At 39.3% G+C, this 69,523-nt stretch overlaps 1 protein-coding gene across 15 annotated transcripts; it reads left to right on the top strand.

The window, feature by feature from the left end:
• Positions 1 to 44,894: 44,894 nt before the first annotated feature.
• On the top strand, positions 44,895 to 68,445 carry DDR1 (discoidin domain receptor tyrosine kinase 1). Of its 15 annotated transcripts, none has more exons than XM_031965203.1 (19): positions 44,895 to 45,070; positions 48,297 to 48,520; positions 52,770 to 52,896; positions 52,996 to 53,098; positions 53,366 to 53,594; positions 54,340 to 54,487; positions 55,210 to 55,309; positions 55,871 to 56,057; positions 56,218 to 56,464; positions 56,891 to 56,986; positions 57,190 to 57,341; positions 58,912 to 59,077; positions 60,174 to 60,284; positions 61,440 to 61,684; positions 64,024 to 64,151; positions 64,911 to 65,129; positions 65,946 to 66,180; positions 66,968 to 67,117; positions 67,308 to 67,672. In XM_031965203.1, exons 3-19 carry the CDS (start codon positions 52,815 to 52,817, stop codon positions 67,446 to 67,448), a joined length of 2,739 nt encoding a protein of 912 aa, XP_031821063.1. In that variant the 5' UTR covers positions 44,895 to 45,070; positions 48,297 to 48,520; positions 52,770 to 52,814; the 3' UTR covers positions 67,449 to 67,672. The 15 variants fall into 15 exon arrangements, with proteins under 15 accessions (XP_031821063.1, XP_031821065.1, XP_031821067.1 ...); XM_031965202.1 differs by lacking the exon at positions 44,895 to 45,070 and adding an exon at positions 45,078 to 45,231; XM_031965204.1 differs by lacking the exon at positions 44,895 to 45,070 and adding an exon at positions 47,645 to 47,856 and having other exon boundaries at positions 48,207 to 48,520; positions 52,773 to 52,896.
• Positions 68,446 to 69,523: the final 1,078 nt, after the last annotated feature.

Genomic DNA, 69,523 nt, shown 5'->3' with positions numbered 1-69,523 from the left:
TTTGATGACTGACAATTTTGAGGGAATTCATTCCCCCTAGATTGGAGTATATATTTTATTCTCCTATTATTCTTATGATCCTTGTATTTTGCTACTTCTATAAAATACCTTTCACTTAATTTCCATGTCTTTTTATCCATCATCCTGAACTTCTCTACTTTCTTATCCTTATTAATTTCTATATTTATCCCCATTCAATATCTGCATCTTCTGTAATTTTATCCTGCTCTTGTCTTCTATTTTCTCTGTTCCACTTCTCCCTTTCTTTCTACTTTCTCCTTCTTCAAATCACCATTCCACTGGTTTAAGATTTATTCATTCCTTTAACTTCCTCTCTCTCTCTGTCCTTTTGTTCTTTAAACTCTTCCCTTGATCCTTTATTATTTAGCTCCATAGGTCTTAGCAGGCTGGTCCTATCTAAGAAAAATGTTACAGATAGCATGTATTTAGGATATTTCATATTTCTTATGAAACCTTCTTAGCTCCTGAGGGGAAGATAGAATAAAGACTAGAATTGTAAAAAAATATCGAAGAGGCAGTAGGGAAATCTAAGAATTTAGTGTGAGGAGAGTACGAATTTAGTAAAAAGGTGGAGAATGTCAAATAATGTTTGGATGAGGGAATGGAAGAAAACAAAAACAAGTCACTGCCTGACTCTTTGTTTAATTACTAAATTATCAATGAATTAGCAATTAATTTTCCAATGTCCTTTTTTTATCCCATTAGTTTCCTTCCCTTTTCCTTCAGTGTGTGATGCCTTAGCACTAGGTTTTATACCCACCCCACTCCTTAGAAATATCTCTCCAGACTTCTGCTCTATTGCCCACAATCCTATATCCCTATCTTTTCTCTTTTTTGTCATCACAATACCACTCCTGTCTCCTCTATTCTTCAGGGTATTCTAGTCTCCACTCACCTCCCAATATCTCAAACTACTTATGTTTTTCCCTTCCTTAGTACCCATTAGTTTCTTCCTAACTTTTCCCTTCCTCCTTCCCAAAATCTGTACTCATTTCTCTATAACATTGACTCACTGATGTGGTTTGCACACCAAAATGATATGGGTGATGTAGACACCAAATGATGACAGGCACCAAAAGTTGGGATTCAGTCATGTGAAGAATTCACAATGGCCATTCTCTTTGGCATTTCTTTAATGAAGAGGTTATAGACAAAATGAAGGGATACAACAGACACAGGAATGATAAATATGAAACAGAATGGGAGAGCATATGAAAAACAAGTTCCTAGGTGGAAGTCACAATTACCCAGGAGAAAGGAAACACCCCATGAAGTTGGGGCATGCCCTTAGCTGGCAGGCTAAATCTGAAAGGGACTTACCATTCTAAAAGAGTTAGCTGTAAAGAGGAGAAGTGGAAGCATTAGTGGAGTTAGGAGAGATACACATGGCATGTGGGAAAGAAAAGGGGAAAGACACCAGGAGGTAGAATGTCCTGGCAGACTGACCCAAAGGAAGGCAGCAGCCGTGGGATGGCCCATAAGTAGATTTTATAGGGGAAATTTAACTTTAGGGACACGACTGGGATTTCTGACAGGACATGGCAAGGTGAAACTTCTGAAGACCTCTACAGAGGGTGGGTCTCACAGGGGGTTGACATAACTTGGATTTCAAATTATACAACCTCCCCAGAGAGTGGGACCAGGGAGCTGAATAGATCTCTAGCAATGATCTCTGCCTGCCTCAGGGATTAATTTTTATCAATTCCTCTACTAACCACACCTAACATTGGAGACTTCATCACTACTATGCTGAGACCCATTCCTGGCTTTGTTTTTTGTAGTACTCCATTCCATGCTTTGGCTTAACTTCCCTTATTTTTCCATCCCTGTTTAACTGCCAACTCTATAATATCTGAAAGGTGTGGGGGTAGAGGTGACCAGAACCTAGCTCCTTTGAAGCATAAGGAGCTGCTTTATTCTAGTGAATAATTGTCCTAGGTCACAGACTAGGCAGTAATCCTCAGCAACACTAACTCATACTAGCTCAGAGTGGAAGGGACCTGAATTTATGAACATCTATTTTCACATGTAAACTGCTCTAATTATTAGGGACTTGGTTCTTTTTTTTATCACATTTTGAAAGCTATTATTACTAATTTATTATTATTACTATTATAACTAACTAGTTCTTTAGTGGAAGTTCTTAATAATTGTTAATGCAAGGGGTCTCAAAACAAGAATTTGAGGCCCACTGTTCTGTATTGTGCCAAAAATTGAATGACTAGTGTTCAATTTAGTAAAACAAACTGTTGACTAAATTGTTACCTAAACTCTGAATCCTTTTTTTTTTTTTTTTTTGGAATTTTGCATATTTTTTGAAAATATCATAAAATAATTAAAATGGCCTATATTAGATTTTCAAAGCCTAGGGAATTTTTATTTTTAGGGAATGCTGCTCATTTTTTGAATCTCCCTCTGCCTAAGCAGGAAATCTTTAGAAATAGTTTAAATGAGTAAAGATTGTTATTATCTGGCTTGTGCCTAAAATGCAAAATACTCCAGTGCTAAAAAATGCTGTCAGTTGAGGATTCTGACTGGATGCTGAAAAGCTTCTCACACCCTCAAACAAATAGGAAAAGGGCTTTGACATATTATGTTTGAAAAAGTTGCTTTAGGCAACAATAATTAAACAACTGGTACTTGTAATGCATATGGATTCTGTGAGGCTGACTTGGAAGCACTATCCCATATACTAGTTATAGTTATTCAGAAAAAGTAAGGTGAAATGCTAAGCTATAGGACTCTACGGAGAGGAAAACCAAGGCCACCTCAACCTTTGGTGCCCAATAAGTTTTCTGCCACATTGCAGAAACGCCCTTGTTGAGCAAGGAGCAATGATTTGTGATCATGGGGAAAGGGTGTGAGACTGAGGGTCACAGCCAATGGCTCATGAGCAGGGATGCCTTAAGAGGGCCTCTCATCTGTGAGCAAGCTGCTGAATTGCTGGATTGGCTCTCCTCCCATTGGCAGATACCATGCATATGCAAAGACCATGAGCTGTTTCTCTGAATGGTGATTGGAGATTGCCTACTGTTCACACACTTATCACCCTTGCAAAAATGTATATCAAAAAGGCTGTATGGCATAATAAACTGGAGCACTTTTCACACTCTATGAGTCTCCTGCCTCATTCATCTGGCCTCTGGGATCAAAGGGCTCATATGCTTTCAGCTCTTAAGATGGCTACAACATTCAACCAGTATTTACTTTTTTAAATATTTTCAAAAATTAAAAAAAATTAATTTTAATTTTTATTAACATTATATTTGTAATGTTGGAATGGAAAATTATATTTGTAATTAAATTATGTAAATTATATTATGTAAATAAATTATTATTAATTTTTACAAAACATATGCATGGGTAATATTTCAACACTGACCCTTGCAAAGCCTTCTGTTCCAAATTTTTCCCTCTTCCCCCCAACCCCTCCCCTAGATGGCATAGTCCAATACATATTAAATATTAAAATATATGTTAAATTCATTATATGTATACATATTTATACAGTTATCTTTCTGCACAAGAAAAATTGGATCTAGAAAGAAAAAAAAACCTGAGAAAGAAAACAAAATGCAAATAAACATCAACAGAAAGGATAAAAATGCTGTTGTCATCCACACTCAGTTTCCACAGGCTTCTCTCTGAGTGTATATGGTTTTTTTCATCAATGAACAATTGGAACTACTTTGAATCATCTTATTGTTGAAGATAGACACTTCCATCAGAATTGATCATCATATCTTATTGTTGCTGTGTATAATGAACTCCTGGTTCTTCCCTTTTCACTTAGTATCAGTTCATATAAGTTTCTCCAGGCCTCTCTGAAATCATCCTGCTAATTGTTTCTTACAGAACAATAATATTCCTTAATATTCATATACCATAATTCATTCAGCTATTCTCCAATTGATGGGCATCCATTCAGTTTCCAGTTTCTTGCCACTACAAAAAGGGCTGTTACAAACTGTTTGCACATGTGGATCCCTTTCTCTCTTTTAAGATATCTGTGGGATACAAGTTCAGTAGAAACACTGCTGGGTCAAAGGGTATACACAGTTTGATAACTTTTTGATATAGTTCCAAATTGCTCTCCAGAATGATTGAATCCGTTCACAGTTCCACCAACAATGTATCAGTGTCCCAGTTTTCCCACATCCCCTCCAACATTTGTCATTATCTTTTCCTGTCATTTTAGCCCATCTGATAGGTGTGTCAGAGTTGTCTTACTTTGCATTTCTCTGATCAGTAATGATTTGGAGCACCTTTTCATATGAGTAGGAAGAGTTTCAATTTCTTCATCTGAAAATTGTCTGTTCATATCCTTTGACCATTTATCAACTGGAGAATGGTTTGAATTCTTAAAAATTTGAGTTAATTATATATTTTAGAAATTAGGCCTTTATCAGAACCTTTGAATGTAAAAATGTTTCCCCTGTTTATGGCTTCCCTTCTAATCTTGTCTGCATTAGTTTTGTTTGTACAAAAGCTTTTTAACTTAATATAATCAAAATTATCTATTTTGTGATCAATAATGATCTCTAGTTCTTTGGTTACAAAATCCTTCCTCCTCCACAGGTCTGAGAGGTAAACTATTCTATGTTCTTCTAATTTGTTTATAATATCATTCTTTATGTCCAGATCATGAACCCATTTTGACTTTATCTTGGTATACAGTGTTAGGTATGGGTCAATGCCTAATTTCTGCCATACTAGTTTCCAATTTTCCCAGCAGTTTTTGTCAGATAGTGAATTCTTATCCCCAAAGCTGGAGTCTTTGGGTTTGTCAAACACTAGATTACTATAGTCATTGACTATTTTGTCCTGTGAACCTAACCTATTGCACTGATCAACTACTCTGTTTTTTAGCCAGTACCAAATGGTTTTGATGACTTTTGCTTTATAATATAGTTTTACAACTGGTACAGCTAGGCCATCTTTATTTGCTTTTTCCCCCATTAATTCCCTTGAAATTCTTAACCTTTTGTACTTCCAGATGAATTTTGTTGTTATTTTTTCTAGGTCAGTAAAATAGTTTCTTGGGAGTTTGACTGATAAAGCACTAAATAAATAGATTAGTTTGGGTAGTATTGTCATCATTATTATATTAGCTCGACCTATCCAAGAACACTTGATATTTTTCCAATTGTTTAGATGTGACTTTATTTGTGGGGAAAGTGTTTTATAGTTTTGCTTATATGGTTCCTGACTTTCCCTTGGCAGATAGATTCCCAAATATTTTATACTATTGACAGTTATTTTAAATGGAATTTCTGTTTGTATCTCTTGCTGTTGGATTTTGTTAGGGATATATAAAAATGCTGATGATTTATGTGGATTTATTTTGTATCTTGCAACTTTTCTAAAATTGTGGATTATTTCTAATAATTTTTTAGTTGATTCTCTAGGGTTCTCTAAGTATACCATCATATCATCTGCAAAGAGTGAAAATCTGGTTTCCTCATTACCTACTCTCATTCCTTTAATCTCTTTTTCTTCTCTTATCGCCAAAGCTAGCATTTCTAATACAATATTGAATAGTAATGGTGATAGTGGGCAATCTTGTTTTCCTCCTACTTCCCCCCCCCCATCTTATTGGAGATGTCAATTAGTATTTATTAAGAGTGTAGTAGGTACTAAACACTGTGTGAGTAAGTGCTTTAAAATATTATTTCATTAGACTCTATAACCCTTGGAGATAAATTAAATTATTATGTATTATATTAAATTATTATATAGTTTTATATAGTTTTAGATCTGGTACAGTTAAGTCACCTTCATTTAAATTTTTTTTCCCATAAGTTCCCTTGAAATTGTTGACCTTTTGTTCTTCCAGCTAAATTTTATTTTTATTTTTTCTAGGTCAGTAAAGCTGTATGTCTTTAGAAGGAGAATGCAAACTAGTTTATCAGAAGCTAAAGCTTATCAGACTAACCTTGGAAAGCAGAAAGGGGACCAGGGAAGGAGATACTCTAACCCCTGAAGACTCTCATCCTGGATTCAACAGACTTTTCACTTGGATTCATAAGTCCCTATGTAGTATTCATGGTAGGGATTGAAGACAGAGAGTGTTCTTCTATGTTAGTGAGTAGAACTCTAGCTATCAAATTATTTTTAGGGAAAGACTTTTACATCATCAATTTTTAAAATCCAAGCAATGGATAAAATAACAGGGACTATATTTAGGTTATGTCAAAAAAAAAAAAGTCTATATATAGTCTCTAGTGGCAGTAAATGGTGTAAGTGGCAGTAAGAATGAATAAATGTTTGGAATGTATATGGTGCTATGTGCTATGTGTTTTGTTGACTTGGGTTATATGTGTGTTTCCAAATGGGTCTATCTATATCTAGATGTAGAGACTCAGAGGGAAGCAAGATTATATATCTTTAAAGTCTTCTCTCTTCAGCTTTTCTCAAAAGAGACTTGTATTCTTATCATGAGAAGCAGAAGGTTCAAATTAAACTTTTTAAAATTATTATTATAGCTTTTTATTTACAAGATATATGCATAGGTAATTTTTTAGTATTGACAATTGCAAATCCTCTTGTTCCAACTTTTTCCCTCCTTCCCCCCATTCCTTTCTCCAGATGGCAGGTTGACCAATACATGTTAAATATGTTAAAGTATAAGTTAAGTACAATATATGTATACATGTCCAAACAGTTATTTTGCTGTACAAAAAGAATCGGACTCTGAAATAGTGTACAATTAGCCTGTGAAGGAAATAAAAAAATGCAGGTGGACAAAAATAGAGGGATTGGGAATTCTATGTAGTGGTTCATAGTCATCTCCCAGAGTTCTTTCCCTGGGTGTAGCTGGTTCAGTTCATTACTGCTCTGTTGGAACTGATTTGGTTCATCTCATTGTTGAAGAGGACCAGGTCTGTCAGAATTGATCATCATATAGTATTGTTGCTGAAGTATATAATGATCTCCTGGTCTTGCTCATTTCACTCAGCATCAGTTCATGTAAGTCTCCCCAGGCCTTTCTGAAATCATCCTGGTGGTCGTCTCTTACTGAATAATATTCCATAATATTCATATACCACACAAATTAAACTTCTGATCACTATCCTTTTATGTGGAAGGAGTACCCCCAAAGAAATACACACACCCCTTTATATATACATATATAATGATACACACATGTGTATATGTGTGTGTGTATATGTATGTATATCCAAGGCTTCCCTCCCCACCAATGCCAATATCACAATAAACACACAGTGAATAGAAAATAAACCTATTTATCCAAATTGTTAGTGAACCGAAATCAGAGGCAATATGAACATGAGAATAAATACCAGGCTATGTACAGGGTAAAAGAATTCTCCCATTGAGAGCAAAATTATTTCGCTCAGCCAAGAAAATAAGTCTTAGATCTTACCCAAGAAGAAATTTACCAAAGTCTCTAGAGTAATAAACTGGGAATAGGGATGTGATAAAATGCTGATTCTTTTCTGTGTCAGTTTTCCCCAGTGTCTTTCTTTAGGAAAGTTATTGTTATTGCTCAGTTGTGCTTGATTCTTTGAGAACCCATAAACCATACTGTCCATGGAGTTTTCTTGGCAAAGATACTGGAGTGGTTGCCATTTCCTTTTCCAGTAAATTAAGGCAAATTAAATGACCTCCCTAGAGTAATACAGCTAGTGTCTGAGGTCTTCCTGACTCCAGGCCCAGTGTTCTATCCGTTGAGTCATCCATCTAACTGCCTCAGGGACATAAAGAGAGTCTAAAAGAGCTTGTCTTTTCTCTCAAAGGTAGAAGCCAGAAAATGAAGCTCTCGTTTCAAGGACTCTTACCAATTCCATCCCTTGCCCAGATCAATGAATAATCAATATCCACTAATGAGGAGAGTTTCACATAAATGGTCTTTGGAGCCATGGGTTATAAATAAAAAGGAAATAATCAGATATTTAATATGTGCAAAGAAGAAGGGCATTGTAGCTCTGTTATGTCCAATTGCAACAAATATTTGTGAGCTTTCATTATTTGTTTGGGAAAACTTTGGTCTATTCACAATGTACTGATAGAGTACTCCTGGCAGGGAGAGGGGATCAAATACCCAAACACCCTGACAATCTTATCATATGGGATCTTTTAGGAAGAAGAAGAAGAACTGGAAAAGAACTCAAGGAGTCATTGACATCCCCCTCTGAACACACACACACACCCACACACACACACACACACACACACACACACACACCTCCTTTCCACCAGTTCAAATTTATTCAGAGATGTTTGACTTTGGAGACTTTCCATTATCTGGGGAAGAAATTCATTATAGGAATTAATGTGTTCTCCTTGAATGATAGTGTGAGGAATGCCAAAGGAGCAATGTGCACAATTCATTTCAACAATAATAGCAGCTGATATTTCTATAGCTTTATGATTTAGAAAACTCTTTACACATTATTTGATTCTCTTAACAACCCTGGGAGGTAGGTGATACTTATTTTAGCTGTGGTAACTGAGACTAGTTGGGGCAGCTAGTTGGTACAATGGATAGAGCATTGGGTCTGGTGTCAGGAAGACCTGAGTTCAAATCCAGTCTCAGATACATACTACCTATATGACCCTGGACAAGTCACTTAACCCTATTTACCTTAGTTTTCTCATCTGTTAAATTATCTGGAGAAGAAAATGGCAAACCATTCCAGTATCTTTGTCAAGAAAACTCAAGACTGAAATTACAGCAACAACAATAAACAGGCTAAGAGTTTAAGTAACTTCCTCACAAAGTCACAAAGTTGATAAGTGTCTGATACAGGATTTAAATTCAGGGTTTCCAAGGTGTTTTAAGAGTAAGAAGAGAGGTCCAGAAAGTTAAGAAGGGGTGATCCAAGAGAAGACAGTACCAAGAAGGAAAGGTGGTCAACCAAGTCTAATGTCATAGCAAGAACAAGGAGACAGAGGATTGAAAGGCCATTTGATCTGACAAATACTTCACACTGGTAAACTTGGAAGAATAAATTTCAAAAGAGTAGGAAGTCTAGAAGTTAAGGTTTCAGTGTGGTGAAGAACAACTATAGAAAACTTTTTCTAGAAGTTTGAAAGTAAAAGGGAAGCAAGAAGTAGGATGATTGAAAGGCTAGAAGGTTGGGAACAGATAACTTTTTACTGTAATTTATGTAATTAGAATAATTTATATAATTAAGAACAGATGAACCAAGTTAAATCTTGGAAATTTATCAATAATAGTATAGTCTCACCCATGTCCATTTGGGAAAAGATCTAAGGACTGAGGGTTTTTTTTTTCCCAGTTACCCAAGATTTTTCCTGAGAATATTAGATTAAGTTTGTGTCAGGTTTTCATCTAAATGTTTTTAGTCTCTTTTCAAGGCATAGAATAATACTGTATTCAGACAGGTCTCAGTGTGCCTAATGAGTGGACTGAAGTCACTGAAAGGAATGGAGATTTGTCTAGGCTGGGAGACAGAGTTCTGGTGGCCTTTGAAGTTCTGAACTACTCTTCAAAAATGTGGAGCCTGAGTAGGGAGCTGAACTGCCATAGTGAGAAAAACAATGGTGTTGCTATGGCAACTGGGACTGTGGACTAAGCATAGAAATTGATTTCAGCAGTTCAGCTTCTACTTTATATGGAATAAAGAATTTAAGCTATAAATGCTGGGGAAAATTGAACCTTTAAGACTTGTAGAAAAATTTATCATCCCCAACCTTTCTTTTTCTTCCCTTTCTATCTCAATGAATTGTGAAATGGGATAGAGTGAAGACCTTTCATAAGAATGTATCCTTGATCTATGTCCTAATTATGACTTGAGATTTTGCAATAACAAGTTGAGCTATAGCTAAAAGCTGCAGGTGTTTGATTATCTTAAGTAAACATTTCCCTACTGTCTCTCTCTCTCTTTTCATTAGCATTTAAGTACATAGTTATTAAGGGCAATGAGGCATTGCTCTCTCTGAAAGCCTGCAGGATCACACCTAAGTATGAAGGAACAGGATGATTCTCCAAAAGCCCCTCAGCTGTGAATCATAACACACTTGCAGGAGTTGCAAACCAGCTTTTACCAGTTGCTTGTGAATTGGGAATGAAATAAATTGCAGGCAAGAGGGAAGAGGAGAGAGGTCAGAGAATCTAACAGCTTCTCAGTCTCCTTGTATTGTTATCATCCTCTCACATGAAGGGATCTTTTCTACTGGTCAGAATTAGAACCCCAGCAGTCACTAGCAGATTGCTCCCATAACAAATGGCATCTGTACAGGGACACAAAAAGCACAAGAAACAAAGAAACAGCAGTACCCAAGAGCTGTTCATGAGTAGGATCCTTTCAGGAGAATTCCTTCAGTAACCCTCAGGGAAAGAAAGGGAGAAGAGACCCAGTAAGACTTTTTCAGTCAGGGTAATTAAATGGGCCAACACATCAAAGGGCTGAGCCAGGAGACTGATGAAAGACTCATGAAAAATGTCTGTTCTGACTACAATCCTCTTCTCCATTTGTCAGAAAGTTTGTCTCCATGACATCTCACAAGATTCAACATCTGCATGTCATGTCACCTGGTAGGGTGGACCCAGGAGGTAAAAAGGGGCTTGCTTGGTCTCTGAGGCAGGAGGTTGTGTCTTGCAGGAGTTAAAGGAACTGCTAATAGGTTCCTTGAGGTGGCGATGGATGTGTCCTCTTGCTAGATCTCCTCTAAGTGCTAACTCCAGAAGTCTCCCTTCTGTGGCTCCACCTACACAGTACTGAGTGGGCTGGGCACGGGCAGTCCCAGAAGAGAGGTAGCATAAATAGACAGCTTTGAGCAGAACTCACTTGCTTCCTGCTACCCCCACTGAGAGAATGACTGAATAAAGACAGACTATTTGCACCTCCCAATTGTTTATCTTCAAGTGTTTATCTGGGAATATCCTGAAGACTGGTATGTAAGACCCAGGTAGCCTAGAATAGTGTGCTTGGACAGTCTGATGCAAGTGGCAGTCCAGCTGTGAGACTGAGGATAGAGGCCAGGGATCTCATGGACAGACCCTGGGAAGGGAGACAAGATCTTGAGACTCATAGTCAGTCTGGGAAGGAAGATGAGACAGGTTTTTGTAAGGGTCCTGGATCAGGAGGTGCTGGGGAAAGAGGAGAAAAGTGTCTCTGTTGTTCCCTCTGCACCTCCTTATGGAGGCTTTGGAGATTCCCAGATACTTAAGGAAGAGCTTCTCATTCGTCAACATGAGAACAGTCAATATTATTAATAAACAAGGGGGTATTGTTAGGGGGAATGAGGCATTGCTCTCTCTGAGATATGCCATGTAGCCTGAATGTTAAGGACCAGCCTAAATGTGAAGGAGCAGGATGATTCTCCAAAAGCCCCCACAGCTGTGAATCATAGCATAATTGAAGGAGTTGCAAATTAGCCTTTACTGACACAGATGTTGCTTGTGAACTGGGAATAAAATAAATTGGAGGCAAGAGAGAAGAGGAGAGAGGTCAGAGAATTCAATTATCTCTCAGTCTCCTTGTATTATCATCCTCTCACATGAAGGGATCTATTCTGCTGGTCTGAATTAGATCCCCAGCAGGCACTAGCAGGTGGCTCCCATAATACCTAACAGGTAAAATGTGTTCTGAGGTAAATATTTAGTTTCTGGGTAAATTAGAACTTGCTGGGATGGGGGGGGGGGGAGGTCAGGAGGAGGAGTGGGGGCTCCTGGTTAGAGTTTATATAATCTTGTGTTTTGCAGTTTGCACTCCTCTACCCTACTGACACCTTGTCTGTTGGGAGTTGTCCTTCCTCGTGAGATTGTAAAAAATCCCTTTTTGCTTTTTACCTTGAGAGTCTCTGATTTTAATTTGAGTAAAGGTGCCTGTCCTACATAGTTTTGGGGGTTGTTTCGGGATATTTGCTGTTTGTGAGGGGTCTCTCCATACAGAATCTTTGGACAGGTGCCTTCAGAAGAGTTTTCTAGTGGTTCTTGAACTTGGCAGGGGAACTCCCACTCTGATTGTATAAATTTCTGAAGAGAGACAGTTGGAGAAAACAAAAATGGAAGTGGTCTAGCAAAGATAGAGGATTAATTTGGTTCAGGAGATAAGCTAACTGAGAAAAGTTTGAAATCAGGTAAGTTGTACACAACCCAGATAGGTCAATAAACTAGTGACAGGGAAAACGACTCTTAAGTGGTTAAGAGGACTTTCCCTTTGCCAAGAACTGGTGAGCTACCTGGGTGATTAGGATTGGGATTGGGAGAATTTAAACAGTTAAACAGCCTTTTATAGAAAAGGCTCCTATTTCCTTTTGCTATTGGGGAAACTCTAAGCTGTTAGAATCTATAAGAATCTATATTTTCTTTTGATAAGATGGGGTGAGTCCTCCATCAAAGGGGACAAGATACTGTGAATCTTGGGAAAGGAACAATCTAAGTTAGTTGATTCTAAAAATCTATTTAGTGTCCTAGGAAGATAGCCTTTAGGAAGAACTGGGATAAAGTAGCAAAATGTATAGGGATTAAATACTGTGGTTTTGTAGGACAGGTGCCCCACTAGGAGGATATGTCGATTCCCCCAAGAACTGTTCAATACCCAACTGCTTGGCTCCTAAGGCTTTGGCTCCAGAACTCCTCTTCCCGTTTCCACTTCAAGGCCAAGAAGGGGAACTTGATTGATTTAGAAAAGCTGTGTGTGTGTGTGCCCGCGCACTCGCGCACGCACCCCATGTATGTGTATTTCTCAAGTCAACTCAATTACAAGTCAACTGAAACGATCTGACTATTTGGGATTTTTAAATACTTGTTTTGTACATAAATGGACTTATGCAAATAACTTTTAGCTAGATAGAAGGACTAGTTTTGAGATAGGGAAAGTTTTTAACTGCTACATCAAAAAAGAAAAAAAACCCTGTGGGCCTAGAACTGACCAATTTGGGTCTGCAGAAATAGTTAAAGTTATAGGACTGCTAAAGCAACTTTTTGCTAGCTCTTCCTTGACTCCTATCTTGTTTGGAGTCCCCTTCTCCATTGGGAAAAAAAAAATGGTTCACTTTACTTAAAGTAGTTTACTTAAAGCCACTAGTTAGAGGCTGAAAGGGGAAAGAAAACACTCCAGAAGGTATTAAAGGACCTTCTTAACTATCCTGATCACTCAGCATGCTCTAATCCCTGGAGTCCTAAGTGTATCTCAGTTGTGGGGGTTGCCAACAAGATCAATATAGCCCATGTCCTTTTCTTAATCCCTCTCATCTCGAAATCAAATTAGTAAAAGAGAATGCTGAAAAACTTTAGGGAAACTCACATTCTGCTCCATCTGTAGAAATGAAGGAAGCAGCAACAATAGTGGGGACCCCACACATCTTGTCCAAACACCTCTCTAACCCAGCTTGGGGTGGGGGTCGAATGTGGGGGGGTCAGGTTTCATGGTCAGCATTCCTTGAACTCTGGCACCCCACCATCAAAGGGAATTCCTGACACCAGCCACTTCAGCCTTCAGCAGATTCTGCTTAGCAACTGTCTCAGAAGAAACCCATTCTGTTTCAGTTGCAGATATGTATTATCTATGTAATTTATGGCAAATTATTTTATCTCTTCCCAGTTTTTTGATTTGTAAAGAGAAATATTAAGGTTCTTGTGATGAAGATCACATGATTGCAAAAGTGCTTAGCATAAAGCAAATGCTATATGAACGTAAACTGTTTTATTTGGATATAATTGCTTTATATTTGATAACTTTATATGGGTTTTTAGATGTTACCAACATAAAATCTCAATGTTGAGATAAATGATTTGTGTGTGTGTAAAATAAGTTGGAAGCAAATTCAACTAAATTAATATAACCATGTCTGGACCCCTAGGACTAGAAGGATAGTGTATAATAGAAAGAGAATCTCTGCTTCTTTCTTCCCTCTTCCCTCCTTCCTTGATTGCAGCAGGGATATATGAAAAGAGTGGTAAGAGAGAGAAAAAGAAAATATAGTCAGTTCAGTGAAATTTGTTATTTGAGATATGAGAGTAAAAACTGTTTTAAAGAAGCTCTATTAAAGCCCACTAAAAGGATATGTAAATTGTAATCTATTTTCATTGACAATGTTAACAGAAGATTTAAGAATTTGAGAACTTTAGGAAAACAGAAAAGCAGTGCAATACTACTTTTAAAAACTCTGGCAGCAAATAGCCTCTTTTGCGTTATCTGGAGCCAGACTTCTGGGGACCCTGTCAATAAAAACTGGCACTTAGGCCTTTCCTAGCTCACAAAAGAGAAGGTGGTTTGTGTGAATTGGAAATGAATGGGATAAATTAAGTAAAGACCTCTCATAAGAATGTAGCTTCATTTTCACTCTTTTTGTTGCTTGCTTCTATTTTATTTTGCTTCTTTTTTTCTCTGGTTTGATTTGATTTTCTTATGCAGCAAGATAATTATATAAATATGTGTGCAAATATTGGATTTAACATATATTTCTACCATTTTTAACATATATTAGACTACTTGCCATATAGGGGAGGGCATGGGGGAAGGAGGGGAAAATTGGAACACAAGATTTTGCAAGGGCTAAATTGTCCATGCCTATGTTTTGAAAAATAAAAAAAGCTTTAATAAAGAAAAAAAAAGAATGTGGCTTCAATCTGTACTCTAATTATAATTTGAAGCTTTATGACAAGTTGTGCTTTAGTTGTTTGAGTCTGTAAGAATGGTATCCCTTTGACAAGAACTGGTGAGCAGCCTGGATGACTGGAGTTGAGGTTAAAAGACTTTAAGAGTGCTCCTACTTCCCTTTGGTTAGGGGACTCTAAGTGGTGAAAATGCCTCCATTTCCCTTTGGCAAGATCAGGTGAGTGTTCCTAAAAGGCAACAAAATACTGTGAACCATAGGAAAGGAAAAATCTAAGATAGCTGGCTCTAAAACTTTATCTAGTGTACCGGAAGATAGCTCTTTAGGAAAGAGGCGAAAGGATTTTTCTTGTGCAACAAGAGAACTGTACAGATGTGTACACATATATTGTATTTAAGATATACTTTAACATGTTTAACATGTATGAGACTGCCTGCCATCTAGGGGAGGGGGTGGAGGGAGGGAAGGGGAAAGTTGGAACAAAAGTGATTTCAAGGGACAATGTTGAAAAATTACCCATGCGTATGTTTTGTCAATAAAAAGCTATAATTAAAAAAAAAAAAAAAAATAGGCTTAAGAATTGCGATAAAGTACCAAAATATAAAGCAAAGAAAATTGGGAGGATGCTTCCAGGACTAATTAGGTATGGCAGACTTAAATCTGTATGTAAAAGCTGGAAAAGAAGATTTCTGGGTGTGAATGTTGCTTTGCACTCTGTGTTCTATGTTAAAAGTTAGCAAGCTTTGAACTTGTGAGAGATTGAGCCTCCCTGTTGCTGAGTTGGAGAAATGTCAGGCTGAATTTCTAGAATTCATTCAGAGTAGTAATTCTTTCAGAATAACTCAAGAATGAGATCTTTAGAGGTTTCAAACCATCCTGTTGCTTCAATATCAGGGCTCCCACTGTTTGACTTAGGGTCCTAAATTCCTCCGCATCAGACTTGATGTATGCAGAAGAAAGTGTCTTTCTTAGTTCCCTTTAAATAGAAGTCTGCTCTAGGTTTGGGAAATTTAGGATATCAAGGGAATGTAGGGGAATGGATTAGAATATCAGATAACTTTGGGGACAGGAGCCTGCATTTTTGGAAATAAGAATTAGCAGGTCTGGTATCTCTCTTCTTTCATGGAAGGACAGGGTGGGTATCCCATTGAGACAACGTTGAAGTCATGATTCATTTGAAAATGAAAATCTGACTGCAGAATTTATGAAACTGAAATCATTTCAGGTGGGTGAGTGTATTGGTCTTTGATCATGGCAAGATAATTTGGAAGTTAATTATGGGCTTCTTAAGTGCAAGGAAAGAGAATCTTAATCTTTTTTCTATGGCTGCCTCTAGCTGACTGCAGCAAAGGGGAAGAGAAGGGAAAATATATTCAATACAGTGAAGATTGTAAAAGCAAGTAGAGAGAGTAGGAGAAACATCAGATCAGAGTGAGAAAGAAATAAGATATGTACTTTTATATATAAATAGAAGGGTAAGTAAGAAAGTTTAAGCATGTAAGAATGAGAAGAGCATAGACTAAGAAAGATGAGAATTTGGGAACTTTTTTGAAAATGGAAAAGCAGTGTGCTATCACTTTAATGACTTCTGCAAGTCAGAGAGGCCTGGAGAGACTTATCAAGAGGGTCCTGAAGAGACTTAAGTGAACGGAGCAGAACCAGGAGATGATTGTGTATGGCAACAACAAGATTATACAATGATCAATTCTGATGGATGTAGCGCTTTTTAATATTGAGATGATTCAGAGCAGTTCTAATGATCTTGTGATGGAGAGAGATATCTACACCCAAAAAGAGGACTCTGGGAACTGAGTGTGGATCACAATATAGTATTTTCACTCTTTTTGTTATTGTTTAATTTTCTTTCTAATTTTTTTTCCTTTTTGATCTGATTTTTCATCTGCAGCAAGATAATTATATAAAATGCACGAATATATTAGATTTAACATATATTTTTACCATTTTTAACCTATATTGGATTACTTGCTACTCTACCATCTAGGTAATGCCCCCATTACTTCCCATCTAGGAGGAAATGGGGGCAAGGAAGGAAAATTGAAACACAAGGTTTTGCAAGGGTCAATGTTGAAAAATTATCCATACATATGTTTTGAAACTAAAAAACTTTTATAAAAAATTATAAAAAATATAAAATATATTATATTTATATACATATAAATATAAAATAAAATATTAAAAATAACTTCTGCAAGCAACTTTGTTATCTAGAACTCAGGCTTGTAGAACAATGCCAAAAAGACTCTTAAAGTAAAAATGCATATGCAGCAAAAATTGATACTTAACTGTTTCCTGGCTTATAAAAGAGAAGAGGTTTGTGTGAATTGGAAAAACAACTAAAAGATAATTTTTCTTGAATGGAATATTTAGGTAAATTTTAGGGAATCTCACAAACTAAAGTAGCAATTAATTTTAAAATAACTTTAAATTGATATGTGTAGTAAAACTGGAAATTTAATTGGTTTTGGTAGATTCTGTTCTACCTGAACTGTTAAGTGTCATATTATTTTTGAGACTGAAGAACTCAGATTTAGTTTCTTACCTAGTACCCTGAATGCTATAAACTGAAAAACTAATAGGAAGTAGAAAATATGTTAAAGAATCTGTGGTAATTATCAGCCTTGCTAACTTAGTAAATATAATTTAAGAGATTGGGTATTTCCACCTTTGCTTGTGAGTTAAGAGGAAATTACACTTAAGACTGTTTGGCTGTTACTTATGAAAATTCCTCAGTGTTCCTTCTCTGGGTGTAGCCGATTCTGTCCATCACTGATCAATTGGAACTGAATTAGATCTTCTCTTTGTCGAAGATATCCAGTTCCATCAGAATACATCCTCATACAGTATCGTTGTTGAAGTGTATAATGATCTCTTGGTTTTGCTCATTTCACTCAGCATCAGTTCATGTAAGTCTCTCCAAGCCTCTCTGTATTCATCCTGCTGGTCATTTCTTACAGAATAATAATATTCCATAATATTCATATACCACAATTTATAAAGGAGATTCTTAATAACTCTTTTATTATAGCCACTAACCTCTAGACCACTAGGAATCTAGACCAGGCAAATAGCATCAATATAACGGCAAACTTAATCCTATGATTATTTTATTCCAATAAGGATTTATTTCCTATTGTAACTTATCTGCTATCAAATCTTATTCATATATTCACTAAATATAGGTAATTTAGGCATAAGGGAATATTTATGCTAGTTTAGCTATTAGAGTTAGGTCTTCATAAGGAAGGGAAAATTAATATTAAAATAAATCAAATTAATTAATGCCAGGTGATTTAAAATCATCCTTTTTCACAAGACATGGAAAACATTTCCACATTAGCCATACTACAAAACGAACAAACAACCCCCCCCCCAAAAAAAAAACCCAATAAAGATAGTTAAAAGAAGTGTGCGTATATCTGCATTCAGAGTTCATTAATTTTCTATCTGATGGTAGATAGCATATTTCATCATGGATGCTTCAGAATTGTCTTATGTTATTGTCTTGAGCAGAGTAGTTAAGTCAAAGTTGATCATCCTTACAATATTGCTGTTAATAGTATAATGGTGTCATATTTTTATTAATTTCCCTTTGCATGAAGTCTTCCCAGGTTTTTTTAAAAAAATCATCTTGCTTGTCATTTATTATAGTATTCCATCAAAATCTTAAGCCAAAATTTGTTTAGCAATACCGTAATTCAAAGCTTCTTAAAATGTGGGTTGCAATACTATATGGGGTCATATAACAATGTGGGAGTCACAAAATTATGATTTATTATCAGTAAATGTTTGATTTGTATATCTATTTTACATACCTATATAACAAAATTTCTCAGGTGAAAAATCACAAGTGGAAAAAAGTTTAAGAAGCCCTCCCCTAATTGATGGGCATCTCCTCAATTTTAAATTATTTGCCACCACCAAAAAAAAATACTATAAATATTTTTGTACATTATTGAGAACATTTTAGGAGGAACCCTATCAAATTCCATTTTTTTGGAGACATCCTAGATGAGCCATATCTAAACTTTAAGAGATTTTTCGCAGTGTTTTACTCAGGGAAGAGTCATAATGATTCACAGAGTTTAAAAAAAAAAAAAAAAAGCCTCATTCCCCTCTCTTTGAAATCAAGCTCTCCCAAGACACAAACCTGATTTAAGTGAAAGCTGAGATCCTTTTGTGAGAATATTTACTTCTGCAAGGCTATGAGGTGAGAACAGTAGTCATTATTTATTGTTAGACCTGTTTAACTTCTTGTTGATGAAAAAATTTTAACTCTGAACCAAGGGCCAGGGAAAGTTTTATAGAAGAAGAGGGTCTTAAGGAACACCTTGAAAAATTGATAGGATTTAGATTTGATTAGGGCAAGAAAAACGATAAGAATAGGATAATAGGATAAGATAAGGATAAGAACAATGATTGGGAAAGATTGGATGCTACAAAACTAACAGGGTAGAAAAAGATAAGCAGAATTGCTCAACTTCTACATTTCTTTTCTCTATCACAAAGGATATTTAGAGTAAAAAGACTTGAACAAGAAAGGTTAAGAAGTGAGTAAAGAGCAAGATAAATGAAGCTATAGTAAGCATTTAGCTGCTCTGAATAGTTCTGATTACCTAGTTGGAGTATATAAATTACATCCCAGGATATAGCAAAAATCTGCAGCTGAGATTGTGAATTTACTATCAATGATCATAGTGAAATCAAGAAGAAAAGAAGGTGTCATAAACTGGGAATGAATGTCCCAAATTTTTTTAAAAGATTAAAGTTGGTTCTGCAAAATGTAAAACAGCAAGTTTGAAGCCTATTCTTGGGTGAAAAAACCAAAGAATCTTTTATGAGTGTTTAACAATGTTTAAACAAAAATCTGTTTAACAATAATGATTGTATGACATTATTTCACATTTTTCTGTCTTAGTCTCTGTTTCTGTCTCTCTGTGTCTTTGTCTCTCTCTGTCTCCCCGTCTCTCTCTGTGTCTCTGTCTATGTCTGTGTCTGTCTGTCTGTCTCTTCCTTCCTTCAGGAGTAACTTTCTAAGGAGTCATTGTCCTCACAGTTTTCATGGGGAGAATACTTTAAATCTGCTTTAGAAAATGGAACAATGACCCATGTGTGCAAAAAATGTTTGTGGCAGCTCTCTTTGTAATGGCAAGAAACTGGAAATGAGTGGATGCCCATCAATTGGAGAATGGCTGAATAAATTATGGTATATGAATGCTATGGAATACTATTGTTCTGTAAGAAACGACCAGCAGGGGCTTATATCCCAAAGAGATCATAAAGAAGGGAAAGGGACCTGTATGTGCACGAATGTTTGTGGCAGCCCTCTTTGTAGTGGCCAGAAACTGGAAACTGAGTGGCTGCCCATCAGTTGGAGAATGGCTGAATAAATTGTGGTATATGAATATTATGGAATATTGTTGTTCTGTAAGAAATGACCAACAGGATGATTTCAGAAAGGCCTGGATAGACTTACATGAACTGATGCTGAGTGAAACAAGCAGGGCCAAGAGATCATTATATACTTCAACAACAATACTATATGATGACCAATTCTGATGGACTTGGCCATCCTCAGCAATGAGATCAACCAAATCATTTCCATTGGAGCAGTAATGAACTGAACCAGCTATGCCCAGTGAAAGAACTCTGGGAGACGACTAAAAACTATTACATTGAATTCCCAATCCCTATATTTTTGCCCACCTGCACTTTTGATTTCCTTCACAGGCTAATTGTACCATATTTCAGAGTCTGATTCTTTTTGTACGGCAAAATAACAGTTTGGTCATGTATACTTATTGTGTATCTAATTTATATTTAAATACATTTAACATCTACTGGTCATCCTGCCTTCTGAGGGAGGAGGTGGGGGGAAAGAGGGGAAAAATTGCAACAAGAGGTTTGGCAATTGTCAATGCTGTAAAGTTACCCATACATATAACCTGTAAATAAAAGGCTATTAAATAAAAAAAAATTTAAAAAAAAAAAGAAAAAAAGAAACAACCAGCAGGGTGATTTCAGAGAGGCTTGGTGAGATCTACAGGAACTGATGTTAAATAAAATGAGCAGAACCAGGAGATCATTATACATGGCAACAAGAAGACTATACTATGATCAATTCTAATGGACATGGCTCTATTCAACAATGAGATGGTTCAAACTAGTTCCACTTGTTCAGTGATGAAGAGAGCCATCTATACCAAGAGAAAGACCATGGGAACAGAATGTGGAACACAACGTAGCATTCTCACTCTCTCTGTTGTTATTTGCTTGCATTTTGTTTTCTTTCTCAGTTTTTTCTTTTTCTTTCTTGATTTGATTTTTCTTGAGCATCAAAACAACTGTATAAATATGTATAAATATATTGGATTTAACATGTATTTTAACATATTTAACATGTATTGGACTACCTGCCAGCTAGGGGAAGGAGGGGAAAATTTGGAATAAAAGGTTTTGCAAGGGTCAGTGTTGGAAAAATTACCCATGCATATGTTTTGTAAATAAAAAAAGAAAGAAAGAAAAAGGAAGGAAGGAAGAAAATGGAATAATGAAAAGAGAAAGTTGCTTGGGTGGATTTCTCTTACTTTTCCTTACTGGGTTTCCTCCTAGAACACTGCTGGCTCATTTGTATTTAAGATGATCATAATTCATTTAATCTTTTTTCCTGTTTTGTAGGCACTTTAATAATATATATGAAAATAGAATCTCTTTAGGTTGTCTTAAATCACTAGTTACTAATTATAGCCATTTAGAAAGACAAACCTTATCTTGGAAGTAGCTGATCATAACTTATCTTTCAGCTGACTTTGGGTAAATCAAATACATAGAGATCAATAATACATTGGGCTAACTGCCTTTCAGTTTTAATCCATACTTTTAGAGACCAGATCGACATAATAGCAATAGTGGTGCTGAGTGCCCACCCATTAAATAGCTTTCCCACCCTCTCTCATGGTTTTAGTGCACTATCATTTGGAGATTGAAGGTATGTCATAATGGAAGCTTTTTGAGTATGGATGCTGGCATTAGCCTCTCTATGACTTTTTCCTTCCCGGATACAAACACTTAAAATTATATTTTCCTTTATAGCCTCTTGTAAGGAGCCTCTTACTCCTCAGTGCACTTAGATTTCTTTTGTCTTCATGAAATTTTGTTCTGCATCCTCCTTCAAGACAAGAAGAGAGGGAGACTGATTTTTTTCTGGAGGTAATAATAGCCCCCAGAGATCCTTGGAGCTGTTCTCTATTCTCTGTTGAAGGCATTCATCTCAGTTAACTCTGATCAAAGGGAGCATATTTGAAATTATGTCATAAGAGCATCAGTCAATGTCACTAGCAATATTTAACTTGGAAAGACTTGGGAAGGGCAGAAATAGAAGCTGTTTTTTTAAAAGGAATATTAATAGTGATGACTCACATTTATATAACAGTTTAAGATTTATAAAATATTATCCACAAATAGGTGGATGGAAGGATGGACTTGAATTCTATAAAACTTGATTCAAATTGGTCTTACACACTTTATGACAGTATGACCGTGGACAGGTCACTTAATATCTCAGTTTCCTCATCTGTAAATTGGGAATAAATAATAACACCTACCTCTCACGATAAAATGAAATATTTATAAAATTCATCACAAACCTCTAAGTGATATATAAATGTTATTATAATAACTTTCTGAAGTAAGCAGTGCCATTATCACTCTCATTTTCCAGAGGAAAAAAATTGAGTTTTAGAGAAGTTAAATGATGTGTCACATAGGTAGGAAATGTGAAACCAGGATTTGAACCTTAGTATTCTGCTCCAAATATTTGAAAGACAAGTCAGGTGGAAAAGTAATTAAATGTTCATTTGAATGCATCCAGAAGGAAGAACTAACTAAGAGCAGTAGATGAAATTTGCAATAATATAGGAAATTAGAGTGAACTAATGAAGGTCTAGTGGAGGAAGGCAAATTTGACCTCATGGGTAGCACTGAGGCTTGGTGAGATGAGATTGGAATTTTATTGGAAAGGCAATTTTTATCAAAAATAAAAATGAGGGAAATAACGATTTAAAGTAACATTGCATTTGCAATAATAATTGCATCTACTGGCTATTAGGGTTCATGACTTATAATGCTAGAAGAAACTACCAATTGATATCCTATAACTTGGATTCTTAACCTGAGAAGTTTAAAATAAAGTTTTGATAACCGTATGTTAATTTAACTGATTGCCTTTACAATCCTTTGTATTTTATTTTATGTATTTTCAAGTGTTACCTTGAGAAAGAGTGCATAGGATTAACCAGGCTGAACAATTACCCTAGAACATGAGGGAGCAACTGTCTCTGGGGACTCATTTTATCCAAAAGGACAGCATTAGAGAGTCTCAGATTTTTTTCATTCTTTTTAAAAAATTATTATAGGTTTTTATTGACAGAACATAAGCATGGGTAATTTTTCAGCATTGACCCTCTCAATCACTTCTGTTCCAACTTTTCCCTTCCTTCCCTCTCTCTACCCCCTCCCCTAGATGGCAGGCTGTCTCATACATGTTAAACATGTTAAAGTCTATCTTAAATACAATATATGTGTACATATTTATATAGTTCTCTTGTTGCACAAGAAAAATCAGATTTAGAAAGGTAAAAATAACCTGGGAAGGAAAACAAAAATGCAAGTAGTCCACACTCATTTCCCAGTGTTCTTTCCCTGAGTGTAACTGGTACTGTTCATCACTGATCAATTGGGAGTCTCAGATTTCTTGATGAAATCATGATACATAGGAAATTTTGGTGGAAAAAGGAAATTAAGTTATTTCAACATGAATTGTTTGAGAGAACCCACATGGAATCCCAGAGCTCACCATTTTCCTTTCTAAGTAATCACAAACTATTTGTTTGAAAATTTAACATTAGGTTTGCTGCTTGGTGAATGGCCAGTAGATCAGTTTAGATAATGTATCTACAAGGTGAAATAGTGGATAAGGAGATCTTTTTTGGAGGACAGAATATGACTTTTAAGTTCTGCTTAAGTCATAAATATTTTGGTAAGAACCTGAGCCAGTCACTTAACTTCTCAATGACCTAGGCTACTCTCTAAGCCTCTAAATTGCATACCAATTGTCTTTTTATATTGGGAGAGGACATTTCTTCATTAGTAGTTCCCAACACCAATTAAATTACTGGTATATTTTTCTAACTAGCTACAATAAGATATATAGATAGATAGATAGATATAGATATATAATCATAGCCACAATTTTATAAAGTGTGTGTGTGTGTGTGTGTTTGTATAGATATCAGTGGATCTGTAACATTGATATGATTGGGCTGGAGAAGACTGGGGAAGGAGACATAATAGCAGCTAGTATTTATACAGCATATACATTACTATAGGCTAGGTACTTTACAAATAATATCTCATTTGGTCCTCACAAAAATCCTGAATGGTGGATGTTATTATTTCTCCATTTTACAAATGAAGAAATTGAGGTCAAATGAGGGTGACTTGATAGTGACATAACTAGTGTCTGAGTCTAGATTTTAACTCCGGTCTTGAAAGCTTGTTTCACTGTTTCACATAACTGATAAATGTCTTCAAATATTTGAATATATGTTATGTGGAAGGATAATACTTTATCTTTTTGTTTTTGTTTTTGTTTTTAACTTTTAATATGCTTTTGTAACATTGTATTGTGTCTGTGTATCTGTTCTTTTTTTTTTTTTTTAATTTAATAGCCTTTTATTTACAGGATATATACATGGGTAACTTTACAGCATTAACAATTGCCAAACCTCTTGTTCCAATTTTTCACCTCTTACCCCCCCCCACCCCTCCCCTAGATGGCAGGATGACCAGTAGATGTTAAATATATTAAAATATAACTTAGATACACAATAAGTATACATGACCAAAACATTATTTTGCTGTACAAAAAGAATCAGGCTCTGAATTATTGTTGTGTATCTGTTCTATAGAAAAGCAGGGATCCTGCCAGTACCTAACACAGTGCTTTGTTCAAAGGCGAGATGCTTAGCTTGACAAACATTTGCTTTTCGCTTTATTGCTAGATGTAGCTACCTAAGTATTATTCGCTTCTCCCTCGTTTCTTTTCTGTTACATTGTTTTGCAAGTGATGAACAAGTTGCTCTGTAACTGTTCTCTGCGTTTTCGTCGCCTGCACCACGCACAAAGCCATCTAAGGGCGATGAGTCAGCTCTTGGAAAACAGAGCTGCCTCCTTTCTTTTGTCTAGTCCCAAACCACGAAGCTCCACGTTCAGGCCGGGGAGGCTGCTCAATATCCGACACGTTTCTCAATATCCGGTCAAAGAAGCCGCGGCTCCTCTCAATGCCCTCCTCGGAACCAATTAATTTAAGCAAGGAGCAGGTTTCTCAGGAAACCTGAGATAAAACGTATCCGAATCTTCCTCTCTCCTTTCCAGACCCGGGCATAAATAGTAACGGTCTATTTCCTTCTTCGCTTTGTGGGTCTCCCCACATTGCCTGGGACTTGCTACGCCATCTTGCGGCCGCATATGAGTTATTGCGTATTGCATATGAGTCAAGAGTTAGGATTCTGAAAATGGCAAATGAAATTGCTCCGCGATCTTTGGCCGCAGTTCCTTGCACTGCAGAACTATTTTGCGGAGTGGGGGAAAAACAAAGGATTGTGAGACGCACATATTCCAGGGAATTAGGTGTGATCTACAGTTCTAATGTCAGTTAAGGAATTTTCTTCTCACTCTGTATTCTTCCCCAATTTTCTTCTTTATGAACTTTTAACACAGTCCATTAGTATTAGAAGGCTGATAAAGAATGCAGAAGAGGGGCAGCTGCATGGTGCAGTGGATAGAGTACCAGCTCTGAAGTCAGGAGGACTTATTTTCAAATCTAGCCTCAAACGCTTAACTCTTTGTAGCTTTGTGACTTTAGGCTAACTCACTTAACTTAATTGCCTCAGGGGGGAAAAAAAGCATGTAGAAGAAAGGGGGCCTTAAAGGAAGCTGTTTGTGTCACAGGATACTCCCATCTTCACTGACTGTCTTCTATGTCTGAAATTCTTCTCTTCACATCTTTGTCTCCTAACTTCTTTCAAACAAACACCTTCTTGCAAGAAATCTTTTACAATCATCCTTAATCTTAGTATTTTTCCTTTGAGATTATCCCCCAATTGAACAAGAGGTTTGGCGATTGTTGATGCTGTAAAGTTACCCATGTATATATCCTGTAAATTAAAGGCTATTAAATAAAAAAAATAAATAAATAAATAAATAAAAAAAAAAAGAGATTATCCCCCAATTGATCTGGTATATATCCTAAACATATTTATTTAAAGATATACATAGATAGATGGATACATGTATATAGATAGATATATCTATCTACACATGTATATTGCAAATACAAGTATTTACATATATAGATATTTGTGTATATCTTATACATTGTTGTTTGCATATTGCCTTCCCAATAGACCTAAACAGCTAAGTAATATATTGTATGCAGCCCAAAGCTCAGAATCAAGAAGACCAGAATTCAAATTAAAGTGAAGTCACTAGTTGTGTGATTTGGGGCAAGTTACTTAACCATTGTTTGCCTGAGTTTTCTCAACTATAGAAATGGGCATCATAATTTAATCTATCTCCAAAGGTTATGAGAGTCAAATGAAATAATATTTTAAAGCACTTACTAGCACAGTGCTTGGTGCCTGCTACACGCTTAATAAATACTGATTGACATTTCCAATAAGATTGGGGGGAAACAAAATTGCCCACTATCACCATTACTATTCAATATTGTATTAGAAATGAGATTTCTAAAAAAAGAGATTAAAGAAATGAGAGTAGGTAATGAGGAAACCAGATTATCACTCTTTGCAGATGATATGATGGTATACTTAGAGAACCCTAGAGAATCAATAGATACCTATATTTTTACCCACCTGCATTTTTTATTTCCTTCACAGGCTAATTGTACAATATTTCAGAGTCTGATTCTTTTTGTATAGCAAAATAATGGTTTGGATATGTATACTTATTTTGTATTTAATTTATACTTTAACATATTTAACATGTATTGGTCATCCTGCCATCTAGGGGAGGGTGTGAAGGGAAGGAGGCGAAAAAGTGGAACAAAAGGTTTGGCAATTGTCAATTCTGTAAAATTACCCATGCATATAACTTGTAAATAAAAAGCTATTTTAAAAATTGTGGATTATTTTCACTCTTTGCAGATGATATGATGGTATACTTAGAGAACCCTAGAGAATCAACTAAAAAATTATTAGAAATAATCCACAATTTTAGAAAAGTTGCAAGATACAAAATAAATCCACATAAATCATCAGCATTTTTATACATCCCTAACAAAATCCAACAGCAAGAGATACAAACAGAAATTCCATTTAAAATAACTGTCAATAGTATAAAATATTTGGGAATCTATCTGCCAAGGAAAAGTCAGGAACCATATAAGCAAAACTATAAAACACTTTCCACACAAATAAAGTCACATCTAAACAATTGGAAAAATATCAAGTGTTCTTGGATAGGTCGAGCTAATATAATAATGATGACAATACTACCCAAACTAATCTATTTATTTAGTGCTTTACCAATCAAACTCCCAAGAAACTATTTTACTGACCTAGAAAAAATAACAACAAAATTCATTTGGAAGGACAAAAGGTTAAGAATTTCAAGGGAATTAATGGGGGAAAAAGCAAATAAAGATGGCCTAGCTGTACCAGATCTAAAACTATATTATAAAGCAGAAGTCATCAAAACCATTTGGTATTCAAAGAAGAACTAGAGATCATTACTGATCACAAAATAGAAAATTTTGATTATGTCAACTTGAAAAGTTTTTGTACAAACAAAACTAATGCAGACAAGATTAGAAGGGAAGCAATAAACTGGGAAAACATTTTTACAGTCAAAGGTTCTGATGAAGGCCTCATTTCCAAAATATAGAGAGGATTGACTCTAATTTATAAGAAATCAAGCCATTTTCCAATTGATAAATGGTCAAAAGATTGAACAGACAATTCTCAGATGAAGAAATTGAAACCATTTCTAGCCATAGGAAAAGATGCTTCAAGTCATTATTAATCAGAGAAATGCAAATTAAGACAACTCTGAGATAACACTACACACCTGTCAGATTGGCTAGAATGACAGGGAAAGATAATGCGGAATGTTGGAGGGGATGTAGGAAAACAGGGACACTAATACATTGTTGGTGGAATTGTGAATACATCCAACCATTCTGGAGAGCAATCTGGAACTATGCTCAAAAAGTTATCAAACTGTGCATACCCTTTGATCCAGCAGGGTTTCTACTGGGCTTATATCCCAAAGAAATCTTAAAGACGGGAAAGGGACCTGTATGTGCACGAATGTTTGTGGCAGCCTTCTTTGTAGTGGCCGGAAACTGGAAACTGAATGGATGCCCATCAATTGGAGAATGGCTGAATAAATTGTGGTATATGAATATTATGGAATATTATTGTTCTGTAAGAAATGACCAGCAGGATGATTTCAGAAAGGCCTGGATAGACTTACATGAACTGATGCTGAGTGAAATGAGCAGGACCAGGAGATTATATACTTCAACAGCAATACCATATGATGATCAATTCTGATGGACCTGGCCATCTTCAGCAGTGAGATGAACCAAATCAGTTCCAATGGAGCAGTAATGAACTGAACCAGCTACATATAGTGAAAGAACTCTGGGAGATGACTATGAACCATTACATAGAATTCCCAATCTCTCTATTTTTGTTCTCCTGCATTTTTGATTTCCTTCACATGCTAATAGTACACTATTTCAAACTCCGATTATTTTTGTAGAGCAAAATAACTGTTAGGACATATATGCTTTAACATACTTAACATGTATTGGTCAACCTGCCATTGGAGGGAGGGGATGGGAGGAAAGAGGGGGAAAATTGGAACAAAAGGTTTGGCAACTGTCAATGCTGTAAAATCACCCATGCATATAATTTGTAAATAAAAAGCTATTAAAAAAAATTGGTACTGGCTAAAAAACAGAGTAGTTGATCAGTGCAATAGGTTAGGTTCACAGGACAAAATAGTCAATGACTATAGTAATCTAGTGTTTGACAAACCCAAAGACTCCAGCTTTGGGGATAAGAATTCACTATTTGACAAAATCTGCTGGGAAAATTGGAAACTAGTATGGCAGAAATTAGTCATTGACCCACACCTAACACTGTATACCAAGATAAGGTCAAAACGGGTTCATGATCTAGACATAAAGAATGATATTATAAACAAATTAGAAGAACATAGAATAGTTTACTTCTCAGACCTGTGGAGGAGGAAGGAATTTGTAATCAAAGAAGAACTAAAGATCATTATTGATCACAAAATAGATAATTTTGATTATATCAAATTGAAAAGCTTTTGTACAAACAAAACTAATGCAGACAAGATTAGAAGGGAAGCAATAAACTGGGGAAACATTTTTACATTCAAAGGTTCTAATAAAGGCCTCATTTCTAAAATATATAATTAATTCAAATTTGTAAGAATTCAAATCATTCTCCAATCGATAAATGGTCAAAGGATATGAACAGACAATTTTCAGATGAAGAAAATGAAACTCTTCCTACTTATATGAAAAAGTGCTCCAAATCACTATTGATCAGAGAAATGCAAATTAAGACAAGTCTGACACACCTGTCAAATTGGTTAAAATGACAAGAAAAGATAATGACAACTGTTGGAGGGGAATGTGGGAAAACTGGGACACTGATACATTGTTAGTGGAACTGTAAACGGATCCAAACCATTGTGGAGAGCAATTTGGAACTATATCAAAAAGTTATCAAACTGTGCATACCCTTTGACCCAGCAGTGTTTCTACTGAGCTTGTATCCCACAAGAGATCTTAAAGGAGAGAAAGGGATCCATATGTGCAAAAATGTTTGTGGCTCCCCTTTTTGTATTGGCAAGAAACTGGAAACTGAGTGGATGCCCATCATTTGGAGAATGGCTGAATAAATTATGGTATATGAATGTTATAGAATATTATTGTTTTGTAAGAAACAATCAGCAAGATGATTTCAGAGAGACCTGCAGAGACTTATATGAACTGATACTAAGTGAAATAAGCAGAACCAGGAGTTCATTATACACAGCAACAACAAGATTATATGATGATCAATTCTGATGGAAGTGTCTATCTTCAACAATGAGATGATTCAAACTAGTTCCAATTGTGCATTGATAAAGAAAGCCATATACACTCAGAGAGAAGCCTGTGGGAACTGAGTATGGATGACAACATTATTTTCATGCTTTCTGTTGATGTTTATTTGTATTTTGTTTTCCTTCTCAGGTTTTTTTTCTTTCTAGATCTAATTTTTCTTGTGCAGAAAGATAACTGTATAAATATGTATACATATAATTGAATTTAACATACATTTTAACATTTAACATGCATTAGACTACTTGCCATCTAGGGGAGGGGATGGGGGGAAGGAGGGAAAAATTTGGAACAGAAGGCTTTGCAAGAGTCAATGTTGAAATATTACTATGCATATGTTTTGTAAAAAAATTAACTTAATTACAAATATAATATTAATTAAAAAATTAAAATCAATTTTTTTAAAAGATAGAAAAAGTAAATACTGGTTGAATGTTGCAGCCATCTTGAGAGCTCAAAGCATATGAGCCCTTTGATCCCAGGGGCCAGATGAATGAGGCAGGAGACTCATAGAGTGTGAAAAGAGCTCCAGTTCATTATGCCATACAGCCTTTTTGATATACATTTTTGCAAAGGTGATAAGTGTGTGAACAGTAGGCAATCCCCAATCACCATTCAAAGAAGCAGCTCAGGTCTTTGCGTATGCATGGTATCTGCCAATGGGAGGAGAGCCAATCCAGCAATTCAGCTGCTAGCTCAAAGATGAGAAGCCCTCTTAAGGCATCCCTGCTCATGAACCATTGGTTGTGACTCTCAGGCTCACACCTGTTCCCATGATCACAAATCATTGCTCCTTACTCAACAAAGGTATTTCTGCAATGTGGCAGAAAACTTATTGTGCACCAAAGGTTGAGGTGGCCTTGGTACTTCCTCTCGGCGGAATCCCATAGCCTAGCAATTTCCCCTTTTTATTTTTTAGATAAAATGTCCTTTCTTGAGCTGCAACATCTGAAAGAATGGTGGAAAAAGATTTATAAAAGCATCCTAATATTACAGGGGAACAACAAAGCAGTAACAACCTAACAACTCACAGGGCAATCCATGCTTCTAATTTTAACCACCATGAAGAGGTATTATCAAACCAATGTATGATTTTTTCAGCAGTTTTATCTGGTTTCAAATCTTCATGAGAAGCTTTTCCTGTGTCAGATGCTAGTTTATATAAACTTTCTATATCACCTTCAGTTGTGCTATTGAGAAATAAACGATTCAGATGCTTCTTGATACTGTCCCAATTATAATCTTGACTTGTAGGATTACACAGCAAAGGGGTTACACAAACTTTTGTGTATCTGTAGTCACATTGTAATTGAGCCTGGAGTTTCAGTAATTCCACTTCTGCTCCTATTTCCAATGATACTTCTCTTAAATCTTTTATCGTCTGATACAATTGTTCATCTGTCTTAGCTTGTTGGGCAAAACCCACTGAGACATTCCTAGCTAGTTCCTCCATATATCTAGCTTGTATTACGCTGTTTTTAGATATGGACATTGCAAGAGAAACTGATGAAACTTAAGTGAAACTAGCATAGTGATACCTAATATGACACAACTGATGCATCTCTTTTTTCTAAGGGGACTGAGGTCTGTTTCCTTCTTTTCTATTATGGTGGTGTACATATGATCAATCAGCACGGTACCACTTCTCACTTTTGACAGGAAGCATTGATACATGAGCTCCAGGGATCACAAATATAATCTGATTTTCAATGTCAGTATCCAAGCAATCACTAACTATACAATTCCAACAAGTAACATTGTAAAAATCTAAGGTTTCTTTGGTAACAGTTACAGAATCGCTCATATAAATGCATATTTCCCTCCCAGACAGGTGTGAAGATCGTGTATTTTTAAATGGACAGGAGTCAGGAATTCAGGTTAGGGGAAAATCGTCAGTCTTTATTCTCAGTGAAAAAGGATCGGAGGTGGAAGAGAATCAGCAATAGCAATGTGTGCAGCTGAGTCAAGAAGCTAGCTCCACCAGCAGCCACACAACCAGCAGCTCGGAGTCTCAAACCCAGGCCCAATCTCTCCCAGCTTCTCTTCCTGTCTCTCTCTCTGCCTCCACCACCAAAATCGTCATTTCCTATACAACACATCAGGACTTGCACGGAGAGTGGGCAGGGACCATTCTTTATCCAATCATATATATTAATAGAGTATAGCCCAATTACTATTTAGCCTCACGTACTTGGGACCTCAGTGCATTAACTCAAACCTCAGCCCATTACATCTCCCGCTTTCTTTTATTTTAGAACACAGGTGGTCATGCCATCCCTGACTCCTCAGGGAGGTCAGAGCCCCCAAGAGGAGGTGATCACAGCCTCCCTAACTTCTCAGAGAAGGAGGTGAAAGCACCGAAAAGGAGGTGATCACAGCCTCCCTGACTTCTCAGGAAAGGCGATGAAAGCACTAAAAAGGAGATGATCACGCCCTACCTGAAATCTCAGGAAGGGAGATGAAAAGCACCAAAGGGAAATGGGGGTTGCTAGCGGGTTTCTGGGCTGAAGGGTCTTATTATGCACAAACCCATCAGCATGGGAGGTATTACACAAGCACATAGCAATAACGCAGAGGCTATTAGGGATGACCTTCCCCTCAGTCAGTGCAGGCTCCATGTGGTGTAACAAACATGAATTGTACACACAAGTAGCGGAATAGCAAACAATATAAATCAACATGGCATTGGAAAAGATCACCAGAAGTCCTAGGAGGAGGGTATGTAAACAAAAGTCACACATACACCTTCTTCAGCAGCCAAGAGATAGTCCAAAACCAACCTATTGTCCATTGCTTCACATGTCAGGGAATCCAGCGATCCCCCTGAGTTTTTGAAGTCCTGCAAAAGTCTTTTTATGTGTTAGGGAATCCAATGATTCCAGCAGATTTTGAAGTGTTGTAACAATCTTATCATTTCTCAGAGAATCCAATGATTCCTGAGAGTTTTCAAGTCCTATGGCTCAGAGAATCCAATGATTCCTGAGGATTTTCAAGTCCTATGTCTCAGAGAATCCAATGATTCCCGAGGGTTTTGAAGTCCAACAATTTTTGATGTCCATGAGTCAAACGCCATAACTGCCACGCTCTTTCAATGGTGAGCACAATCAGCAACAGAACCACCCGATATTTCTTGGGTCTTCTCCTTTGTTTCAAGGGTCTGTTCCGTCTCTCTGCTATGGACAAGGCGAATATGGCTCGTTGGCACCCATCTGATCCCTTCTCCACTTGTAGAGATACAAGCAAACCCTCTCCCCAAAGCAGTTAGCCTATCTGGTCCTTTCCATTCACCACTTTCTGGGTCTCTCCACATCACCTGGCGATTATCTAAAGATAGTGGAGCTGCTTGCACTGGACACTGACCTTCCGGTGGGTTATAAAACCTGTCTGCCGGAGCCAGTGCATCTTTGTCAAAAATCAAGAAGTTAATAGTATAAAGAGCTAGATTTAGAAGTTCTCTAGGGTTACCTGTGGCTCCCCCTTTCTTTTGTTTTTGGAGGAGTGTCTTAATATCTCTGTTTCTCCTCTCCACTATTGCCTGTCCTTGAGGATTAAAAGGTATGCCCGTGGTATGTAAAATCTTATACTGTGCACAAAAGTGTGCAAAATGTTTCGAAGTATAAGCAGGACCATGGTCTGTTTTTATTGCTTGTGGCACACCCATAATGGCAAATGCTTGTATGAGGAATTCAGTGACCACTCGGGCTGTCTCTTTTGCTGCTGGCATTGCAAAAGTGAATCCCGAAAAGGTGTCTACCACAACATGGATGAAAGACAGACAACCAAAAGATTTATAATGGGTCACCTCCATTTGCCAGATTTCATTGGGTCTCAAACCACCAGGGTTCTTCCCTGGAGGCAGTGTAGGAGCGTGGAAAGGAAGGCAAGCCGTACAGGCTTTTACTATGCTCCTAGCTTCCTCTCTTGTTATTCCAAATTGTAAACGTAAAGCTCGAGCAGTCTGATGATATTTAGAATGAGATGCCTGAGCTTCTTGGAACAAAGGGGTATTGACCAACATAGTTAGAAGGCTATCTGCCTTTGAATTGCTATCAAATATGGGACCTGGAAGTCCACTATGAGAATGGACATGTAATATATAGATCTTACCTGGATGCTTTCTCACTTGCTCTTGAAGTTTCTTAAAGAGCTGATATATATTAGAGGCTGCAAATTTTATTTGGGCTGTGGCAATTCTTTGTACCACACCTACTGAATAGGCCGAATCAGATATTATATTTATGTCTCCTGGATAATAAGTAAGAGCTAGAATGATCACGTACAATTCATTCTGCTGAGTGGACTGAAAAGGAGTTCTGACTACTCTCTTTATAGTTAGATCATGAGAGTACACAGCACAAATATTATGTTTGGATGCATCCGTGAAGATTGTTGGTCCTTGAAGAGGAACTTTAGAAACTTTTTCTTCAAGAGTCCATCGCCAATTATGTAATAGTCTAGTTATCTTTAATGGAGACCCATGTAAAAAATTTGGAGCCATGGCTAATAAAATTTGCCACTCTGGGATGGTCTCACAACACACATTAATTTGTGTATTGGTATAAAAGGTGTATATCTTGTCAGGTCTTGTCCCAGATAATTGTACTGCTCGCTTAGTGGCCTTTAATAAAATTCTAGCCACAAGCACTGGGTAGGGTGTAAGGCTTTGTTCTGGTTGTGCCGGGAGGTTCACCCACTCTATCACACTGTCTCCTTGATGAAGGACTGCTGTGGGTGCCTCTTGTGTGGCAAAAACTGATATCTCCAAGGGTTTTTGAGTGACTCTTTCAACCACATTGGATAAAGCCAGTTCAACTTCTCTCAAAGCCTCTTGAGCTTCTTTTGTAAGCTGGCGTGGTGAATTTAAAGCACTGTCTCCCCTTAAAATGTCATATAACGGTTGTAACTGATAGGTAGTCAAACCTAACACTGGTCGCATCCATTGGATATCTCCTATCAATTTCTGAAAATCATTCAATGTGTTTAGCTTTTCTGTTCTTAAGGAGAGTTTTTGAACTGTAAGCACCTTAGGGTATACTTCATATCCTAAATATTGAAAAGGAGCATGTCTTTGAATTTTTTCTGGTGCTATGTATAATTTGTAATTCCTTAGTGTTTCTATGGTCTTTTGTAGACATGCCTCTAACATTTGTTCCTCAGGTGCACATCCCAAAATGTCATCCATGTAATGTAATAGCATAACTTTTGGGAATGCTTTTCTTACTGGAGCAAGAGCAGCAGCAACATACATTTGACACATAGTAGGGCTGTTTTTCATTCCCTGTGGCAAAACTGTCCATTCATATCTTTTATAAGGCTCAGCTAAGTTAACGCTGGGCACTGAAAAGGCAAATCTTTTCATATCCTCCTTATCCAGAGGGATAGAATAGAAACAATCCTTAATATCTATGACCCAAAGAGGCCATTCTCTAGGCAACTGAGTAGGAGATGGAAGTCCAGGCTGAAGAGTTCCCATAGTTTCCATCTGTTCATTCACTTTTCTTAAATCCGTTAACATCCTCCATTTTCCAGATTTCTTTTTCACAACAAACACTGGGGAATTCCAAGGACTTAGAGAAGGTTTTAAGTGTCCTTGGTCAAGCTGTTCCTGTACTATATCTAATAAGGCCTGAATTTTATCTTTACTTAAGGGCCACTGCTCTATCCACACTGGTGTATCAGTTTTCCATTGGATAGGAACAGGTGAAAGTGTTGGCAGGCCTTCAACAGCAGCCCTGCTTAAAAAACCAAAGTACTCATTTTTAACCCTAATTGCTGTAAAACGTCTCTTCCCCACAGATTGATGGGGATTTTTTCAACTATAAAAGGAGTAAAAACTCCTGTTTTGCCTTCAAAAGTCCATCTCATAGGGGCAGCACTAACTTCAGCTGCTATTGATCCTCCTACACCAGACATGTAGGTGTCTGCTTTAATCTTTGGCCAGTGACTGGGCCAGCTGGCACCTCTAATGACTGTCCGATCTGCACCAGTGTCTACCAATCCTTCCAATGGAAGGCCATTTATATAGATTGTGAGCATAGGTCGGTCAGTTGTTACAGCTGCTGTCCAGTAAATTGCTGGATTTTGTGATCTGGAATCAGAATCTGGGTGACTATCACCAGGCTGCTTATTAGGATTCTGTATGAGTAAACCTGATGCTACTATTTCTCCTGGGTGATAAGTCACACATTGTCTGCCTGTATTGGTGACTGGGATATTATCTACACATTCCCCAGTTTCCCACATCAGTATGTGGATGGACACTGTTTTGTACGTACTCTCAGGAGGTAAAATGGTCAAGCCTACTGTGCCTGGAGGCAAGGGATCCATAGGCTGGAGAGGAACAGATTTCACCTCTCCAGGGGGTATCTCAGTTGTCTCAGCTGCATACAACTCTATTCTCCCTAATTGTAATCCCTTTCTCCCATCAGGTTGCTTCCTGGCTGATTGATTGTGTAATCCCTTTCTGCCATCATATGGCTTCCTGGCTGATTCGTCATATTGGGGTATTGGCTATCTAGGCACTCTCTGGGTGCACCATTGGCTGCCATCATGCCCCAAGTGTTTTTTGCCTGGGGCCCTGGGGCTGGGCCCCTCATCCCGTTTCCCTGAACCTGTCTACATTCTGAGGCCCAATGGAAGCCTCTGTTGCATTTTGGACATGGGATACTGGGTCTTGTTCTCCCACCCTGTTTTCTCACTCTGCCTCTATACCAACATTGAGCTTTCAGATGCCCTACTTTACCACACTGAAAGCATTGACGTGTCTCTCTAGAAGTCCCTTGCCAGAAGGGACCCTGTGTACCCATGTTTGGATCTTGGGAAGTCTGCATCATAGTCTGGCTATAAAAGGCATTTGTACCCACTGTGGCACAGCGTCTTATGAACTCCTCTAAAGGAGCATCCTTGGGCAGTCCTAGTATAATCCTTCTGCACACCTCATTAGCATTTTCCTTAGCAAGTTGCCTTATTAAAACATCTGTTGTTGGATTTTCCCCATTAGTTCTTGTGATAGCAGTCTGCAAACGTCCCACAAAGTCAGCAAAGGGCTCATCTGGCCCTTGCATTATTTTTGTGAAGGCCTCACCTTTGTCATTTTTATTGTGAATCAAAGCCCACGCTTTGATAGCATTAGCAGCAATTTGCTCATATGCTGCTACTGAATAATTAACCTGTGCTGTAACGTCTGCATATGAACCTATACCTTGTAGTAGGTCATAGGTGATCACAGCACAAACAGCATTTTGACTATTTTGTTGGGCTTGTATCCTACAGAACTCACTATATTCAGAAAGCCACATGTAATTTTTCCAGGTTCTAGGCATACCCTTGCTATAGATTTCCAGTCATCAGGAGTCAAGATTTCAAAAGCCAAATTCTGTAATACCATCTTAACATAAGCTGATGTAGCCCCATAAAGAGTGCAAGCCTTTTTAAGATCTTTAATGATTTCTATGTTAAAAGGGGCGTATCTTCGACTTTGTTGACCTGAGGCATTAAACTGGGAAATTACAGGAAACATAAGTGGCTGGAGCTCCCGGATGTCCATGCCCTTTTCTTTGGCCTTCATTAAGCCCTCTTGCAGTCTACTCAAAATTGCTGCTGTCACTGCCCTCCCCACTGCCCCTCCTCCCTCCATCCCGGAGGGTGGAGTTGGTGGAGGAGAGTCAATCACTTGCTCTTGAGGTGGGGCTGAAGCTGCCTCCTGAGATGGAAAGTCACCACACCCTTGCTCACTTACGTCTCCATGCCCTGTGGGGATATGGTCCTTAATCTCTTTATTATCTTCCTCCTAAATATCATGGCTTCTCTGAGGAGTAGAAGGAGCCAAGGGTTTTTTCTTTCTTCTAGGGATAGGGTTTCTTAGTGCTAACCCCGGGACCAGTTATCTCGAGAGATCTGCTCCTCCTCTACGAACCAAGGGGAGATGCAGTTTAATCTACCCACAAGTCGCTACCTGTTCCCAAGTTATAAGTAATCCATGTCTTTCTATCAGCTTAAGCATGCTTTCTATAGCACCACTCTTGGGTGGGGTTGGGGGCGGGGATGGAGAGTCTTTAGCTAGCATTTGTCCCATTTTAGCCAAAAAAAGATTACTGGTTTAGTTTTTAAGAAAATAAGTTCCTTATTTGTCTATTAACAATACTCACCCAAGTTCCTGGTCACCGGAGACTTCTTCAGTCCTTGGTTCCCACCGTTGGGCGCCAAATGTGAAGATCGTGTATTTTTAAATGGACAGGAGTCAGGAATTCAGGTTAGGGGAAAATCGTCAGTCTTTATTCTCAGTGAAGAAGGATCGGAGGTGGAAGAGAATCGGCAATAGCAATGTGTGCAGCTGAGTCAAGAAGCTAGCTCGACCAGCAGCCACACAACCAGCAGCTCGGAGTCTCGAACCCAGGCCCAGTCTCTCCCAGCTTTTCTTCCTGTCTCTCTCTCTGCCTCCACCCACCAAAATCGTCATTTCCTATACAACACGTCAGGACTTGCACGGAGAGTGGGCAGGGACCATTCTTTATCCAATCATGTATATTAATAGAGTATAGCCCAATTACCATTTAGCCTCACGTACTTGGGACCTCAGTGCATCAACTCAAACCGCAGCCCATTACAGACAGGCTTTAGAACTAGTGTAGAACTAGTACCCAATTCTCGTGCCATTTGTCCAAGAACCAGGGCCCAAGATGGTTTTCCATGTGCCAAACTGCCGGCCCAATTGTTGGGGGACAAGTATGTGTCCTGGGGAGGTTTGTGCTTTCCATAAACCTTTCCAGGCATTGCCTTTGTAAGGTTCCCAAACAGGTCCTGGGAGACTGTCATAGGAGATGCCGCAATATGAGGAAAAACAGCATTGTTACCATCACAAATGCCTCTACGAAAAGCATAGTTGAGCTGAATTAGGAACAAATGGACCTGAAATAGCAACCAATAGCCAGTCAGAGGAAATAAGTTTTGTCCACAGATTATGGGCTTGCTCTGAAGGATCCTGTATCTTCAGATGGCGGGTTGCTGATCTCTCGTGAATGGAGGATAAAGATATTCCTAAAGGTAATGATCTGCTAGAGGAGTTAGCTTTGTTGACCTTTATTCATGGATGTAATGTCTATGTACACCAACTTATTATATCTTATGTAATATATACATAATATGTATTATGTGTTATTATGAGTTATATTAGTTAAAGATATGCATGTATTTGTTAATTTTTAGCAATATATTATATTAATGTATTTAGTACTGTTTACTTAATATGTATATTATTATGATAGAGGACTACAAATGTATGCTCTATATACATAAATATTTATAATTACATTAATATGTTTGTAAAACTTTATATACATATTTTACATAAATTGTAATTATAATGAAAAAATTTTGCAAAAAATTTAATACTGAGATAGTATATAAATTGAACTTTGCGATAAAAAAGAAATAAAATTTTTGATGCAGGAAGTAGTTTAAATAGAATATCGGCTTTGGGCGTTGATGGTAGGGTGTAATGTCTTTTTAGCCTCATGCCATGACTGCAATGTCCAGTTTCAATCATATAATAAGGACGAGTATGGGCACAGCACGCAAATATGGGGGGCCGGCCTGATGACCCCTTTGTATAGACACACACTGCAGCCCCCCCACGGGGATGAGGGTGTCTCTAGGACAGGGCGTCCCCTGCATGATACCCTGTACCCGAAATGGGCATTTGTAAAGTCACTTTCTTCACTTGTGCACAACAGGTACTATTCCTTCCGACCAGCACAAAGGAAGCCTATTCACAAATCCAGCAAAGCTGTACTTTACCTTTGCCATAGTTCCACTGTATTTCTCAAGGTGAAATTTGTCACCGATTATTCGGGATGCATTTCCTGTGAGCACTACATCTGGTATACATTTCCCTCATGAGACAATCCTAGGCCATGGTGGGTCCATCATGATACCCCACCTTTTGGCCTCTGTTGCCAATCTCAATTGTGTGTAACACAAACCCATATATATATATATATGGACAGTCGCTTCTTCTTCCTTCTTTTCCTCTTCAGTTCTATGGACAACTTTGAGATGTCTGGTTGGGAATCCACTGCTGAAGGTTTTCTCCTGTGGAGATACAAGCATATCCTGACCCCCACATTAGAACCCTATAGGGTCCCTCCCATCCTTCAGGACCCTTTTTCATTACCATGGTCTCGTTCTTAGGGGGCCTCCTTAATGAAGATGGGGTGTGATTCTGTGTCTTTTTACCAGAGAATATTTCATAGCCCCTTAAATCATTTGAATCAAATTTCCTGATGTCCCTAATTGAACTGTGCACCCCTGCTCTTTATACAATGATATATAGTCCTGACATATGCTTCCCTGTCTAAAGGGAGTAGAGTGCCTACTTTCTGCCCCATTAGGTTACTTATCCATCTCCATCACGCTCTGCCTGGTCCAGAAACAGCACAGTTTGCAGTTTGGTGGGCTCTCCCTCTGGAGTCCTCTTAGAGGTTGTCTTGACCACAGTAGCAGTGCTTGACTGAGAAGTGATCACTCTGGCTCCATTCCAAGTTCCTATGGCTGTCTTAAGAGCTCAGAGCATATGAACCCTTTGATCTCAGAGGCGAGTTGAATGAGGCCAGAGACTTATGGAGTGTGAAAAGAGCTCCACTTTATTATGCTGTACACTCTTTTTGATATACATTTTTGCAAGCATAATCAGTGTGCGAACTATAGGCAATCTCCAACCATCATTCAGAGAAGTAGATTGTGGCTTTGAGTATGCATGGTATCTACCAATAGAAGGAGAGTCAATCTAGCAATCTAGCAACTCACTCACAGGCAAGAGGCTTGTTAAGGCATCCCTGCTCATGACCCACTAGCTGTGACCCTCAGACTCACACCTGTTCCCATGATTGCAAATCATTGTTCCTTGCTCAACAAGAGCATTTCTGTAACATGGCAGAAAATTGATTGTGCACCAAAGGTTGAGGTGATCTTGGTACTCCCTCTTGGCAGAGTCCCATTGCCTAGCAGTTGACTACTTGGTGACTGAAATTAAGAAGGCTTGACTTCCCATACTGTTTGAAATGTGACTTCACATATAATGTTCAGGGCTAAGGATGATAGAATGCATGTTCTCAGAAGAATTAAATAAGGTCATAATATTATAGCTGGAAGGAAGGAATATGGAAAATGTGAGGTGGAACCAATGAGAATAGTGAGAGCCCGAGTTAAGCAGGTTATAACAAGTTGTTTTGTGAAAGGAAGGTATGCTATCTGGAATGAGTCCGAGTTATGCAAGGAAAGAAGGGAGAGAAGGAAGGAGGAAAGGAAAAAAGAAGCAAGTACTCATTAGATGCTTACTTTGTGCCAGGAAAGTTTTATATGCCTACACTGTAAGATATTAAATCAACAAGAGAAAAGCCTCTGGTTTATTGAGTTAGCTCTCTTTGGAAGATCTGTGGGGGGAAAATGGATAAGAATTACCACATTGAGAATGGATTCCTCATACAAATGAACTCATAAGTTCTACAACAGGAAAGATTCTTAGAGATTATTTAGTCTTAGAGATCATCTAGTCCAATCCTCTTATTTTATAGATCAAGAAACTGAGTTCCAAAGAAATTAAGTGATCTCCCTTTAATAATCAGAAATTAGGATGATTGTCTGAGGTTTTTAGAGGTAACCAATTCCTTTTCTGACCAGCTTGAATTGAATTTTTCTTGTATCAATCTTTAAATTTCATATCTGTAACTTTTACTAAAGAATTCTAGGATGTTTTCAACATTATAGCCCTTCAAATACGAAATCAGCAAATATTAATTAAGTGATATCTGTGTGCTAAAAACTATGCTTAGTTATTGGGAATATAAAGATAATAGTGAAACAATTTTTTTTTTTTTGGAAAACAGAGTATGTTCACATACAGATAAGTAGATAGATAAAGCTTTTATTTAACACATACTGTATTTTAGAGAATATATGGAATATTTAGGGAGGACTTGGCAACTCTGGTGTGAGAACCCTTCTCAGGGTTGCTCCCACCTTTCACCCAACTCTCACCTATAGGTCTAAGAATCTGTAACATGTTGCAGTGCCCATACCTGGATAAAAACTGTCTTCACAGATGTGCTAAACCAGGTGGACAGTAACCAACTGGCCTCAAACTCATGGGTGAGTTAGGAGCATGTCTACTTCAAGTATATGAAGATATTCCCCCATGAAATGGAAAGATGAGAACAATTTGTTCCAGTAGTCATGAAAGAAATTGAAGCAGGTGCTGTGGAGCTTGATCAGATACTGAAGAGTCTAAGGTCATTCACTCCATCTCAGGCCATTGCCAATTGTCCTGATTTTTGCCTTGCCACTATACTGTGATGATTCCAGAAGAGAGAGTGAAGTCATAGCATTTAGAACTCAAAACTTCTTTTTTGTTGTTTGTTTTTTCCCATTGAATTTCTCTGTATTTAATATTTTCCCCCAGTTATATTCAAAACAAAAAAAAACTTTTACATTTGTTTTTAACATTTTTGAGTTCTAGGTTTCTCCCTTATTCTCACCCAATTAAGAAACCACATGCGAAGTTATGCAAAACATTTTCACAAAAGTCAAGTTGTAAAAGAAAACAGTTCTCCCACCCTAATAAAAATAAAAATCCTCAAGAAAAATTAAGTTAAAGAGAGATAGAGAAAGAGAGAGTGCTTTAATCTGTATTCAGACACGATCAAGAATCCAAAACTTCTAAAAAAAAGTTTTAAAATTGTTTTTTATTTTATTGGGAAAAATAAAATGTTTTTTATATATGTGTATGTATATATATGTGTGTATTATATATATATATATATATATACATTTACATACATACATATACAATTGTATATATGGTACCTTAGGGTATATATGGTACCTTAGGGTACTATCATATAGGGTTAGAAGGATGGGTTTTGGGGGAAAGAGGATGAGTTCTGGACATATTGAATTTGAGATGCCTAAGCGAATCCAGTTCTAAATGTCTCATAGGTAGTTTGTGATGTGGGAATGGAGCTTAGAAGAAAGATTTGGGGTGCTGATGAAGTCACCAAATGAAAGAAAAAAAAGGAATATATATGTATATAAAAGAGGTAAACAAATCAAACATTTACTGATAATTATAATTTTAGATATTCAGTTGTATTACAACAATATTCAGTTGTAAGAGTCCTATGGGGTTTCGGATAACAGTTTAAAAAGCTGGGATATAAATGATGACCCAATAAAGGAGACTGAACAAAAGTGCTAGAATGACAGGTGGAAGGACAACCAAGAGAAAGACAGCAGTGGCACAAAAATGCAAAGAAGATAGAATGCCCAAGAGTAGAAGGTGATCAAAAGTGTCAAATGCTACCTAGAGGCCAATGAGGACTAGGAAAAGACCACCACATTTGAAAAAAGATCAGAAGACAACTCAAAGACAACAATCCTCCTAATGTTTCTACTAAATTTTGTCTTCTCTGGGCTAAAGAAATAGGATATTCTATTGATCCTTGGTTGGCATAGTTTTGAATACCTTTAATATAGTGAAATTTCCTTTTGGTCTCTTCTGTACATTTAAAAAAATGTTTTAAAGACTATTTTTCTTTCTTCCTTTTTCTCTGTCTCTCTGTCTGTCTCCCCTCTCTCTCTTTCTCAGCAATTCTATTACTAGCTTCCCTTTCCCTAAAAATAAAAAATAAAAACATTTCCTTGTTACAAATAAGCATTATCAAGCAAAACAAATGTCCTGAAATATGTTTCATTCTATGCTTGATTCCATCACCTCTCTGTTGGTAATAGAAATAAGTAGTATTCTTTATCACTGATGCTCAAGACTTATAGATGGTTATTATATTAATCAGTCTTTTAACTCTTGCAAATTTCTGCTCACTTTGCATTAAGTCATACAAGCTTTTCCAGGATTTTCAGAAACATCCCAATCCTCATTTCTTATTGTATGACGCTATTACATATACCATAATTTGTTTAACCATTTTGCTGGGATCAAGGACTAAGTTCAAAAAGAGATTTTTTTTGGGGGGGGGAGGCAGGGCAACTGGGGTTAAATGAATTGCACAGGATCATACAACTAGTAAGTGTTAAGTGTAGGAGACTGAATTTGAACTCAGTTCCTCCTGAATCCAAGGCAAGAGTTCTATCCACTGTAACATTTAGCTTCTAAAGAGCTTAAAAAATATTAATGTACAGATTAATATACAGACTCTTTTCCTCTTTGATCTCTTTGGGGAGGAGCTTATATTCTAATAGGGGAAACATCCTACATAGGGGAATAGTGCCTAGGGAGTACTTTTTGACTTGGAAAATATAGAAAACACAATTATAGTTAAAGATACTGAGGATCACATTGTCTGTGGGCATAAACAAGTCTACCGTTGACCCCTCAGAGTTGAGAGACTTTATCATCTTGTAGTCCCATTTTTCTCACTGTGGTTTTGGGGGCCATGCTTAAACACTGTCCCATCTATGTACAATGGATGGATGTTGCAAAGATTCAAATTCAAATTTCAATTTAAAGAAAAACTTCCTAACAATTAACAGTTTAAAAGTATAATGGACTGTCTGGAAAAGGAGGAAGGTTCCCCATCCTTGGAGAGCTTTCATCAGAGTCTGGATAGTCACTTGCAGAGAAGTTAAACAGTCCTTTTTGTCTCTGACAGTCAGTGATTCTGTGAGCTATTATCTCCACTATGCATTACCACCAAATCCAGCCTCTGCTCCTGGACAAAGGCTGCTTCTTTCAGCCTATGGACTAGATTCTTAGCTGCAACCTTATCTGTGCCAATCCTATAGCCTCCCTATCTTGCTGACTGAATAAAAAGGGCCATATATGTTCTTAATGTTGTATTTTCCCATCTCTGCCTCTTAAAATATATTTCCCTTTGTCCAAGCTGTCGCTTTGTCTAGCTGTTCCACCCCCACCCCCCATTCAGCCTCCTTTTTTTCCCTGGCTTTTCTCCACCTAACCTAGCCCTCCCCCTTTTGCCTGGGTCTTAGCATTATTTCTCTCTCCCTGCGGGGGCTGAGAAGACTTGGAAAAGGGGTATGGGACAGGCGTTACCATGACCACTGCAAAGCCGGCCGCAGCTGGTCGGGGCAGCTGCTCCCAGGATCCTGTGCTGGGACTAAGCACCGCCCTGAACCGACAAAGCCAGGGAACTGGGAGGCTCTGGGGCCCCACGGCAGGCACCCCGCTTTCAAATCCAGGGCCCAAACAGAAAAGGCCCAGGGGATCCCTGAGCCCAGCCACAGGTCAGAGGTGGGGGAGTGATGGGGGAGTGATCTGGGGATTAGAAATAAGGACTGCAGTTTGGACGCCCCTCTCTAGGAGAGAGGGACAGAGAGTGACAGACAGAATGACTGCCTGGAAGAGAAGGGCAGAAAGGAGAGAAGACTGAGGATGGGTAAAGAAGGTAACAGGAATGGGTGGGAGGGTGGGTGGGACATTGAAAATAGGGAATATGGAATACAGCTTGGGTGTGGGGAATTGTGCTGGGGAAAGGGATGGCCATTGTTGAGAGTTGAGGTGGGTAGGATGCCACCAGGTTGGGGACTTTCTCATCTGTATAATATCATTCAATATCTTTACTCTTCCTCCCTTTTTTCTCTTAGCCTCCGTCATCTATATTCTATAAGCCCCTTTCTTTTTGTAGCCACTCTTTCTGATTCCCCTTGTTCCTCAGCTTATGTTTCTGTATCATAGCTATTGTTACCTTCTCTTCCTCAGCTGTTGTTACAGTTTTAATATCTCTGTTTTGCAACACACACACCCCATTATTTTTCAGTCTTAGGCCCTTTTACTCTGCTCTCCCTCCAATCATTTCTTCAAAGGGTTGTTAAACTAACCTTGCCTTTACATTCCACAATTCTTCTTTTTTCGAAATCTTTCTGACTCACTATTATCTACATAATTCAATCTTTTTAATGTTCAAGAAACATCCTTCCATACACTTTGGCCTTCTTTTATATTACTTTCCTTCCCTCCTCCTAAGATTATTCTATGCTGCAATCAAATTGGCCCCATTCTACATGGTTTGGAATTTTCTATCTCTGTGCTTTTATTCACAGGATAACCTGTCTCTGGAATGCATTTTTCTCTGACGAATTCTTCCTTAGCCTTTAAAGTGTAATTTAATTGTTGCCGCTTCTATGAGAACTTTTCTGTTTCCTCCTTTTAGTCCCTGTTCCTCACATCAGGGAGTTGTTCCTTTTTTGAATCTCACATCTTTGCTCTCATTTCTCTTGTGTATTAATTTTGTATTTATGGATATCTGTGTATATCATATCTTTTTATTAGACCTGTAATTTCCATGAAAACAGGTGCTTTTTGTGTTTACCAGCACATTTCTGAAATTTAATATAATTTCCTTAGCCTTACCATATTTCTCTACACCTGTCTTCCTCAGTTTTTCTTTGCTCCTTCCTCTTTTAATTTTCTTACTTTTCTTTGGGGTCCTCAGACACACCCCTTCCTTCTTTCTCACTTTTCGGTTCCTCAGCCTCTTCTCATTTTTCTTTTCTTTTTTCTCTCAGTTTTTTACCTTCTCACTTTAAAGTATCCCTAAAACTCCTCTTCTGTATCTATGGTCTTTATTTCATTTTCTTTCACAGTAAGATCAGAGCAAGGCTCAGTGATTCCAGTATCAGACCTTCCAAGTTTGGTCACTACCACCCCCCTTCTGGCCCCCAAAATATCTTTTATATGAACGTTCCTTTGCTCTCTTGCCCCCCACCCCCAGCTGTTTTCCTGCTTCTCCCCAGAGTCAGCTGCATCTTCAGAAAGAAATCCAGGCCAATCATTCCTTCTCCTCAATGTTTTCCAATAGCAGTTGGGTGGTCTACTGATCTGAGTTTCCCCCTTCTATTGCCCCCTCCCCTTTAGCTTTTCCAGTTGCTCTCCTTGACACAGCTGTGCTTTGCCCTATGGGCAGTAAATTCATAATTTGCTAGAGCCAGAGTACAGCTTATAAGTCTTCTAGTCTAATCACCTCCTTTTGCAGGTGGGGAAACTGAGTCCCATAGCTACTCTAAGTATGATTTACCCAAGGTCACTCTGCTAGTTAGTGACAGAACTTTCTGCTACTCTGCATTGGCAATTGAAGCTCACTGCCTGGCAAGATAAGGATAGCCAAGGACATGGTAACTCCTGGCAAATAAGATATGGCTGTAGAATTTGGAGAAACATAAGATCCTCTGGGGAATTGAAATAATGACATCAGAGCTTGTAAGAGGCTACAGGGACATTAAGGAAATGGAAATGAAGACGCCAAGACTCTCCATATGGGAAAACTGAGGTCCTTGGGCTCTACTCGGAGTCATCTGTATTTCTGGGCACTCTCCTCTCCCGCCCCTGGGAATCTCGGCTCCAGTCTTACATTCCACTTGGCTCCAGCCTCCTTTCCCTTGTCACTTGACTCCACTCGGCTCAGCATACCTCCCCTTCCTACTCTTTCCCCCACCTCAGGCTATCTATCCCTACCCCCACCCCATCAGCCTCTTCGGAGGCCCAAGTCTGGGGTACTCTGGAAGGAGTTCTGAAGGTAGAGAGAGCAACTCAATCCCAGGTCTGCTAGGGGACTGGAACCAGGCTAGGTTTGTAGACTTCCTGGTTCCCGGATTTTCCTTTCCCACCTTGACCCCTGTCTGTCTGGTACTGTCTTATCATGAGCCCAGGGTCAACATTGTTCTGGAATAGCAAATGTCTCAATGGATTGTGAGGGGCTCAAACTCCATTCCTGAAACTCTGGTTCTGGCTTTACATCCTCCCTCACTAGAGTTTCCTTTTAGTTGCTGCTACTTCAGCCTGCCAGGTTTGTAGTAGTCATCGCCAGCCCCTTAGAAAAGGAGGATGGGGGTGGAGACTGAGGTGTGATTACCTATTCTAGGACCCAGCCCTTCCTCCTGCTCAGGTCTTACCTTCCCTCCTCCCTAACCCTCCTAGTCTAGCCTCTCTGGGAACCCAGTTTCCCCATCTGCCTGCCAGTATCTTCTCTGGATTGGTATGAATGCTCTGGGTAGGAAGGAGCTGTTCAATAAGGGTCTGTATGTCTATTTGTGTTTGTGTGTGCTATGGAGTTTGCATTCTGGTATGAGAGTGTCAGCCTTTTTTTGTCTTTCCGTCTGTTTTTCTGTACCTGTTTTTGATTAGAATTTTATATTTATATCTTGGGATTTATTATCTCTGTACCTCTTTGAACAGGTTGAATTTATCTCCAAATACATAATTATTGAGGGGAATATGTGTCATGGTGTGTTGATGTGGGATCATATATGTCTTTGGGGTGGGGAGGGGAGTTTTGAAGCTGATTAAGGTGATTGTCCAGGAGTGAGGCAGAATGAATCTTCCCCATAAAACCCCTGTGCTTTTCTCTCTCACCTTTCTCTTTAGGTCAATTCAAGAGTTAAGAGACTGCCTTTTTTCTATCGCTCTCTGTTCTTACTCAATCCTTACTCTTCACTTTGTGTTTCTCTCTCCCAGTGTGTTTCCCTCTCCCAGTGTGTGTTTCCCTTTTCATTCTCTCACTCCCCTGGCTCAGGGTTCTATATTTAGACAATGTACTACTAAAGGTTGAAATCCTGGGACTACCACCAGATACTTCTCTCAGAAGCAGTGACTGCTTAGGTTTGCTGGGATCAGGAGACTTGGACCCTGGTTTGTTGGGAAGCTGAAGAGAACCCAGGGCATTTGGAACAGATATAGAGGTAATTACCTCTGGTTGGGGAATGGTGGCAGTGAATGTTGGTAGGGTAGGAGAGTGGGAAGAGCCAATGGTTATTTGATTAGTAGACTAATACTTTTGTCCATAATGGAAGTTGTGAGTATGAAATGATGTTAATTGAGATTATACAGCTAAGGAGAAAGGACACCTCAGGTCCACAGAAGGCCAGGTAGTCAGAAAATGGACAGGCAGGCGAGACATTACTCCTCCTCTTCCACTGGGAAGAGCTCTTTCTGTGAGCTCAGTTCTTAGCTGGGCCTGCAATAACTTGCTTCTTCCCACCTGCCCTGGGGGCCTCTCCAGTTCTTACCCCTTTTTTGGAACTGAGCCCAGAAAAAAAAGGAGCCAGAAAGAAGAGATTACCTCTTCTAGTATGACTCTGCCTTTGACACCAGCTCTAAGTCTGCTGTTTGGGGGAAAAGGAGCAAGTAGAAACATTAGTGAGAAGAGTAGCAAAGCTATAAACACAGAGTCTTAGAGGGATTGGGGTGAAAATAAGTATAGAATGTGAGCTGGAGTGCAGTAAAAGCCTACTAGAAGGTGGGGGGAAGAGAGAGAGAGGAAGGGCAGGAAAGGGAAGTGGCCATTATAGATGAGAAATAGAATCAGTGGAGTGAGAAAAGATTCCTAGGGAGTCAGGAAAGGGGAAAAACAAAGTGAATCATGATGAGAGAGGGGGATAAAAGGAGGAGAAAAGATATAAGGCAAATGCAAAGAATTCTGGGATGGGGAGAGGATTGGGGAACTGCAGATAGCAGTATACAAGAAAAGAGAGAGAAGAAAAAGGTAAGGTAAAGGAAGAAAAAAGGAGGACAAAGAGGCAGTTAAGTTGTAGGAGAAGTGAGTTTGCTCCTTAAGTCCTGAGAAGCTCCAGATTTAGGATCTTCTCCCCAGAAAAGACCCCCCCAACAGCTGTTCCAGGGAGTCACCTCCTGACACCAGAGCCTGACTGGAACCTTCCTCTCTGGACTCCCTCTCTTTTCTCCTCCTGTACCTCCTACTTAGCAGGCCCAACTACAGAAGAGACTGGGCTGTCAGAAGCACAAAGCCTGGGTCTTTCAGAAAAAGGGAGGAGAGGTAGGAAGTGATGGTGGAGGACATCTCAGTACTGATGGAGAGAACAGAAGCCTGATAAGGTGGGACACCTGAGTTTTAGAAGGGAAGTGGTAGCTAGAGGGAGAGGTTAGGGTTTGGGACAAAGGATGCTTGTTGTCTCTACTTGGTATAATTAGACTATTTCAGTCTAGCTCTCCTATCCCAACCATTATCTTTCAAGCTACTTTCCTATCCTAGCCCTCTGGTGAGAATTTCCTAAGGGTCCAGCATTTGTGCCATGCCAAATAGAGTACATTTCACTGGAAATCTCCCATAAAATACCATCCTCCTTCCATTCCTTCAAGGTAAACTATTTGCTCTCTGACCATCCCTGTCATGGAATTATAGGATTACATATTTAGAGCTAGAAGGAAACTTAAGCAATGAACACATTAAAGATCATCAAATACAAATAATCCCCCCCCCCCTTTAATAGAAAAAAGTAAAGCATAGAGAGATTAAGAAATTTACTCAGGATCACATAACTAGTAAGTATCCTAGGGAGGATTTGAAAGCAGGTCTTCCTGCACTGCATCCACTAAGCCACTTTGAGAATCATCTGCCCAGGGAATGGTATTTGAACCTTTAGGAGCCAATGTAGTTATCAAATGATAGAGTAGAATGGGAAAAGAGGAGGGGTCAGGATAAAGACTTTAGAGAATGGGCATGGCATGAATGACAAATTCTAGGAGTATATACTTACTGAAAACTCTTTTCCCTAAGCTACTTGCAACAACACATATACAAAAAACAAACAAAAAAAGCCATACTTGACCTACACCTTCATAAGCCTAATAATATCTATCAATAGCCCAATCATGCTTCAATAATTTGTTTTAGGATGATGGTATAACCAAATTGCAGTCTCAGAAGTTTCTATCCTCACCCCAAATCCTAGATAAGCTATGTGTGGGTCACTATACACTTTGGCATTTCTGGAAGACTCGGGAATTATTAAAGCAGGAATTGTTAGATTTGAGGGAAGAAACCAAGAGGAAAAAGCAAAAATAAGAAAAAAATAAGGTTTATACTTTTCTTAATCACTTTTTCATTCTCACAGTTTTCTCTTCCTTCCCCACCTGTTTCTTGGGCCTATAGTTGTCTACTCTACTCTACTGAACTTTATACTACCCTACAGAGGAATTAAAGCTCCTTATTCTTAGGAAATGATGTATCTTGCTTATATGTATACAAGAGAATACAAGTATTTGAGTATTTAGGTATAAGAGATATTCTCTTGACTAGAATTTTATTGCTGTTCATGCACCTATTATTCTGTTATTCCCCCAGTATTTTTATTAATTCATTGATGAAATAAGATTTGTTAAGAATCTGATCTGTGGTCCATATGAGGGTGTAGGGAGGGGCGCAGTGTCTCTGGATCTGCGTAGTTTTGATTTATATGGTTGTGAGAGGGTGGTAGTAGAGTCCAAATGAGGTGATGTATGAAAAGCATTATATAAATGTCATTTTGTTTTTTGACACATGGCGATTGGGGTTAAGTGATGTATCTAGGGTCACATAGCTAGAACACAAGTGTCTGAGGCCAGTTTTGGTCTCAAGTCCTCCTGACTTCAGGGACTGTTGCCTGTCCCTTTTATATCCAGTGTGCCACTTATTCCTTTTGTTATTGTGGCATGTCACATGAAGAGGTAGCAATGTGTTTGAGTATGCAGACCTGTATACCTCTATCAGGGTGTGATGTTTTCCAGATTATATCTGTATGCATATGCAGATCCACATGTGCTTGCCTAGGGTTATGTCTATCCCTGTGTTTACAGTATGACTGTGGGACTAAGCACACGTGTGCGTGCATGTTTATATGTGCAGGGAATTGTATCAGTGACTAGAGGGTGGATGGGTAAAGTGGAGGATGGCAGGGTGTCCTCATTCTGGGATATAACTGGCTTTAGGGTTGATAAGAAGGGTTATTTTGGGGTAGTTCAGTCTGAGAGGATCTAGGTCTGAACTGGCATTTCTATTCTCTAGAGAGAGATGGAGATTTCAGGATTTTTATTCTTGTATTGGTATATAAATCTATGCCTTTTTGAATCAGCCACTCTCTGTATCTGTCTCGGCCTTTCATTCTGTGTAGTTCTTGGTGTTTTTCTCTCTGCCTTCTGTTTTGTGTCTCCCTATCTCTGCTGGGGGCCCTGTCTCAGTCTCTGTTCTCAGTGCCAGCTATGACTCACGCAGGGATGGGCATGAAGGTTACTCAAGGAAACAAGGGCTCTACTGTTCCCAAGGGATGGGGGGTGGAGAATAGGACCCAGGAATCCAATATACAGACCTTGTGGGATTCTAATGACCTGCTCTCTTCTCCTTCACTCTCCTTTCTCCTAACTTATGCTCACCTTAGGAGCCCGAGCATCCTGCTTCCTAGTCTCTGCCTCTGGCTCTTTTCCTACCATCTCCACCCCCTCACCCATCTCCTCAGCTGCTGTCTTAGAGCTGTGGAGTCTCAGCTGCCTCTTACATTCCTGCCCCAGGGCACTGTGGGAGCAGCTGAGGAGGGACAAAGGAAATGGGGAGTATCTCTTCTCCCCATTCCTCCCACCTCCTGGGGGAAACGCTTTAAACCCTTCCTCCTATCTCTAGAACAACTGAATTTTCTTCAGTTCTGTATTTCTCCCTCAGAGACAGCTGTCTCTTAAAATGAGGAAGGGGGAAATGATGAAGGAACAGGAAGTCTGGATCCCAGAAAAAGAGTAAAGAACTAATAAGATAGAATTGGGGAGCCATGGTATTTTGGCTTGAAGGAAGTAGAACTACTTGTGTTCCTAAGAGAAAAAGATGCTTTTAAATGAGACAAAATACCTGAAGGGAGCAAGAAACAGGGATCTGGGAGCTTCAAATCTGGGGATAGAATGTTTGAATTCAATGAAGGTTAGGGAGTAGAGAGATGGCTGTCTAGGACATAAGCAGGGAGCAAAGAAAGTGGGTTCCAAAGGTAGAGATTTAAAAAAATCTCTCTGTCTCTGTCTCTCTCTCTCTCTCTCTCTCCTTCTTTCTCTCTCTCTCTCTCTCTCTCTCTCACACACACACACACACACACACACACACACACTTTGCCATTTTGGTCTTTTTTTGCTATTTCTTTTAACTGAGATCTTTCCATTCTTTTTCTTTTCTTTCAGCAGAGATGCTGTTCTCTCCAACATAAATCTGTGAGATCTGGAGCCATGGAGCTGCTTATCCTGTTGTCTTTGCTGCTGATATTGTTAGGAGTTGGAAATGCTGACATGGAAGGACACTTTGATCCTGGTGAGGAGGCTAGCTAGCTAGGTCTCTGAGGGGAGAGGATCTTTAGAGGGGAAAATTTAGTGAAACTTATTCCCCTTTCTATATCGTACATTCACCTAGCCAAATGCCGCTATGCCTTGGGTATGCAAGACCGAACCATTCCTGACAGTGACATCTCAGCTTCTAGTTCCTGGTCAGACTCCACTGCTGCTCAGCATAGCAGGTATTCTCATTTCTTGGGCCCTCCCAATCAGGAAACAGCAGTTTTTCTATGATCTTTTTCGTACATCTCTAATTTTCCTACTCTAGACTCTTCTTTTCTTTTGGAGATCCATTTCAATTGCTTCACTGATACTAAAGATCTCACAGTAACATCATGGAATCAAGGGACATTTTAATAACAATATAACTCTATAACAGAGGAGCCTATCCACTACTAAATCCATCCATAGGATTCCAAACATTAACTCAATTCCTTCCTTCCTCCTAGATTAGAGAGCAGTGATGGAGATGGGGCATGGTGTCCTGCAGGGCCTGTGTTTCCAATGGAATCAGAATACTTGCAGGTGGATCTTCGACGGCTACATTTGGTGGCCCTAGTGGGGACCCAAGGACGACATGCTGGGGGGTTGGGCAAGGAATTTTCTCCTAGTTACCGACTAAGATACTCCCGTGATGGTCACCGCTGGATGGACTGGAAGGACCGATGGGGCCAAGAGGTGAAGAGAGGCAGGGAAATCAAATGTAATAGGAGGGAAACAGATGGTTAATGAAGGAGATTGGGATCATAGAGAGCATACATGCTATCTGAGAGCAGGAGGACAAATTCTGTGTAGGTAGGAGAGGTAAAGGAATCAACTGAGTTAGGAAAAGAGGTGGAGTTGGGGAAAGGAATAGAGAATAGAGAAAAAAATTTAAGGTTGGAAGACTTTAGAGATCATCTAGAGCAGAAGTATCAAACATGCAGGCCAACAGGCCTTCTCATTTCAGTCCTACGTAGAGCAGGGATCATATTAATTTATGGTTTTCTAAGTCGGTATATAGTCTGTAGAGGTCCTTATGTATACTTTAATAATCTCCATTTCTGTTTGAGTTTGACATCACTGATCTAGAACAATATCTTCATTTTGTAGATGAGAAAACTGATGTTGAAAAAGATGGACTGGTTTGCCCAAAGTCTCACAATTAGTTGAAGGGAGATTTATATTTCTTGACTCTCTGTCCAGTGTATTTCTAGTTTGGAGATGGGGGTTATTGAGCAGATGAGTATGATAATATGGGGATGGAGGTGGTAGGAAAAGAGCCAGAGGCAGAGACTAGGAAGCAGGATGCTCGGGCTCCTAAGGTGAGATAGCATGAGTAGATGAGGATTTGAGCCAAGCATCTAACTTTCTCTAACTTTCCCATCCATTCCATCTCTGAGCCCTATGCCTCTTCTTATCTCTTCTTCACCCCCTGCCCCAGGTGATCTCAGGGAATGAGGACACTGGTGGAGTGGTGTTGAAGGACCTGGGACCCCCCATGGTGGCCCGTCTTGTCCGATTCTACCCCAGAGCTGACAGAGTCATGAGTGTCTGTCTTCGAGTGGAATTATATGGATGCCTCTGGAGGGGTGAGTTCAGCATCTCTTTGGAGAGATCAAACTTGAGTTTCTTATTTTAGAGAGCCCCAAAACTACTGTATTATATCCTCGGGAAAGAAAAGTGGTACTAAACCTCTCATTCACCCCTGGGAAAAGATTGAAATTACCAGTAGCCACATCAGTGGGCCAAATGCCCATCACAGTGGGCTATGAAAAAAATTTTCAATCTACTAATAAATGAGTGGCTTAAAATGCCAACTCTGTGCCACTCTGCTATTTGCTAGTGATAGAAAGGCAAAAATGGACTATCCCACCTGTCTTCAAAGAACTATACTCTTTCAGGGGAGACAACTTATACATATATAATTATTGTACAATGTAATGGGCTGGGTAGCTCTTGTACTTTGTGGGATCAAGAAGAGCTCATGTAGGAGGTGGCGCATGGACTGAGTTAGGGATTGCTAAGATTAGGGATGCTAAGAGGCAGAGTTAAGGATGATGAGCGTTCCAGGTATGTGGGACAAACAGTTTCTGCAAAGTCAGGGAGATGGGAAATGAACAATTGTGTGAGGAGATCATAAAGGTTAGTTTGGCTAGATCATGTAGTATATGACAGGAAGTAATGTATAATAAACCTGGAAATGTCAATAATGAATAAGTTGGAGATTTGCTATTTTTCCCATTCTTGAGAAAAAGTTGTAAACAATGTAAAATTTCCCTCTTTAACCCCAGTTCCTTCCATTTTGTCTCAGATGGACTGCTCTCCTATACAGCTCCTGTGGGGCAGACTATGTACCTGGCCGAGGCTGTGCATCTCAATGATTCAACCTATGATGGACACACAGTGGGCGGGTGAGAGAGGCAGATTTCTAGAGATATAGAGCTAGGGCTTTGAAGAACAGAAAGAGGGAATAAAAGAACACAGATGAAATTTAGGGCTTACAATGCAGAAATTTAAAGTACTTGACTATACATGTTTGTAACTGGGATTTTGTTTTTCTTTCATTCTCAGTGGGTGGGGATAGTGGGAAGGATAAAAGGATTTTTTGCATTGAAAATAGAATGTCATTTAAAAAATATTTGGGGCCTGGTTTGAAGGGGAGAGACAAACTTATGGATGAAGATGGTAAAGGTCAAAGAGGGAGCAGGGAAGAAGATGAGGGTAGAAGGGCTAGGTCTAATGCATGTGGAATAAAAACCTGCCACTATGGACAGGAGATGAAAAAGCTGTTTAGCCTGGGGGAAGCAAAGATAAGCCCTAACATTTGGGGGATGATGCTAGAATTGGAAATATGGAAATAGGGCTGTAATTTTGGGTTCACAGACCAAAGCTCAAAGAAGGGTGAGAGAGTTAGGAGCCATCACATTTTTGTTTTAAATACCACCCTCCCCCACTTTCCTCCATGACCCTAGATTGCAATACGGAGGCCTGGGCCAACTGGCAGATGGTGTGGTGGGGCTGGATGACTTCAGGCAGAGCCAGGAGCTTCGAGTATGGCCAGGCTATGATTATGTAGGATGGAATAACAACAACTTCCCCAATGGTTATGTGGAGATGGAATTTGAGTTTGATTGCCTGCGGGTCTTCCAGACTATGCAGGTGAGAATTTTGTGACTGAAAGGCCAGAGAGAGAAGCGGGATGAGGGATGGGGGTGAAGAACATATTTAGAGAAACCATAACAAGTAGAGATATGAGGGATAGTATATGAGGGATCTCTGATCTTTGTTATTTATTTTGTTTCCTTTCATTCCCACCCAGATCCACTGTAACAATATGCATACCCTGGGTGCCCGTCTCCCTGGTGGGGTAGAGTGCCGCTTCAAGCGAAGTCCAGCCACAGCCTGGGAGGGAGAGCCAGTATATCAAGCCTTAGGAGGAAGTCTAAGGGACCCCAGAGCCCGGCCTGTAGTTGTGCTCTTGGGGGGCCACGTAGGTCGATTTCTGCAGTGCCGCTTCCGTTTTACTGGGTCCTGGCTGCTCTTCAGTGAAATCTCCTTCCTTTCTAGTAAGTTATAATAATAACCCTTCACTTCCGGATCCATGAACTTGCTGTTCATGCCCCCTGCCCACTGTCTCAGATCCTCAACATTTGGCAATTTCTTTTCCCTTTGTCCTGAGATTTTTCTACCCCATGACATCCCACACTGTCCCAAGCTTCCTGCCCCAACTCCCTTCTTCTCTTATTATCTCAGCTAGTTACTTTGTATTCCTTTATAACTCATCCTATCCTGTGTCTTCTCCCTCTCCACCCCCAAACTTCCCCAACATCCTCTCTCAGCCGCTCCAGAATTCATTTCTGATCTTTATGTTCCAGAGGAATGTTTTATTTTAATTTAATCTTCTCCCACATCTTTTCCTCTTCCTCTGTCCTCCCATAATTACCTTTTTCTCTTCACCAACTCCCTCTTCTCTTTCTATTTGTTCTCCCCAGATGTTGTGAATGAATCCTCTCCAGCTTTGGGTAGCACTCAACCACCTGCCCCTTGGTGGCCTCCAGGTCCAGTTTCTACCAACTTCAGCAGCTTGGGTAATATCCCTGCCCTCCCTCCTTCTTCCTTGAATTTAATCCAACAAATGCTAGTAAAATGCCCACTGGCATTAAATTATGCTCCTGGGATATAAAGACCAAAATCCAAAAAGTACTCTCTTGCTGTAAAGGAGCTTACATCATGCAAGACCACCTTAGTGATCCTGTACTCTGACTTCTTTCTACTTCTTCTCTCTGCACAGAGCTGGAGCCTCGGGGACAGCAGCCTGTGACCAAAGCAGAGGCCAGCCCTACAGCCATCTTGATTGGCTGCTTGGTAGCCATCATCCTGCTGCTACTGCTTATCATTGCCTTCATGCTTTGGAGGCAGCACTGGCGCAGGCTGCTTGGCAAGGTGGGCATGACTTTGGGAGAGTCAGGGATGGGGTTGTGTCCAGGAATGAAAGAGAATGAATGGAGAGGAAAACAAGACACAAGATGAGAATAATAGTAACAGCAAGTTTTTATAAAATGCTTTTCATATGTTGTTTCATTTGGTCCCTACAATAGCTTTGTGAGATAGATACTATTATTATAGTCATTTTATAGATGAGAAAATTGAGATTAAGGGACAGGTTAAGGGACTTTTTTGTCTTTTTTAAAAATAGCTTTTTATTTACAAGACATATGCATGGGTAATTTTTTGACATTGACCCTGGCAAAAACTTCTGTTCCAACTTTTCCCCTCCTTCCCTCCACCTCTTCTCCTACATGTCAAATAGTCCCATACACGTTAAATATGTTAAAATATGTTAAATCCAATATATGTATACATATTTATACAGTTGTCTTGCTACACAAGAAGAATCAGTTCTAGAAATTAAAAAAAAAACTGAGAAGGAAAACAAAATGCAAACAAACATCCACAGAAAACATGAAAATGCTATGTTGTGGTCCACATTCATTTTCCAGTGTTCTTTCACTGGGTGTAGCTGGTTCTATTCATTACTGATCAATTGGAACTGATTTAGATCCTCTCATTGTTGAAGAGGGCCATGTCCATCAGAATTAATCCTCATATAGTATTGTTGTAGAAGTGTATAATGATCTCCTGGTTTAGTTCCTTTCACTTAGCATCAGTTTATCCTAAGTCTCTCCAAATATAAGTCCTCTCTGTATTCATCCTGCTGGTCGTTTCTTACAGAACAATAATATTCCATAGCATTCATATACTGTAATTTATTCAGCCATTCTCCAATTGATGGGCATCCATTCAATTTCCAGTTTCTAGCCACCACAAAAAGGGCTGCCACAAACATTTTTGCACATGTGGGTCCCTTTCCCTCTTTTAAGATCTTTTTGGGATATAAGCCCAGTAGTAACACTGCTGGATCAAAGGGTATGCACAGTTTGACAGCTTTTTGAGTATAGTTCCAAATTGCTCTCCAGAATGGTTGGATCCATTCACAACTCCACCAACAATGCATCAGTGTCCCAGTTTTCCCACATCCCCTCCAACATTCGTCATTATCTTTTCCTGTCATATTAGCCAATCTGACAGGTGTGTAGTGGTATCTCAGAGTTGTCTTAATTTACATTTCTCTGCTCAATAATGATTTGGAACACCTTTTCCTATGGGTAGAAATAGTTTCAATTTCATCATCTGAAAATTGTCTATTTGTATCCTTTGGCCATTTATCAATTGGAGAATGGCTTGATTTCTTATAAATTTGAGTCAATTATCTATATATTTTAGAAATGAGGCCTTTATCAGACAGATTAAGGGACTTGACCTAGTATCACATAGCCAAAGGGAATTGAGAGGAATATGAACTCAAGTCTTTCTGATTCCCAAACTTACTACTACACCTAGCTCATGGAAATGGTTGGTATAGCTAAGATATAACTTAGTAGGTTAGAAAGTGGTAGAAGCCAATATGTACTTTAACTCCCACGTTCTCTCATTTCCCCCCAAATCCTGCCAGGCGGAGCGACGCGTATCAGAGGAAGAGCTGACAGTTCATCTCTCTGTCCCTGGGCATACTGTACTTATCAACAACCGTCCAAGACCTCAAGAACCACCCCCTTACCAGGAGCCTCGGCCCCGTGGGAACCCACCTCATACTGTTTCCAGTGCCCCTAATGGCTCTGGTATGGCCTTGGGAGGGAAGAATTAACCATGTGCCCTGACTCATATTCTCATTCTCATTCTCATTCCTTCTTCTTTCCTCCCTCTCCCTCTTTCTCTCCCTGTCCCTCTCCCTATCTGTCTGTCTGTCTCTCTCTTTATCTCTGTCCTTTTGTTCTGTCTTGCTTTTTCTCTCTGTGTTTCAATCTGTGTGTCTCAATCTTTCTCTGTCTATCTCTCTGTTTTGTTCCTGTCTCTCTCTCACTCTTGCTATCTTTCTCACTCTGTTTCTGTCTCTCTTTCTCTGTTTCTCTGCCTCTCTGTCTCTGTCTGTCGCCCTCTCCCTTTGTCTCTGGTGTGTGTGTGTGTGTGTGTGTGTGTGTGTGTGTGTGTGTTTCTATCTATCTGTTACCTTTACTACTGTCTCTGTCTTTACCTTCTACCTTGCTTCTTCTCTATGGCCTCTTTCAGGATGTCAAAAGTCATCTCTTTATTTCTTCAGGTTCATCTGTGTTCCTGATCATCCCTTACACTCCATATTACACTCCCACCAGTCATTTCCAATGTCTTCATTGTCTATCAGTTTTATTAGTGGTTATCTTCATCCTTGTGTCTCCTACTCAACTAATTGGATCTTATTGCTTGGTTGTACCTAATATGTGTTTTCACTGTCAGCCTGTCCATTCACTGTCAGCCTGTTCTTAGACTCATCCTATTCTGTGTTTTTTCCATCTGTCTGTCTTATTTTCTTGATCTCTACTCATCCCTTGTTTCCTCCAGAGTCATAACTAGTTTTGGGCAGCTTAGGCTTTGCCTCGGGTAGTAGAATTTAGAGGGTGTAAAAATTTAACAGTGGAGAGGCCACATTAGTAATGAGTTACCCCTCCTGCTCAAGAGAATTTTGTATTAATTACTTAACATTATTTTCATATCATTAATTTTTTAAAAATTGGTTCAGGGCATATAATTCATGCTGCTTACACAGGGCAGGTGTAAGTGCTGCTTGCCCCTTGCCTCAGGCACTAAAAATACAATTAAGGCTCTGGTCTCCTATTTATTTGTCCACCCCCTGGTCTCACCCTATCCTGGTGTCTCCCCCATCCCTCCTTCTCCCGACAGTGATGCTGCTCTCCAATCCAGCCTACCGCCTCCTCCTGGCTACTTACGCCCGTCCCCCCCGAGGCTTTGGCCCCCCTACATCTGCCTGGGCCAAACCTACCAACACCCAGGGTAAGCCCCATCATCCCCTGGGTTCCCCACTCCAAACTGGTGTGGGAAAAAAACTGGCTCCTTATGCTTTCTTTACTCCCAACCATATTCTCTTCTGCTCTCCAGAGCATTGGGGGACAAAACTCTTGTACCTTTAGCTCTACTGTATTGTTTTCTGCCCTTTTTTGAGGTATCTCTTTAGAGCAATAGAGGCAAAAAAATCACTTGGACTGAGTTCCTGACTTTCTCCTTTTCTTTTTTCCCCCATTAGTATATTCTCTTCAGATTTTTAGAATTGAAGAGGAAGGTGGTTTCACAGTCTTAACTCTTTCCATCACTTCCCACTCCTCATCCTTTGGTTTCTCCTTCTCTTCAAAGCTGCATAGGAGGAGGCTCTACTATCCCTGGCACTATTTCTCTTTCTCTATGTTTCTTCTCTCTGGAGTTTCAGAGATGAAGGTTCTTAAATCCTACACCTTCTCTGTATCCTCCTATTCCTCTGTTTGTTTTGTTGTCTCTTCCAGGCTCCCTGAGCTTCAAAGAAAACTCTCTAACCTATCAACATTTCTTCTTGTGTCTAAATTCCTTGTTATAGGATTTGTAGAGGAAAGGGTTCTTCTATTCTCTGTTTCCTCTTTGTGCCCCCCTGTCTTTGGGGCAAGTGGGTTGGGATGGGAAAGGTTTGGGGGGGACATTGAAATGGTTAAGTCAGAGTTGAGGGGCTGGGAAGGGGGGAGGACAATTGAATAAACGGAAAATGTGGGTAGGGGATTAGAAAAATGTGGATGAATAAAGCTTATCTCCTGTCCAGATAGGTACTCTTATGCTGGAAGATCTTTAGGAAAAAAATCTCTCTGGTCTTCAGAACTTACTTACCTTGTTCATTATCACATTTCCCATGTAATGAAGTCAGATTTTCATCCACCTATTTTTTAGCTTTAGCCTATCCTTTATGGGTAGATGAAAAACAAGAAAATATAGGGTATAGAGGATGTTTGGGTCCTGTTCACTTGGGGGAAAGCAGGAGGGAAGGGGGCTAAAATCATAGGTAGGAACCTAGATACCTCGGTGGGGAGGAAAAGTATGGCTACTTACCTCTGAACTGTGTCATTGGGAATCTGGGGCTGCTTCAGCTTCTCTTAATGCCTCTCTCTTCTGCCCCACCCCTACCTCCAGCCTGCCATGGAGATTACATGGAACCAGAGAAGCCATGTGCCCCGCTGTTGCCTCCACCCTCTCAAAGCAGTGTCCCCCACTATGCTGAAGCTGACATCATCACTCTCCAGGGTGTTACTGGGGGAAATACCTATGCTGTCCCTGCACTACCTCCAGGGGCTACAGGTGATGGCCCTCCCCGAGGGGATTTCCCCCGATCCCGGCTCTACTTCAAGGAGAAGCTAGGTGAAGGCCAGTTTGGGGAGGTGAGGAGGAACTCAATTCAGTTCAATTCAGCAAACTTTTATTAAGTTCCTGCTGCGGGTGCAAGACACTGGAGATACAAAGACAAAAACAAGAAAAAGACTTGCTCTCAAGGAACTCTACTGGGGGGATAGAGAAGGTACATGGATAAGTAAATACAAGGTAATATGTGGAAGAAGAGAGGGTGGATGATTGGGAGCACCAGGGAAAGCTTCACAAAGAAGCTGACACCTGAGTTGGGCTGTGAAAGAAGCTAGGGATTCTAAGTGTGAGAGGTAAAGTTGTGAAGGTAGACAGCAAATTCAGAGAGGTAGGAGATATTTGTCCAGTTTGGGGAATAATTACTAAGCCAATTTGGTTGCTATATAGAGTGTCTTAAAAAGAGTAATGCTACATAAAGCAGGAAAGGTAGTTCTCAGTCAGATGGTGGAGGGTCTTAAAGAACAGGCCAAGGGGGTTGTATTTTTATCCTATGGACAATAGAAAGCCTCTGAAGCAGAGGAGTGGCGTTGTCAGACCCATGCCTTAGGAAGATTGTTTAAGAAGCTATGTAGAGGACAGATTGAACAGGGGAAAGACTACAAGCTGTGAACAAATTAGGGGGCTTTTGCTTCAGCCTAGATAATAGGTGATGAGGAACTGAATTGTGATTGTGGCTATGGAGAGAAAAACATGGATTTAAGAGAGGATATCTGGTTAGAATAGGCAATATTTGACAATTGAGTAAATGCCAAGGCAAAGAAAAAGGAAAAGTCAAGATGACTCTAACATTACTTTTTACCTTACCTTTGACTTCTGACCTCTAACCCAAACCTCCTTCCTTTGAGAGCACTATAATAGCCTTTATTTTTCCCTTTCTTCATCTTTTTTTCCCCCTTTTTTCATCCTGGGCAGTGGCAACTCTATGACAGATGATGGTGATAGCACCTCATGTTAGTATTGTGTAATTCAATTTTCTTTCTTTTTTAAAAAATATTATGTTTATTTTCAAAATTCATGCAATGATAGTTTTCAATATTCACCCTTGAAAAATCTTGTGTTCCAAATTTTTTCTCTCTCTTCCCCCCATCCTCTCTCCCAGATAACAAGCAATTCAATATGTTAAATGTGTAATTCTTCTATACACATTTTCACATTTATCATCTTACACAAGAAAAATCAGATCAAAAAGGACAAAAATGAGAAAGAAAGAAAAAAAGGTGAAAATACTATGCTATGATCCACGATCAGTACCCACAATCCTCTTTTTTGGATGCAGATGGCTCTCTCCATCACAATTCTATTGGAATTGGCTGAATCCCCTCATTGTTGAAGAGCCAAGTCCATCACAGTTGATTATCACGTAATCTTGTTGCCACTGTGTATAATGTTCTTTTGGTTCTGCTCACTTCATTTAGCATTAGTTCATGTAAGTCTCTCCAGGCTTTTCTGAACTCATCCTGCTGATCATTTCTTACAGAACAATAATATTTCATCATTTTCATATACCATAATATATTCAGCCATTCAGTTTCCAGCTCCTTGCCACTACAAAAAGGGGTAGTATAAACATTTTTTTTGTATGTACTTTTGTATGTACTTTTCCTTTTTTAGGATCTCTTTGGGATACAAACTGCTAAATCAAAGGTTATGCATAGTTTGATAGCTCTTTGAGCATAGTTCCAAATTGCTCCCCAGAATGTTTGGATCAGTTCACAGCTCTACTAACAATGTATTAGTGCCCCAATTTTTCCACATTCCCTCAACATTCATCATTATCTTTTCCTGTCATCTTAGCCAATCTGAGAGGTGTGTAGTGGTACCTAAGAGTTGTTTTAATTTGCATTTCTCTAATCAGTAGTGATTTAGAGCATTTTTTCATATGACTAGAAATGGTTTTAATTTTTTCATCTGAAAATTGTTCATATCTTTTGACCATTTATCAATTGGAGAATGGTTCATATTTTTATACATTTGAGTCATTTCTCTATATATTTCAGAAATGAGGTTTTTATCAGAACTCTTGAATGTAAAATTTTTCTACTAGTTTTCTGCTTCTCTTCCAATCTTGGCTGCATTGGTTTTGTTATAATTCTGTTTTCAATGAGTTTTGTTTCATTTTCATATCTTTTTAACAACCCAAGGAAGTAGTCAAAACAGGTACTTTTAAAACCATTTTACAGATTGTGATTCAGAAAAGTTAAGTAAATTGCCCAGAATCATACAAGCAAGTAGGTAGAGTTAGGACTGTGGCTCCTATTCAGTTCATAATGCCAATACTGCTTTTCTTGACTCTACAACCTTTTTGATCCCTGTAGTACCTCTTAATAACCTAGCTCTCTTTTTTTCCTCTCCATTACAGGTGCATTTATGTGAAGTGGAAAGTCCCCAGGATCTGCTCAATTTAGAATTCCCCCTCAATGTGAGAAAGGGCCGCCCCTTGCTGGTGGCTGTCAAAATCCTTCGCCCTGATGCCACAAAGAATGCCAGGCAAGACTCTTGTTTTTTTAAATTTTCAATAGTATTTTGTTTTTCCAAATACATGCAAAGATAGTTTTCAATGTTCATTTTTATAAGACTTTGTATTCCAAATTTTCCTCCCTCCTTCCTTTATTTCACCCCCCCCATTCCCAAGACAACAAGCAATTTAATATAGGTTAAATATGTAGAATTTTTAAAAAATCCCCGTATTTGACATGTTGGAAAGTCCCAGGATCTGCTCAATTTAGAATTCCCCTTCAGTGTGAGAAAGGGCCGCCCCTTGCTGGTGGCTGTCAAAATCCTTTGCCCTGATGCCAGAGCATCAATTTCACCCCCCCTTCCCAAGACAACAAGCAATTTAATATAGGTTAAATATGTACAATTAAAAAAATATCCCCATATTTGACATGTTGTGCAAGAAAAATCAGACAAAAGGGAAAATATCATACACAAAATGAGAAAAAAACAAATGAACAACAACAAAAAGGTGAAAATAGCATGCTTTGATCCAATCTCCATCTCTCTCTCTACACGCAGATGGCATTTTGGAATTGCGTCAGGCAAGGCCCTTGAATGCATGTGAGGCTTGGGATGAGTAGGTAGAGGAAGGGCAGAGGCTGCAAAATGAGAAGAAGGGCTTGATTCTGAAGAGAGAAGGGAGAATCTGGAAGAAGGAATTCATCAATTTGATTAATTCTTTTATGAGCAGGGAAATGAAGAGGGGAGTGTTAGAAATTACCCTTTCTAATCTTCTCTTCTAATCTCTAGGAATGATTTCCTGAAAGAGGTGAAGATCATGTCAAGGTTGAAGGACCCCAATATAATTCGACTGCTAGGAGTGTGTATCCAGGATGACCCCCTCTGTATGATTACTGACTACATGGAGAATGGTGATCTTAATCAGTTTCTTAGTGCCCACCGGTTAGAGGACAAAGCTGTAGATGGCAGCCCAGGAGATGGGGGAGCCATTCAGGGGCCCACCATCAGGTAATCCACGCTAACACTGAAGCAAAAAGGGAACTAATGAAAGTTAGCACTTGCCCCTTGCCTTCCCCATCCTACCCCTACCACATGCATGCACACACACACATACGTACCTCAATCTTAGGCTATTCCCTAGAGAGGTCTCTGGTAGCACAAGGTCACTGAATTAATAAGGATTTATGATGTAAGGACTTAGAACAAGTTTCTTGATCCTTTCTGTGGAATAGAACCTTTGGGCATTCTGGTAAATTCTATGGACTCCTTTTTAGACTAATATTTTAAAATGATTCAAAGAAATACTAAATTTCAAGTAGAAGTTAATGAAAATAAAGATGTAATTTTTTTCTCATCTAAGTTCACAGATCCTTCCCCCCCCCCATATCTATCTGTGACCCCTTTGGAGTCCCTCATCCCAGGTTAAGAACCTATAATTTACAGAGAGTAAGTAGGGTAGAAGATCCCAGACAAGGTTTCAGGCTAGAGGTCTGCTCAGAGTCTCCTGGCATGGTAGAGAGAAGGGACATTTGGAATTACAAAGGTACTGGGATCTGACCACAATATTTCCCTGTCATCCCTTTCCTAGTCTCATAACACAAGTTTAAAACTTATAAATAGCAGCCTTCTGCTAGTGGGAGTAGGGAGATGGTTTGTTATGAAAATCTTATCTAGCCCTTGGAGAGGTGTGAACAATGCTGGTGAGTGGGTCATACCATCTTTTCCATGGAAGGAATGGGACTGTATAATTTGGGCAGCCCTCTTTATCCAGCCTGGGGCTCTGGGGACTTGGCTCTCTGATACTGGGATCCTGTTCCCTTCCAGCTATTCAATGCTGCTTCATGTGGCAGCCCAGATTGCCTCTGGGATGCGATACCTTGCCACACTCAATTTTGTGCACCGGGATCTAGCCACAAGGAACTGCTTGGTGGGTGAGCATTTCACCATCAAAATTGCTGACTTTGGAATGAGCCGAAACCTCTATGCTGGGGATTATTACCGTGTTCAGGGCCGAGCTGTGCTACCCATCCGATGGATGGCTTGGGAGTGCATTCTTATGGTAAGGAAGCCCCTTGGTAAGTAGGGAGAAGATAAAAAGCTGGCAGGAGATGTGGCAAAGGATGTGGATTCTAGTTTAGAGTCTGTCACTAATTAACTAACTTTGAGCAAGTAAGTTCTTTCTGGGCCTCAGTTTTTTCATGTTTAAAATTAAGTGGTTTAGCTAGGCAATATCTAAAGTCTCTTCCAGCTTTAACATCGTGTGTGTGTGTGTGTGTGTGTGTGTGTGTGTGTATGTGTGTGTGTGTGTGTGATGCAGTTGGGGTTAAGTGACTTGCCCAAGGTGTCACAGCTGGGAAGTATTAAGTGTCTGAGGCCTGATTTGAACTCTGGTCCTCCTGACTTCAAGGCCAGTGCTCTATCCACTGCACCATCTAGCTTCCCCTAATATCCTATTTCCTAAGAAATTAGAGAAAGGGGCTAATCACTGGGATTGATTACAGGGATAATAGAGAAAAAATAGAGAGAAAATAGAGGGACAAGGAAGAAAGGAAAGATTGTGAGGCTAAAGCATAAAGCCCTGAAGAGATAGAGAGGATAGAACCAAAGACAGGACAGGAAAATGGTTAAAAACAAAGGGGGAAGAGAAGGATGATAGAAGGGGAGGAGGGAGAAAGTATAGACCTTGGGAAAGATGGGTCACTAAAAGTGAGCAAAGGAGAGAATGAAATCATGGGAAAAAATCCTCTTCATGGTGAGGGGGATCAGGAAGACAAGAGCTAACTATGAGGTCTTGGGATCTTCTGCACTAAATTCCCATCCTGACTAATTCCTTTTCTTCTCTGCAGGGAAAATTCACAACAGCCAGTGATGTGTGGGCCTTTGGAGTCACCTTGTGGGAGGTGTTGATGCTGTGTCGAGCTCAGCCTTTTGGGCAGCTTACTGATGAACAAGTCATTGAGAATGCTGGGGAATTTTTTAGGGACCAAGGCCGTCAGGTCAGAAATGGGGCAGGAGAGAAGGACCTGAATGATGATGGGAAGAAGGGACTTATGGTAGAGGGGCAGAGGGTTAGTGGAGAGAACACCAGATTTGGAGCTGGGCTTGAGACCCAGATTTGCCATTTTCACCTGTGTGATAAAGTTGCTCAGGCACTCCTTCCTCTTTCCTTTCTCTGATATAATCTAGGTATACCTGGCTCGCCCTGATGCCTGCCCTTTGGGACTCTATGAACTGATGCTTCAGTGTTGGAGCCGAGAACCAGAGGAACGACCTTCTTTTCCTCAGCTACACCGATATTTAACAGAAGATGCCCTCAATATGGTGTGAATCTTGGCACCTACTCTTCATTTTCCTATCTACCTTTCTGGCATGGTTCAATGATGGGGACAGCAGCTATATCTGGAGAAGAAGTTCTCTTGTTCCCATAACCTCCCTCCTAACTTTTTTGTCCATTCCTACATCTTCTGATTCCCCATTCCCATGATCTCCGTTGTGCCTCATCTTATCCTTTCCTGCCTCTTTCCTCTTGAGCACAAAGCTACCCCGATGGAAGCAAAGGAAAAGACCGATTTTTGGCAGGCTGTGTCTGCCGAGGGAGGCGGGGATTATATGATCTCTTCTCTTTTTGGCCTCTTTTTTTACTCCCTTGTTTTTCTCCCTGCATCTCTTTCCTTTTTTCATGCTCTGTCTCTTCTGTTTCCCACTCACCCAGCTGGCCCTGGAATTGGGATTTCCTCTGATCTTTAGCAATCCTCTGAGGGAGGGCACAATTGGACTGACAGTCCAATGTACTGGAAGACACTGGTTTCTGGAGAGATGGCTGTAATCTCCACCAATTCCTCTCTATTACACACTGGACACAACTGGCAACAATTTGGTGGATAACGAGGACAAGGAATTGGGGATGGATATTTTCTATCACTTCCCCTAGAATTTGTCCCTGGGCTCTGTTGTTCACCTTTTTTCATCTCCCAAAACACTGGACATAGGGGTTGATTCACCCCTACTTCTCTAATTGTCCTAATTTCCCCTACCCTTCTCCACCCCCACCCCCCATGTTGTAAATAGTGCTTGTCTGAATCTTTAAGTTTCTTTGGAGTAAATATTTTGGTTTTGAGGAAGTGGGATGGGGAGAGGGAATGTATCTGGCTCCTGGGTTAAATGTCTTTATTATTGATATTGCTTTGGGTTTTCTATAATCACTTGGGGTTTGTACATTGGGGGGTGGAGAGAGACACAGATTTTTACTAATATATGAACCTAGTTGGAGGAAATTTTAATCCCTTGCAGTAGGCAGGCAATAAAGGTTGAATTTTCCAAATTGCTCCATGTCTGATTTTGGGGATAGCTAATCCTCCTAAATTCCTATGCTTCATTTCCCACAATGTCATGTATCTTCCATAATTCCTTACAAAGAGAAGAAAGGAAATAAGTATCTACTGAGTTCCTACTATGTGCCAGGTACTGTGCTAAACACTTTACAAATATTTCATTTGATCCTCATGACAAGCTTGGGAGGTGAGTGTTATTATCATCCTATTTTACAGTTACTGAGGCCACATGAAGTTAAGTGGCTCGTGCAGGATCACACATTTTAATTTAAGTCTTCCTGACTCCAGGACCATTTCTGCTTTATCACCTAGGAGAGTTTTTCATTTCCAAAGGACTAAAACTTTTGTGGGAGGGAGAAACAACAAGAAAACAGACTTTATAAAGGAAGATGAAAATCAGAAAATGAAATAATAGAGGGAGGTATAAGAAGCAAATCAGGGAGCTTCCTAGTAGTGCTCAACACAAAGAAGTCTTGTTTGGTTTTGAGCTGGAAAGGCATTGGAGAGAAGAGAATCAAAGAATTTTCGAAGTTGTAGAGTATTAAGTCAGTTCCACTGACAACACGGATCTCTGGGAGCATCCCAAGAAAACTGAACTAGAGAACATTACATTTTCTCTGGGAAAGAGAAAGGCTGGGAGCAGCCTTCCTTTCAGTTCAGTAATCACCATGGTTCAGCAGAGCAATCACCACAAGAGTATCCAGGGGTTAAAGTCCAGATCCTTTATTATCTCCTTCCTGGGGCCGCGCAGCTTTCTGGAGAGCCTTTCAGGCTGACCTTGGTCTCAGTGGGGGAAGTGCAGGAGTCCAGGCCAGCCACTAGGAAGATCAAAGACGAATTGAATTTCTCCCCTTGGTTCTGAGAGCTTAAAGCTCCTGCCACCACTCCTTTGTCTTCTCTGCCTCTGCCAGCTTCTTGTGCACTTGTCTTCTCTGCCCTCTGAATCTCTCCAAATCAATTCTGGTTGAGGCTCCCAGCTTATATGTTTCACACAGTATAAACCAATCATTATATCACTAGGAAACCATTAGTTGTAGGATTAAATCGATCGGACTGAACCATGCTAAACTA

This window comes from Sarcophilus harrisii, chromosome 4 (assembly GCF_902635505.1).
Source record: "Sarcophilus harrisii chromosome 4, mSarHar1.11, whole genome shotgun sequence".
Taxonomy (NCBI): domain Eukaryota; kingdom Metazoa; phylum Chordata; class Mammalia; order Dasyuromorphia; family Dasyuridae; genus Sarcophilus; species Sarcophilus harrisii.
The sequence above is the reverse complement of the archived record's forward strand: the minus strand, read 5'-3'. Positions and strand labels throughout refer to the sequence as shown.

Excerpts from the sequence above, each read along its gene's own strand:
- DDR1 (XM_012548894.3), top strand. The coding sequence starts at position 47,824 with ATGCTCTGGGTAGGAAGGAGCTGTTCAATAAGG. Across the intron at positions 56,987-57,189 it reads TACCAACTTCAGCAGCTTGG|AGCTGGAGCCTCGGGGACAG; the intron begins GTAATATCCCTG and ends CTCTCTGCACAG. Across the intron at positions 66,181-66,967 it reads CTTGGGAGTGCATTCTTATG|GGAAAATTCACAACAGCCAG; the intron begins GTAAGGAAGCCC and ends TCTTCTCTGCAG.